At 38.7% G+C, this 72,089-nt stretch overlaps 1 protein-coding gene across 2 annotated transcripts; it reads left to right on the top strand.

Annotated features, from left to right (window-relative positions):
• The first annotated feature begins 25,371 nt into the window (after positions 1-25,371).
• RYK (receptor like tyrosine kinase) lies at positions 25,372-71,405 on the top strand. Of its 2 annotated transcripts, none has more exons than XM_081329851.1 (15): positions 25,372-25,706; positions 32,998-33,119; positions 33,695-33,794; positions 37,675-37,809; positions 41,541-41,597; positions 42,645-42,789; positions 44,913-45,013; positions 48,070-48,195; positions 49,422-49,508; positions 52,549-52,618; positions 53,035-53,167; positions 55,172-55,281; positions 55,778-55,937; positions 69,729-69,865; positions 70,205-71,405. In XM_081329851.1, the coding sequence occupies exons 1-15, from the start codon at positions 25,490-25,492 to the stop codon at positions 70,314-70,316; spliced, it is 1,812 nt and encodes a 603-aa protein (XP_081185977.1). In that variant the 5' UTR covers positions 25,372-25,489; the 3' UTR covers positions 70,317-71,405. The 2 variants fall into 2 exon arrangements, with proteins under 2 accessions (XP_081185977.1, XP_081185976.1); XM_081329850.1 differs by having other exon boundaries at positions 44,913-45,015; positions 48,063-48,195.
• Positions 71,406-72,089: the final 684 nt, after the last annotated feature.

Below are 72,089 nucleotides of genomic sequence, written 5' to 3'. Positions count from 1 at the left end.
TCCCAAATGCCTCAAAGCAGTGCCAAGTCAGGGTATTCATGGAACTTTTAAAAAGAGGGTTTTACAATCCTAACATATCTAGAGGAATTATAAGTCGCACTAAATAAGAGGATAAAGTAGTGATAGCACAGAATCAAGAAGGAATCAAGGCAAATGTTTTTCTTTTTCAAATTGTTTCAAAGAATTTAAAAGATAGTTTTATTTGACAAAAAGGTTTTAGAACAGTCTTTCTCAATCTGAGGACTCTATCATGTATGGTGAATTCAGCTCCTATTGGTCATGCTTCTAGTAAAAGTAAAGGTAAAGTTTCCCCCGCACGTGCGTGCTAGTCATTTCCGACTCTAGGGGCCGGTGCTCATCTCCGTTTCAAAGCCGAAGAGCCAGCGCTTGTCCGAGGACGTCTCCGTGGTCATGTGGCCGGCATGACTAGACGCCAAAGGCGCACGGAACGCTGTTACCTTCCCACCGGAGTGGTCCCTATTTTTCTACTTGCATTTTTACGTGCTTTCGAACTGCTAGGTTGGCAGAAGCTGGGACGAGTAACAGGCGCTCACTCTGTTACGCGGCACTCGGGATTCGACCCGCCAAACTGCCGACCTTCTGATCGACAAGCTCAGCGTCCTAACCCACTGAGCCACCGCGTCCCAAGGCATGCTTCTAGGCATTCTAGCAATTGTACTCTCAGTAGCCTTTGCCTGTATCTGCATAATCAGTTGCTGGTTCCAAAGAGAACGATTTCTGACACTCTTTATCTTGCCTCTATTTAATAATTACAAATTCAAACACAGACTGGATTAATCCTTGTTTATTTAACTCTGGAAAATAGTTGAAATACTTTGGATGCTTAGGTTTCCATTAAACAACATGCAGCGCCTGCTTTTGTTGCCCCACCTTGTTCAGAAGGAAAGTGAACTTGCTCCTGGGAATTTTCACAGAACATGAGATGCATTTAAAGGGGGTATTTCAAAACGTTGCTCAGAAGCAGCTAAGCTTTTTACATGCAGCAACACACACATTATCCATCACCTCTGTTCCTGTAGGTGATGATTTTTTAAAAAGTTAAAATCAGTTCAGATCTTCATTTCACAAACACCCTGTATTAAAAAAAATTCCCTCCCTTTTTATGATCTTATAGTCCCTATTCAGGGTAGAGTCGGGGAAACTGGATGGAACTGTTTGTACAAAGACCACATTTATGAAATAAAGTAAACCTAGAGGTTTACTTTACCTTTACCTAGAGGTTGATTGCTACGTTTGCTTAGGATGCCTGCATTATGAATAAATCTCTTACTAATTTCTTGTTAAACACTTATGGGAAAAGTCATATAGAATATGGATGAAAAGGTTGACATAAACTCCCTCCCTCCCAAATATGGCAAAAATGGGGAGACGGTAGGTAGCCAAAAAAGACAAAGGAACAGGCCAAGCCAAGGCTGATTGACAGATAATAAAACAGCAGCTGGTTACCTTTGGAATTTGAGAGAATGTTGCAGATATTTTGACAAAAATGAATATTCGAAAGGAAGTGGACTTGCCTATTCAAAGATCTGGTTCAGCTTTTCTCAATCAGCATATTCTACATAACCCATAAATCATAGTTGGTAACATCCCCAAAGGCCAATAGAGTTCAAAGACACTAACAAGGAAAACATCACATTTCAGTAATGCGTCTTTGTTCAATATGAGTTTGTATTACCCCATATTTTTCCGTTGATGGAGATCCAGTGGAACTCATATCTCTGCAAATACCTAACAAAGATTTTGCAGGTATCTTGGAAGAATATCATTCTCCAATGTTACTATCTTTTTTTGTTTCTCAATTTCTGACCATATCATTAATTTTTCACACAACCACAATATTGCCTGCACTCCCATCTTAATACGTTGAATGTGAGAGCTGAGCCTTCTTTCAGTATTACAAAGTCAATTATCAATCACTGAGCTTGGTTTTCTAATGCTCAGTAACAAGCCACTGACTTGCCTATAAGATGGCAATAATTTTCCTCATGCAACTAACTCATCATTAGACATAGAGTGCAAGAAGATGATATTCATAGCCTCTATGTAGAACTAAGTATGATAGGTTGCTTCATCACAAAGGCTCAAAATTATGACAAATTTCTTCTTGCTCTATGGATGTTCAGTGCAAAGCTGCAGGTATTTGGCATAGTTGAGGTCTAGTACTGAAGAAATTAGGCATTATAAAATTATTCCTATCATAATTCAAACTATGATAGATTAGACAGTCTGGAGCTCAGTACTCTGCTATGCCTCTGAGCAAATCTTGGGTGGTGAAACTACACAGGAGCCTTGTGTGTGGAAAATACTTCACAAAGAGCTTAAACTGAAGCAATGATCAGCATATTTTAAAATCTCAGGACTCAGCTATACTATTGAGGATATACAAGACCTTAAAACTGAGTAATCATAAAAGCAGTCAAATTTCTCACTCAGCCACATACTAGGTTTGATATCCAGACCCACAGCCCAATACCTCTGATTTAATAAATTAAACATAGGCTGTTAACTGAAAACTAGAGTAATACCAATTACTGACTGTAGGAAGGTTTAGAAGATTTCATACGGAAGACTGACTTTGGAAAGATGCATATCTACTTTCAAGGAATATCTTCATTCTAAGTATACTGTACATTAGCTATTATTGTGAAGTGTGGCAGCAAAAATTTCCTTTTTAATAATCTTTTTATTTACAGTTATTAACCATTCTGAAGTGGAATATATAAGTACAAAAGCAAAATAGACAATTTTAAATAATAAAATAAAATATAATGTAACTGAATCAATAAACAGAAAGAGGAAAATATTAAACAGATAAAATATTATTAAAAATCTATGTTTGTTGTTAGTTGCAAAGTCTTGTCCGACCCATCGTGACCCCATGGACAATGTTCCTCCAGGCCTTCCTGTCCTCTACCATCCTCTGGAGTCCATTTAGGCTCACATCTACTGCTTCAGTGACTCCATCCATCCACCTCATTCTCTGTCGTCCCCTTCTTCTCTTGCCCTCAACCTTTCCCAGCATTAGGCTCTTCTCCAGTGAGTCCTTCCTTCTCATTAGGTGGCCAAAGTATTTGAGTTTCAACTTCGTGATCTGCCCTTCTAAAGAGCAGTCAGAATTGATCTCCTCTAGGACTGACCGGTTTGATCGCCTTGCAGTCCAAGGGACTCGCAGGAGTCTTCTCCAGCACCATAGTTCAAAGGACTTTAATTCTTTGGCGCTGAGACTTTCTTATGGTCCAACTTTCACAGCCATACATTGCAACTGGGAAGACCATAGCCTTGACTATACGCACTTTTGTTGGCAGGGTGATGTCTCTGCTTTTTAGTGTGTTGTCTAGATTTACCATGGCTTTCCTCCCCAGGAGCAAGCGTCTTTTAATTTCTTGGCTGCAGTCCCCATCTGCGGTGATCTTGGAGCCCAGGAAAATAAAATCTTTCACTACCTCCATTTCTTCCCCATCTATTTGCCAGGAATTGAGAGGGCTGGATGCCATGATCATAAAAAATCTATACATAGGGGTATATTTTCTAACCTGAACAAAATATCTAAACTGAAGTCAGGATGAACAAGTTTTAATATTTTATCATAGTAGACAGCTCAGTAGCATTCAGTATATGCTAAAAGATAAGTTCAAATCTAAAAAAGCTAAAAACCAAATATATTGATATATTTAGATGAAGATTTTTTTAAAAAAAGTAAAATAGACCACAGAATCATATTTTGTTATCTTTAAAAGATCTTAAATAGTTCATTATGCAGGCCTATATTGAACTATTATAGGAAATAGTTCATTATAGGAAAGAACACAACACTGCCATTTTTTATACATTAGAAAATAGGCTTTTATTGGAAAGTTGTTTTATAAATTGACATTTGAACCATGATTTTGTAGACCGTACAAATTCTGTTCATTTAATCAATGTACTGGCATAAGGTAACCATACAAATATAAAAATCATGTAGAACATTTTGGACTCTGCTATTTTGCTTTTAAATAAAAAAAACTCAGTAATTTATCCTGGAAATTAATGAAGGAAATGTACACTTGCCAATAAGTCAATAGATGTTCTTTCCAAATACATGCCACTATTTTTATATATAAAATTAAAACATTTATTTTAAAAAGCCAGAGTCAATGGGATTAAAGCAATAAGAACCAGATGTTATAGTTTCTAGCTTTCAAGGACTAATTTCCTACAGGTTCCAGTGGAACAAAATCAGCAGGTTTCCTTAAAGATAGAATTCCACAAATGGAACACCACAGCAAGGAAGTCCTATTTCTAGTCATCTTTATTTGGATGATGACTGTACTCAGTTCTATTCCACATGTAGGTCTCAAATTATAGAGCTAAGATGTCTATCTTTTGCCTTTCTGTCCCAAAATACCTTGGATAAAATAAATTAATATATTCCAGTATAAAAGCAATAGAGCACAAAACAGCAGCATAATCGTAAAAAAGAAGAAAGAAAAAGCTATGAAACAAGAGTTAAAAATATTGTGAGAGCACATTAAAATTCAACAACTGGGGAGACCAGGTACAATCAACAACAACAACAACTACAAAACTGTGTCACATATTTGGAAGGTAGGAGGACAGAAAGTGAAGACACCTGAAGACTGGAATTTTAGGAACCGTACAATTATTCCTCAAGAGAGCTTGATCCTGGATTTTTAGGACTTTCAAAACAGCGTGGTTGTTTAGTTATTAAAAATCTATAGAAGTTATATGCTATTGTTCCAACAATATTAATATATATAGGACCAGTATAATTTCTTTGTGGAGGACTCAAGTGTATGTATTAAGGTATATTTAAATTCTGGAAGACTGGTTAGATGCCAGAAATGTAAATATAAATTGTCTTATGTGAAAAGTCATACTTACTAAAAAATATATCCACCCGTATTATAATTGCTGTGGCATGAAACCTTTTTTCTGTCCTTTTCTTATATCACAAAATATGAAATTATGCCATGTTCTTGAACACTATGTTTTGAAATTGTATGTTGTACTTTGGAAGCCGTATCAGTATGCACTATGCAAAATCTATCTGCAAAGATTACTAGCATGGACACCAGAACTAGTTACCAAGACTTTGAAACTGTAATAACTTCTCAACCGATTACTTGATTGCCCAGATACAGCACTCTTGAAATTCCATAGAAACTATTCAAAGTTTAGGATTGTATTGCCATGGAAATGAAAACATTATTTTTTTCCCCAGTTGTCAGAAATATTGAATCTGAAGGGGAAAAAATGAGGCCAAGAGAGGAAATTCTGAGAAAATGAAATAAATGGGAAAGGCATTTATTTCAGTTCTCTGTTCCCACCCTTAAAGCAGGGAAAGAAAGAAAGAAAGAAAGAAAGAAAGAAAGAAAGAAAGAAAGAAAGAAAGGAAGGAAGGAAGGAAGGAAGGAAGGAAGGAAGGAAGGAAGGAAGGAAGGAAGGAAGGAAGGAAGGAAGGAGGGAAGGAAGCTCTAGCTTTTAAAGCACAGGTCTCAAACTCGATTGCGTCATGTGATGTATCATTATATTTTTTGCTTTTGTGGAGACGGGATGGGCATGGCCTGCACGTGATGCATCCAGCCTGTGGGCCACCAGTTTGACATCCCTGTTTTGAAGTGTGAAAAAGTGAAAAGAATTGGGAAACATATGAGTTGAGAAAAATAATCTAAGATTCAGATGAACTTGTTTATGATTTTCCAAATGGGTGGAGTGGATTAAACTTAATTATGTAAGGCAATATGATAATTAATCATAGTCTAATGAAAAGGGGAATATACTCAGAGACAGTTGATGAGGGGTACCAATTCCTATATTAATTTCTAATTATTTCAATTGTTTATGAAAAACCTCTGAACAAAGATAGGAAAGTTCGAGTGCTTGGTTTAACTAAAAGTTATATAGAGAGTTAAAGGATATAAATATGGGTAAATAAATGAAATATGTTTACAGTTCTAAAGATGGGTGTCTTCAGATTATGGTAAACAAATGACAAGATGGCAGCCCCAATATTGCAGTCAAAGCTGCACTTGTTTTTTATGTGAAATACACACATTACAAAGGGAGATGCAGTGGTGCAGAGGCTAATTGACATTGGAATTGCCGGCCAGAAATGATTTACAGTTTGACAGTTCTGGCCCAGCTCTGTGAGGTAGAGTGAGCTCCCATTGCTTGATCCCTAGCTCCTGCCCACCCAGCAGTTCAAAAGCATGCAATATTGCATGTAGATAAATGGGTATCAGTTTGGTGGAAAAAGCCTAGTTGCGTTTGTGTGCGCAGAAAGCGGAAACCAGTGCTGGACCTGGCCAGACATGAGGCATTGTGACATGAGGCAAGGCAAGATTGGCAGAGGAGCCCAGAAGAACCAACAACCCAAGCACCTCTAGTCAGCTGGTGCTTTGGGACTCATGACTGGAAGGGAGACTTAGCATGGGACAGTTGCCAGTTAAACCTCTGCCTAACTGGCCCTCTAAAGAGATACATTGGGAGATTGTGTTTGTGGCAGTGGTCCCACAATCTATGGTTAGATTCAGGCATTTTTTTTACTCAATCTTTCATCTGTCCCGTGTCAAATTTTCTCCCGCTGTTTTCTAGCTATGCAGAATTGTTCTGCTGGCAAACAGATAGCAAATAAACAGAGTCCAAGCTGCTTTACATAATACCTATCCAACTTTCCATTGGATTGGAAAGAATAACTATGGAGCTTAATCAAGTATTAACCTTTGCCTCATAAATCAAATCAATGAGAATGAGGAACCTGTGAAAATCATGAGGTGTGTATCTGGAACTGAGCCTGGGAAAGATAAAAATATGCCTATTTTCTGGGGGGAAATTGACTGTGCTAAATGTGGAGACTCTTCTTTTCACTGGAATTAAAATTCATTTCAGCCTGACACACGTGTATTAAATATCTTTTCTTTTGCCATTAAAATAGTGATTCATAGTAAAAAGATTGTCTAGCAGCTGGAATTGCAAAGTGGGAAAAATATTCAGGCAAAGGAAACATTCCTGTTAATATTAATCATTCTGTTAAAGACACTATAATCCCAAGCTAATGGTTTTCATCTTATATACTGTGATGAGGGATCAAAAGGCCTCAGCTTTCTACCCCAAACAGTTAAATAAGTATTTTTTCCCCAATTCTGACAGCTTTAAGATGTGTGGACTTCAACTCCAAGAATGCTGACTGGGGAATTCTGAATTGGAATCCACACATCTTAAAGTTTCCAAGGTCGAAAAACACTGAGTTAAACCTTCTGCGTGTTACCCTGGGGAAGTCATGTGCATATGGAAGATGGTTTATGATGCAATGTATCACAAATCAATATAACCTATGGTAGCTTTCTAGAGGGCATACTACAGGCAACAATTTCACCCTTCCCCCTTACTTTTGGTGTATGGGTGCAACAATGACATAGAGAACATGTCTGAGGACATTTTTTTAGGCTTCAGCCTTTTCAGATAGGGGGCCAAGATGTAATCATGCAATTTGAGCCCTAAAATGAAGCAATGTTTCAAATGAAGTTCACAATGAAGTTACATAGAAAATTTCATCTGATAGCCGTGAAGTACAATTAAGTACAGTTAAGATTGTACTCTTAAGCAGAATATTGCAAGAGATGTCAGATGAGAAAATTTAAATATCACAAGATTGAATCAGCTTGTAATATTTCAGCTTTTTAAAAATTACATATCCTTTTTGTGTTGTCTATGCTCCCAAGTATGCTACCTCTGCCACCACCCATTTATCCATGGGTATAATGAAGTTACACAGAAAATTCAAAGCATGTAGTTTATGTCCCCACCTGGACCAGGTGTCTTGTTGCTGTCAAAAATATTTCAGGCAACTCATTGGCATTTGATCACATGTTGGGTGACACTTCACTGAAGGGGAGGGGCTTTGGTGAGCTGCATAGATATATATATAACCTATATCTAGTCTGCAGGCTAGAAGATCACCACTGCTGTTTTCAGTCCTCAAATATGTTTTGGGAGGATGAACACTAAGTGATTGTTTGTTACATTAACTAATGGATAAGCATGGAGAGCATGGTACTTCTGAGTATCAGAAGCTGGCTGTTCCTGGAAGCTGGAACATAGACTCCTAGTCTCCTTCAGCAAAGTAATTCTTATGGATTGATTTCGCAATCAAAATATGTGCAGTATGTAGGATAACACAGGAAGGAATAGGCAACAAGAATACAAGTGTGCATCAAGGAATGTCAGACAAAATTGCACCAAAAGTCAACAGGAATATCCTGTTCGAACCATGTTATGCATGACAATATTTAAAAATAAATAGTAATGTGCCTGATTTTTCAAGGGGTGTGTCTGAAGGGTGGATAATTACTTGACTCTGTAATTATGATTACTCCTTATGAGATACACAAGGATTAGACAGTTGGGATTTGCAATTGACAGGAAAAGATGGATTTAATGCAAGGTTGAAAGTTGGCAATGCCAACTTTTCAATATGTTCATTCCAAATGACCTAGTTTGCATTACTGAATGAAACCCTAGTCAGGATACACAATATCCTGACTAGGATACACAATATCTAAAATTCATATTGAATCAAATCTGCAACTTGCTATCGATTCTTCAGAATATCTAATAGACAATTTGTAGAGACATGCATATAAACTCCAAATGTCCATAATTTAAATCATATTTAAAAAATTCCAGTGCTGTTTTTTTTTTCTTCCAACACATAGCGATTGCTGCTGTCACAATATTTCACACAAGTGTAAATAGGAGGTGACAGTATTTCTCAATTAACATGCAACCTTAACTAGGAAAATATTTCGCATATCGAGTTACAGAAAAGTGATTTGAATAATGGCAGAAAGCAGAATACTGGGCCTTATTCATAAGTGAAGAAAACTAAACATCTCCCCCTGATATTTTCTTGTCCTGTATTCTCTCCAACAACCACCCTCACCTCACTTTACGTCTCCTATCACTCTGCATTGAAGATGAATGTCCTCATGTACCATGATTTGGGAATGAACACTCTGTCCACATTCTTGGACATGGGATTGGAATGTCAGCACTTAGCCTGATGCCAGAAGCCACATTCCTGCATGGTATTGCTCCCAAAAATGCTATGATTCCTTTGGAGAAAATGTAGGAGTACTGTTTAAACTGGGGTGAAGGATCCCAGTAAAATCCTGCTGGAGATCAATTACTGTAGTTGTTTTTGAACTGAAATCTCTGAAGAGTATTGGTTATTTACAACATATAATTAGGAAAAGATCTGTTGGAATTCTTACCTTCAAAAATGCATTGTTCCCGCTCCCTCCACCCCCTGCTCTGCCTATGTTCCAGGCCTTGAGGACATTTTATCTGAATGCTGGAATTTTCCCTGTATCAGACATGTCAAATACTTCAAGAAAAAAATGTTGATCAGCAAATCAAACTACTAAACAGCAAGAGGGAGTTTAGGAAAGGGAAGAATTGAACAGATATGTAAAAAATGAAAGAAGCAATCTGCACCAAACTGATTTCCCATGCAAGATGAAGAGATAATGTGACATATATTGTTTTTAATGTCCTCCAAGCCACCTACCCCTCCATACTGTGATTAATGTTCAAGTTTTAATGTGGAATCTAAGAACATCTCAACAGTTGTGAAGCCTGTTAAGGTGAACGAGTGACAGGGTTGTATGTATTTTCTGAAAACTGTGGAAATTCCCCAAAACCTCTCCTAAAACTAATGCTAAATGCTATTTTGAATGTGACAGAAGAGAAAATTATTAAATAAATATTAAATATGGTAATAGTAACACTTCAAAACCAACAGAAGCCCTTGGGTAAAGCAGTTTCTACACTTAAGAGTCTAGTAGCTCCTTTTCCAACTAACACAATTTATTAACAAGAGTACACTTTCATGATCTTTTTAATGAAATGTTCAAGTCTGAAAAGGTGCTACCAGGTTCCTGATATTTTGCCATCATAGACTAACATCTCCTCCCACTGGACCTTCCCTAATCAAAGGTCATGTATTCATTTACTAGGAGCTGGATGAAACCTTACCTACATTTAGTAATTAATGGAAAGTTTTATCTTCCTTAAATTTGGCTAGTGCATCTTTGACCCTAATTATCTTGCTGAAATGTATGTACCTTGTCCTATACCAATGGTCAGCTATAAATTGTATGAAAAAATAGCTTCCATTTCTTTCTTGATTTAGTTTTTTAACATTACTCAAAAGATGACACTTCACATCACCAAGATTTTCATTCCCCAAATTCTCAAATGCAGTTTGAAGGGAAGCTATGATTGAAAAATCACCATCACTGCCATACCTGATATGCAGTAATAAAACTCTCATTAATCTCTACTCTACAGTAAAGAAAACCCTTGGCTAAGCCACTGGAACTTGTCTTCCCCTTAAGCTCAGAATGAAAGAAGAGAAATTAAGGGGAGAATTGCAATGAAGACATGGAAACATAAAATCTCAAAAACAAAGCAAAACACTAGCTTCATAGCAGTTTCAATTATACTGCATCTGAGCCAGGAATAAATCACCTCAGCTCTCCGTTCTTCTGACATCATGGGAACAGAAAGATCTGGAGCTGTTTTCAAACTGGCATAGTATTCACATGTGGAAGTGGATATTAGCTCATATGCAGCAACAATACAAATAGAACATTAAACACCAAATGAAAAATAGTTCCAACGATAGCAATAACATTCAAGCCAGAAATATCAATTGCTGACTGATATTATTCTTTTAAATTTGGATGCTACAATGACATTGTATGTGATTCATTAATTTTACACACAGCATTATTTCATATTTCCACCACATATTTTTCCTTATAGTTTATTGACCTTTCTACCTGAACAGATTAAGATACTTTTTGCACATTTTATCCATTGTGTGCTTTCTCGATGCATGAGGGTTTGGAGTGTTGTTCAGGTACGTCATTGTGTCACTGAGAAATTTGTACAGTTGTTTATCGTGTTGATTATACAAACACATGCCTGGTTGTGTATTTCCATGCAAAAGCTGTGTACAGGAAAAGCATAAACGTAAAAAAAATAAGTTAAATACATATGATAATCATAATCATAAATGGACTTCAACAAGAGAACTTGTAGAAGTAGAGCAATTTTATCTTAAAAGAAGATATGCCAACCACCTGAGGTAATAGAGAATCCACATGCATTCACTCTACAAAATTATGACCACATGGGAAGACTAGATGAGTATTAGCTTTTCATTCATATGGAAGAAATTGATTCTCCTATGCCCACTTCTACTATATTCTTTTAAAAGGAGTTATCTGGATTTTAATGAATCAGTAGGGATACCCTTTAACTGCATGACATTATTAAATTCTTTTTTTCTTTTTAAATGGCTTCTCTATATTACTTGCAGCAACTTCTTTCAAAGACATGTCAAATTACCTGTCCATTAATTAAAGGAATGAAAGAATAAGTTTTTAAAAATTATTTCTAAGGAAGTATCTGAAGCTTTCTTCTTAAAACAAAAATCTTGCCAGTGTGAGAAATATGTAACAGTAAATGATTGCACAGATGGAGAATTTGCTTGAAAATCTCTGTGCACTGATGAAGCAGGCTGTGATTAAGAAAAATGTATGCAATAATAAATGTGCTTGTCATTAAAATGCCACAAAAATCTTTTTTTTCTTCATTTTTATACAGGATTCCTTCTCAAGTCATTTTTATTAAGTCTGGGCCTTTGAAAACACTGACACCTAGTGGTATATAGAGAAATGCCTTAATCTTGATTGTTATAATATACATCTTTTAAATCTTTATATGTATATTTTTCTGTGCTGGTTTGGTTAATAATTCATATTGTAGAATGTGTTTCAGCACATTGCAAAGATGACCCATTGGTCTGAGACTTTGTTTCTTGATGTCCAGTTGGTTGTTTTACTTTTACCTTCTTTCAGCTGGTATTTTAAACAAGCCATCTTTAGGAAGGCCAAAACTGGACAAGTTACTGCACCCCGATTGAATTACCGCAACATACTTTTGAGTTTCACTTGTCAAATTTCTGAAAACTAATCTAGAAGCCAGTTATGTTTTAGCCTAGGGTTATGTGAATCTTAGCCCTTATTTTTGATCTATGATTTAATGAGATGTACAGTCAAAAACATTTTGTTAAGAAAATTGGGCTTTAGTTAATCTTGGGTGATTTGGTAAGTAACCCCATCCTGGAAAGCATGTAAGGCCTCTTACAGCTAGAATTGCTTTCAGTACAAGGATATGGGTGTGGGGAGGGAGGTCATTAAACAATCAGACAAGAGAGTCAGGAGCCTCCAGTGGCTTAACAGTCAGAGAAAGAACCTTAGGGAGCAGTTAAATCTAATGGCAGGAATTTTGTACTTTGAGACTTGCAAGATTACATTAATGTAGCCTTACAATAAAGTCCAACAAGTTTTTCTCCTTGTGTCTCCTTCTGATTTACCTGAGAGAGCTGACAGCTGTTTACATACATGTATATATGTTGCAATGAAAATAAAAAACGGTAGACCTTCCATACTGCTGTGTACATCTTGGCACAGGACTGGATGTGTCAGTAAGCAAAGTTGAAAGTAGTGATCACTCTTTTAAAAATCCTAAGTTAAGGCTAGCAGTATCCATATATTTTATTTATTATTTATCAAATTTATTTTCTACTCATCTCACAAAAATACCCTAAGTGGCATACAACAATTAAGTAAAACAATAAATATATTAAAAGTCATATTATAAATATCAGCGCTAATTATTAAAACATTAAAATTAAAAAAAAATCCTGTAAGGCGCAAAAGAGAGAGAATATCAACCATAATAATGGCATTATCTTAGAATGTCTACATGGGGCTGCCCTGGAGGACTACTCGGAGGCTTCAGCTGGTGCAGAATGCGGCCGCGCGAGTGGTGGTGGGAGTTTCCCGATACTCCCATGTAACACCTCTACTCCGCGAGCTGCATTGGCTTCCGGTTGCCCTCCGGGTGAGATTCAAGGTGCTGGTAATGACCTATAAAGCCCTAAATGGCATGGGTCCGGATTACCTACAGGAGCACCTGCTGCCGGCATCCCTTCGTCCAGTGCGCTCCCACAGAGAGGGCCTCCTCAGGGTGCCGTCGGTCAAAGAGTGTCGACTGGCGACCCCCAGGGGGAGGGCGTTCTCTGTGGGCGCGCCAGACCTTTGGAACCGTTTACCGGTTGAGCTCCGGATGGCTCCTGACCTTCGCTCCTTCTGCCATGACCTAAAAACTTACTTATTTGAACAAGCCGGCCTGGTCTGATGGGTGTGGGGTATTTTAATATTAATTTTATTAATTTTTATTGTAATTGGGCTACATTATTTAATTCTTTCTTAACTTTTGTACATTGTATTTTTATTGTATTTATTGCCCTGTAAAAGGCCCTGAGTCCTTCGGGAGAAGGGCGGTATAGAAATTAAATTATTATTATTATTATTATTATTATTATTATTATTATTATTATTATTATTATTATTATTATTATTATTATTATTATTATTATTATTATTATTATTATTATTACTCTTTGGGACACCCAGATAGATGACACAGCCAGAAGTTGAAGGACTTCCGGATGATAAATAGGGATAGAACTAGTTTCACTTAAATATTATTAAATATTTTTTTATATTTTATAAAATAGTTTGTATTTTCACAACAATTTATTTAAATATTTTCCTTATCTGGTGTGGTCACTGAATACTAGCAGCTATGTTTAGCAACATTCCCTGGCATGATGGATATATCTAAAAGGATGTTTCTTTCCCTGTCTTTACCTTATGATTTTCAAGGAAGGTTACCGATTGTGTCTTGAGGTAGCTGGTGGGATGTGGATTGTAAAACTTCTCAAATGGTCATTTGCTTTATAAGAGGCATGCAACATACCACGCTGAGAAATGTTAAATAATTAATATATTTTTCCTCGGAGGCATTTAAAATTATAGCATTAAGTTTTATGGATATTTTTAATTGTTTATATTTGTGAAAACTGCTCTAGCATTAAGATCACAACAAAATGGTTGTGTACAAATATTTTAAAGAAGTCGAGACATCCTATATTAAATTCATTATCCAGTTATATATATTATATCTGCCAACATGGCACATCCAAGCATAAAAGGGTTGGTGATGTTAGCAAGCTTGTGGAGAATCCTAAGGTTTTTCACTGAAAACTATATATGCACAGTCATAAAGAGGTAAGCCAGTTGTATGGTTTTAAATACCAATTACTTACTGTAAAGATGATGATGGATCATTGAGAACATAAGAATGCAATGTAATATCTTGGAAGAAATAAGTCTAACTGGCTAAAATGAGTAAAAAATCTGCAAGATCTACTTGAAAACTGTGGAGAATACTGCCTTCTGAAAGCTAATTTTCACTATTAAAAGGATAATCTCATTAAACCAAAAGTGTACCTTTTGATTTTCCAGGGAGATATAAAGAAGTATGATTTATAACAATAAAAAGTAGATTATATTTAATAACATATTGTAGTCTTCCCATGATGAATATTGCCATGAAGATAAATCTTATGAATGCATTAGATATGTGCTGAATTGTCTCACACAAGATATCTGGAATTATACATATGCTTATTTGGCCATGACATTTTACCAAGTGATGCCTAGATGCAGATATGAGGTTCTTTCAAGGAAAAAAGCAAAAATGCTACCACATTTTCGCCATGTGATAATTTCAACCAAGTGAAACTAAACAAGTGGGATTTTGATGTCTAAACAGAAGCCATTTTTTAAATTTATGAACTAAATCAGTGGTGGAATTCAAATAATTTAACATCGGGTTCTCTACCCGAAGAGCAACTTAAAAACAAGTAAAGGCATGGGCTTCCCTGAATGCTAAAAGTAAAGGGAGAGGGGGCAGAGTAAGCCACCTGAGGAAGAGGCAGAGGTGGAAAACTGCTGCAGGGTGGTCGGTTTCACCCACCCAGGAACAAAACTTTTTAAGCGGCCCTAAGGAGCCTCGGTCACCAGGGTCGCACCTGAATTGTCTTTACAAAGACAGACGCGAGACCGTAGGCAAACTTCAAAAGGTTTATTCGGTTCAGCTCCCGGCAGCTGACTGTCAAACACTCCGGGTTTATATAGGGAACTGTCAAACGATTCAACCAATCAGGTAACTGTATTTTCCCCGCCGTTCGGAGGACGGCCAATCAACACTCGGTACTTTGACAGCTCGGCGGCTGTCAGGGAATTCCTCTCAGCTGAGCGCTTAGCTCAGTTCGGAGGACCGGGTTGAAGACTTCCAGATTTGACAGTTCCGGGAACTGTCAAATCTGGCGCGTGCGCGTTGGCCCCCGGCAGCCCTTTTGACAGCTGTCAACGGGAATGGCGGCCGGCTGGGCGGTGCGCGTGCGTCGTTGCTTCGGGCGGCCATTTGACAGCTGTCAACTGTCAAATGTCGGCCGGCTCGGCTTTTTACTTGCGGCTTGGGAACTACTGGTTCCCAGATATGATTCACCCCCTTTCCCCCCCCCTGAACAGGTATGTTATGCATAACAATAGTTGAACGTTTTAAAACAGTATGGTTAACAGGTTCTTTAACAGATGGTGGGTTTCCCTTCCATTCAAAGTCCGCGAGGTATGCGGGGGGTTTTCTGGCTCGGCTGGACCGTCGGGGACAGGGGGTGCTCCCTTCGGGTTGCGTGGCTGGAGGAGTTGTTTCTAGGTGGGGCTCAGCAGATGGTTGTGGGTCCTGGGGGAGGAATTCATCTGGTCCGGGGGTGTCGGCTGGCGTAGGCTTACCCGGAGTCGGTTGTAGAGAGGGGTTGGGTAGTGACCTGGGTCGGAGCTGATCCGTGTGTCTGCGTTGCGTGAGTCCTGCCCCAGTATCCACTGTGTATGATAATGGTCCAGTTTGGTCCAGGATAACCCCCTGAACCCACTTATCCCTTCCCCCATAATCTCGGGACCAAACACTTTGTCCTTTGGCGAATGTTTTTGGCTGGGTGTTTGGTGTCATTTCGGCTGCCGGTCTGTCGGGGTGGAGTCTGTCGAGCCTTGTTACCAGGCTCCATCGTAGTTCGGCTGGGCTTTTGCCGGTGGAGGTGCAGGGGGTAGAATGGTGGGCCAAGAGAAAGTGTGTCAAGCGACGGTGCCAGTTCCCCGTGATGATTCTTTTGAGGGCGTCCTTGGTGGTCCTCACCATAACCTCTGCAAGGCCGTTGGACGATGGGTGGAAGGGAGCCGATGTCGAGTGCCTAATACAATTGCTCCTCGTGAAGATCTGAAAGTCATGAGAAGCGAATTGAGGGCCGTTGTCTGATATAATTACATCGGGGAGACCGTGTGTGGCGAAGATTCCCCTGAGGGCTTGGATGGTTGCGGCGGAGGTTGTGCTGTGAACCGGGAGAACCTCCAGCCACTTGGAATAACTGTCTACAACTATGAGGAAGACCTGCCCTTGGAAAGGTCCGGCATAATCAATGTGGATGCGGGACCAGGGGTTTTTTGTGAGTTCCCATTTGTGAATTGGGGCTCTGGGTTGGAGTGGGCGAGATTCTTGGCACAAATAGCAACCTGCGATGTATTTTTCTATGTCTTGATCTATTCCCGGCCACCAGACGTAGCTGCGGGCCAGGGCTTTTGTTTTTACGATGCCTGGGTGGCCCTCATGTAAAGTGTGCAATACTTTTGGTCTGTGTTTAAGTGGTACGATTACCCTGCACCCCCATAGCAAACATCCCAAGTGTGACGTTAACTCATTTTGCCTAGAGAAATACGGCTGAAATTCTGTGCCTGGACAGGAGGTTTGCCAGCCTGTGTGTACCCAAGCTAACACTCTGCTAAGTGTTTTGTCTTGGGAAGTCGCGGCAGTGATATCATTCGCTGTCAGTGGGCATTCTTGGAGTTCTTGAATAGCTAGGATGTTACTTGCTGGGGCTGGGTCTGGTTCTGTGTGAGGTAGGGGCAACCTGCTGAGGCCGTCAGCGTGACACATTTGGTGTCCTGGCTTGTATATTAGCTGGTAGGAATATGCTGCGAGGAATGTTGTCCAGCGCAACATCCTGGGCGACAAGATTTGGGGGGTTTGACGGTCCCAGGTGAATAGTCCTAACAGAGGCTTGTGATCTGTGTAAATCACAAAAGGGCGGCCATGAAGGTAATCGTGAAATTTTTTTATTCCTGCCTCAATTGCCAGGGCTTCCTTATCTATCTGGGCATAATTTCTTTCCGTTTTGGAAAGAGTTCTGGAATAATATGCCACCGGGGCTTGGGTGCCGTTGCTGTCTAAATGGCTTAAAACTGCTCCAATCCCGTATGGGGATGCGTCGCAGGCTAGGCAAAGGGGTTTGTTTTCTTTGTAGTGGGAAATAGTGGTGTTGCTGGAAAGCATTTGTTTGAGTGTGCTAAAACTGTTTTCATGGGCTGTTGTCCATTGCCAGGCTGCCCCTTTGTCGAGCAGCCTGTGGAGGGGTTCTGCGATCGATGCTTTCCCTGGCAGGAAGGCATGGTAAAAATTTAAAAGTCCAAGGAAAGCTTGGAGCTCGGTTTTATTCTTTGGGGTAGGGGCGGCTTTGATAGCAAGGACTTTTGAATTCGTGGGGTGGATTCCCTGCGAGTCAATTTTGTAACCTAAGAAATCTGCAGATGGGACGCCTATAGAACATTTTTCCCATTTAAGTTTTAGCCCCGCCTTCCTGAATCTTAATAATACTTCTTGTAACCTGTCTGCTAAGTTGTTTTCTGATTCCCCTGCGATGAGTATGTCATCGAAATAGGGGCATACACCTGGGATTCCTTTTAATGTTTTCTCCATGACTTCCTGGAAGATGCCCGGAGCCACTGAGATGCCGAATTGGAGGCGGTTTACCTTGAAAGCGCCTCGGTGTGTGACAATGGTTTGTGCCTCAGCTGTCTCCCGGGTGACAGGTAGTTGGAGGAAGGCATGCGCTAGGTCGAGTTTGGCGAATATTGAGCCGGACCCAATTTCTGACAGCACGTCCCTGACAGCTGGCACTGGGTATGCGTGGGGATTTAATGCGCGGTTTAGAGTCGCCTTATAGTCCGCGCATATTCTCACGTCACCATTTGGTTTAAGTGGTGTGACTATGGGAGTTTCCCAGGTTCCCCCGTCTGTTGGTTCCAGGACCCCAAGGCTGACTAAACGGTCTAATTCGGCTTCGATTTTTTGTTTCAGCGCAAAGGGGACCCTTCTTGCCTTGATGCGGATGGGACCTACCTCAGGTTTTAATTTGAGGTCTATAGGGGTGCCTGTGTATTTGCCAAGCGTTCCGTCGAAAACGTCCGCGAACGCCTGGCAAACCTGTTCTAAAGTTTGAGATTGTATACGGTTGGTGCCCTCTAGGTGGATGCCCAGAGCCTCAAACCAGTCTAACCCAAGGAGGGTGGACCTGGGTGCCTCAGTGATCTGGATCGTTAAATGTCCCAGGAATTTTTTGTATTCTACTTTTACTTGTGCCTGCCCCTTTAATTGAATAGCGGCTCCCTGGAAATCAGCGAGGAGTATTTTGGAGGGCTGCAGGGGAATACGGTGTCTATTTTTAACCCCAATTTTTCTGAGAGTGTCCCAAGACATTATTGAAACTGAGGAACCGGAGTCGACCTCCATTTCGCAGGGCACCCCTTGAATTTTAACCCAAATTTTAATTTTGGGTTGTAACTGATGGATGGGCGAGATTTTTGTTTTGGCTCGTATGGACAAGACTGAGGGCTGGGGAATTCCCTTGGCTGGGGAAGGGACCTGGGTCCTACCTGCCGGAATTTCCTCAAGCTCGTGGAGGGTTTCCCGGTTCAAACTGCGGCATGCTGAGCGAATGTGCCCGGTCTTTCCGCATCCGTGACATTTGGCGTTTCTGAAACGGCATGTGGCTCTGGCGTGAGCCCCGCCGCAGCTGGCACACTTTGGTTTCGGCCCTGTGGCGGTGGGTCTTGAACCCGGACCGGCTGGTCTGGATGGCCTGCGGTTCTTTCCGTGGTCGGCGCTCATTTTGCTGTAGCGGGACATGATGTCGTCGATGCCGGTGTAGGTTTCTGGTTGCTCGTCGTCCGGTTCCCTGGCGTGGTGGACTGAACCGGCCGGGCTGCTTCTGTGCACCGGAGAGCCCTCACGGTGGCTGTCTTCGTAGGCCATGATCTCTAACGTGAGTTGAGCGAGGTCCATCGTGGGCCTGGCTACCAGCTTCCGCTGGAGCCGCTCGTTAGAGAGACCGACGATAACCTGGTCTCTGATACGGTCTTCCAGGTCGGGAAATTGGCACCTGCGGGCGGCGTGACGTACCCCCGCGATGAAGGCTGTGGTGGTTTCGCCCGGTTGCTGGTGGCGGCGGGCGAAATGGAGGCGCCAGTATAGCTCGGACCGACGGGGCATGAAGTGTTTGCTGAGGCGGTCAGTCAGCACGGCGTACGGGACGGTCGCGATGGGGTCAGGGCTGCAAAGCCCTACGGCGATGTCATAGACGGCGGGCCCGCTGAGACATAGGAGGGCGGCGGCTTTGTGGCGGTCCTCTGTTATATTATTGGCAACGAGGTAGCCTTCAATTTGTCCCCAGTGCGACTCCCATCCTTCAGGATGGCGGACGTTGAATTCTCTGACGTGACCTAAGTTTGCCATGGTCTGGGTCCACAGTACTGTTCAAGCTGCTGGGAAGGGTTCCTTTGCCCTCCAAGTGGCTTCAGCAGTGACTTGTCAGCGGGAGGGATCGGAACTCCTTCGCGGTGTGACTCAGCTCAGTTGGCAGCTCTATAGTACCGGGATCCCACCTTCGTCGCCAGGTGAATTGTCTTTACAAAGACAGACGCGAGACCGTAGGCAAACTTCAAAAGGTTTATTCGGTTCAGCTCCCGGCAGCTGACTGTCAAACACTCCGGGTTTATATAGGGAACTGTCAAACGATTCAACCAATCAGGTAACTGTATTTTCCCCGCCGTTCGGAGGACGGCCAATCAACACTCGGTACTTTGACAGCTCGGCGGCTGTCAGGGAATTCCTCTCAGCTGAGCGCTTAGCTCAGTTCGGAGGACCGGGTTGAAGACTTCCAGATTTGACAGTTCCGGGAACTGTCAAATCTGGCGCGTGCGCGTTGGCCCCCGGCAGCCCTTTTGACAGCTGTCAACGGGAATGGCGGCCGGCTGGGCGGTGCGCGTGCGTCGTTGCTTCGGGCGGCCATTTGACAGCTGTCAACTGTCAAATGTCGGCCGGCTCGGCTTTTTACTTGCGGCTTGGGAACTACTGGTTCCCAGATATGATTCAGCACCCGCTTGCACAAAGCAGCAGTCTGTGTTGGCTGCCTCCGTTCCAGCCAGGAAAGGGAGAAAGGCGGCTTATGGTAACTTCGTTCGCGGCTGTCATGCAGTGCTAGCACAGCCTTTCGCCATCACTCACCCCTGGCTCCAAAACAGTTGACGGGGACCAGGTAAGGCCCATCCTCCATAGCATGGCAGTCCGGCTCAGGAGGGGATTGAAAGGGAAGAGGCAGGTGGGCAGTTGACGTGATGGAAGGTGCTGCATCTCTGTTTGGTTTCCGTCGCTCCTCTCTTGGACTTTTGGGGGGGTTTTTTCCCCACCTGGAAGGAAGTTGAACAAAAACCAGACGTGTTCCAGAAAACACAGATTTATCATAACAGGTTGGTCGAACTCAACAAACAATTAGGTATCGGTTCCGCCGAACCGGTGCAAACCGGCTGAATCCCACCACTGGGTTAAAACACTGTTTTATTTACTATTTTTTTCATTATTTTATCCTGTTGATAAACAGGAAGGGAGGAAAGGAAAGAGAGAGAGAGAGAGAGAGAGAGAGAGAGAGAGAGAGAGAGAGAGAGAGAGAGAGAGAGAGAGAGAGAGAGAGAGAGAGAGAGAGAGAGAGAGAGAGAGAAAGAAAGAAAGAAAGAAAGAAAGAAAGAAAGAAAGAAAGAAAGAAAGAAAGAAAGATCTAATCTCTAGTTTCTAAAGTGTGAAAAACTGATAAGAATTGGGAAGGATATGGGTTGAAAAAAATAATCCAAAAAAGATCCTATCATCTCTATAATATGGTGATATAAGGAAAAGAAATGAAATATGTTTAGATATACTTTTAGCATTTCAGAGATTGAAAAGTGAACAGTAGATTGACCTATCTTAAGTTTATTTTGGGAAAAAGAACAAGAAAGGGAAATATCCTCATTTTCTCTGTCACATTACATTCTAATCTGCTAAACAGAAAACAGAAGCATATATGATTGAAAAGTGATGAGTTCTTCAACAGCATTGTCATCTGATCACTATGACAGTGTTTCATAAATGTAGGATAAATATTACACTGAAGTCTGGCCAGCATTCACACTGAAATAGGCATAAGAGCAATGGCCTAAATATAGAATCCTGGAGAAAAGGCACTTTCATGCTGAGTCCCATTATACCACACATCACACACACGCCCTTCAATCTTATAAGGCAAACAAAGGAATGGTACATAAACTCCTAGCCACAGAGCATAATAATGTGCAGATGCTGTGCTTTTTTTGCAGCCTCAATCCACATGTGTGTGCTTATTTCATGTAATTGTAGAAACAATTCACTTATTAATGTTTTAAGGCTGTGTTTCTCCCAAATTGCCCAAACATTTAAGACTGTGTTTTTCCAAAATTGCCCATATGTTCACTGCTAAATTTCCTAAATGTTTCAGCATATAAAAAAACATGCCACGAACCACTCTGCATTCTCTTATAAAACTGCACCAACTGCCCAGCTTCTGAAAGCAGTTCCCTCTGTAAAAGAGATTGAAGGAATCTCCATCACCATGAGCATTGAGATATGAACCATTTCTACAGCAACTTAAACATTAAGCCCATTTTTAGGCTGCCGGTATGTATTGAACACATCATTCCCATTCACCAAATTATAGCTTTACTGGTGCAGAAAATGGAGGGATTACCCACTCTTCTACTTGGATTTCTATTCAGCTGCTGTTCTGAATTTTTAAAAAAATGAATTCCAATTGAAATGACCAAAGTCACTCATTTAAGCATTGTCCATGTTAATTTTCCACAGTATTGTATTTCCAGTGTCCCTGAAAAGTTCTGTTTCAGACAGATGGATAGAGTATTGCATATTGCTCTTGTTTCTCCCTCATGCTGCCTTTGCCTGGCTTTTTACCTGGTTTGCCAGATAACTGCTTGGGGTGGATTGCTGATGCTTAATAAATAAACATAAAGCTATATTTTTACTAACTGAACTGAGTACATATCTACTTGCATTAACCTGGCTATAGGGATTAACTGGCATTGTGTAGGATGTAAACTAAACTGGATATTACCAGGAGAATTTGTCCAAATACCCAGGAAGCATGCCTCTTTTGTGGTGCACCTGCATTCTGAAACAGCAACACCTCTACCAAATTGAGATGGATTTGCTAGCATTTAGAAAGATCCTGAAGACGTGGCACATCAATCTGACCCTGGATCAGGATGTTGTGTGAGCAATCAATATGTGTCAATTCATGTGCACAATACAACATTGTACCCAATATTGTGTTACATATATCTCATCTTAAATTTTGGTTCATTACACTCTCAATCAGATGTTCAGACTGGATTTGGCATTTTTGGCCACCTATCAAGTCCTTTCCAAGGACCTGGGATAGGCAGATGTGGAAGTTTGATAGTGACACAGATATCATTGTAGGGTACAAGCTGTTTATTATTTTAGGGAAACATCTGTTAGAACTGCCTGAAAATTGACCAGATCTGCAAACAAAATCCACAGTTCACTGAAAAGTTATTAGCTGACAGTGAAGTAGATATCCACAATAAAGTATACCTTATAGAACAGTGGCCTGCATGTCTAAAGAAACTTTTTCTTGAAACTCATATGAAAGTCATTATCTAAAGTATGCAAAGAAAACCTTGATAAGCTTGAAACTTTTGCAACAAAGAGCTAGGGACAAATGGATCTAAAACTGAACTGTTCAGCCACAACACAATATACATTCAGAGGGGAAAAAGGTGAAACATTTGAAAAAAATGAACACCTTGCAATCCATTAAGTGGATGTGGTGTGAGCAGGCACCTCCATTATGCTTCGGAGGGATATGGCAGCTTGTTGCATAGCAAGTATTATGCAAATGGAAGATGGATTCAATTAAGTACAGTATTAACATACTCTAGAACCTAATCTCGCATAGTTAGTGAAGAAACTTAAGCTGAAAAAAAGATTGAACATTTCAGCAAGATAACTAAGCTCACCTTCAAATAAACTGTAAAATATTTATCAAAAAGAAAGGCAGGCTTTGGACAGTTCACAGTTCTAAAACTTGAGTATTATTGAAAATCTGTATGGGAAATCACATACCTACAGTCAATAGGATGAAATCTGAGAATCTTTCTAAACTAGAAGAAACATTTGCAAAATAACAATAGAAGATTCATAAATGGCCACAGGAAACAATTGGAACTCTTTATTTCTGACAAAGGAGACTTTTGCAAAGTTTTGACTGAAGAGATACACAGACTTTTGCACCTGCCATATTTACTCAATCTCTTGTCCTTCATAGCACTAGAACTATTCTCTGACATCCTTACTGCTGCTTTTTTAAATAAAAATAATTCCTTGTTTGTTGCTCAGCCAGATATTTAGACTGGACTTGGCATTTTTATCCACCAATCGAGTCCTTTAGGACCTGGGATAGGCAGATGTTGATGTTTTATGTTGTTAGAGATATTATTGCAGGATGTAAGCTGTTCCAAGTAAAGCTGCCTTTTGCAATTGATTGATGGTGAATAATTCCTTTATTCATATTACTCTATTGTTGGATTTATAATCCAGAATAACCGAGCTGGAAGAGACCCTGGAGGTCCTCTAGTCCAACCCCCTGCACGAATTGGAGACCCTACACCAGGGGTCAGCAACCTGAAACAGTGAAAGAGCCACTCGGAACCGGAAAAACTGGGAGCCGCAAAAAATGTGTGCACATGCGCGTACATGTGTGCATGTGCAGAACAGGGTTTGACTGAAGAGTGGAGCCAAGGCGAGATATGCACCTACCCTGCATATTTGAATTGATTGGTTGAACTTTTTTAGTCCCACTTTTTTTTTTTTGGACTGCACATGGCAGAGCCGCATGCGGCTCCGGAGCCGCGGGTTGCAGACCTGTGCCCTACACCATTCCAGACAGTCTCTATTATGTCCTCCAAAACTGCTTGACCTTCATAAAAGAAGGAAAAGTGGGGCCATTATTCAAAGACTCTTTCTTGGGAAAGGATGATGTTCTGCTTTGCTCCATCCAGATTCCAGTTAACAGAGTAGGAACTGTTTCACATAAGGAAAAATAGCCACAAACCAGTACCCCAGATTTTAGATGGAATATTGTGAGATTAGAGCTAGAATTAAAATTTCTGTTTGAGGGCAAATAATTTTTCTGCCAGGGACTTCAATAGAAAGAAAATAAGAGAGCCATCACATGAATATTCTGCCAATTTCACCACAATAAACGATAGGAAATTGTAGGAAATGGAGGAGACAAACGCTCGTCTCATGTAACTATGACCCAGGATGGGGCATAAGCACTATTTGGTCTTTCCTCTTCTCTTCTTCCCTTTCCTTTAAACCTGCTGTCTATCAAAATTCTAAGACTGGGTACTTCTATGCTCTGGCTAATGTCAGCTTTGATGGCCTGCTTTCCTTTTACTGCTAACTTTTCCAAACATAATTACTTTCTCCAGTGAATTCCCCCATGTGACACTGCCAAAGTGAGAGTGTTTCATGATTTTGCCTTCTAGTGACAGGTCTGGTGTTATATGCTCCAATATTAACTATGCAATGCCACCATTATAAAGCAGTATTTCTCAATCTTGGCAGCGTTAAGATGTATGGGCTTTCAATTCCCAGAATTCTCCAACCATGCTCTTACATACAAAAACATATAGTATATACTTAATCGTATACACTGTTGCAATATAAAAACACTGCTTTCATTTCTTTTTACTTCCAGCAGGCATCAGAGGCTCTTTTCATTCAAATAGAGCTTCCATTAATGGTTCCACTTAGGTATAGGGTGGAATAAACGGATACTTTATTGCGCTAAGTAAATTGTGCCAAGTGAGGTCCAAGTGCGAGATTTTGGGACGGCACTACTGCGCTTCAGAAATCTGACAAAAGGAAAAGCAAGGTGATACCTCCCAGTACGACCGAAAAGCACTTTCCATGATTAGGTTGTTTCGCGCAGGCGCAAAGAAGCAGCGGCGGGGAAAGAGGAATGCGCATGCGGAGAAAGCCGGGCCTTGCCTGTCCTCGTCGGATGTGCTGGCTCCGCGGCCGGGAGGGGCGGGTCGAGGGAGTGCGAGTGCGAGCGCGAGCGCGCGCGGGGGGGGGGGAAAGGAGCTCATGAACCCGGCCCGGAGGGCGCGAGCGCGCGTGGCCGGAGTATGAACGGTTGTCGAGTGTGAGGCCTCGGGCCGGGACCCGGTTCCCCTCCTCAGTGGGGAACCGGGGGCAAGCGATGGTGCGGGGCAGCCGGCGGGATGGAAGCTACGACGCTGCCGCTGGGTCGCGGCTCGTCCGCCGCCTCTGTTCCCTCCTGTTGCCGCTCCTGTTGCCGATGCTGTTCCTTCCCGCGAGTTCCGAAAGCCAGAAGGCATCGCTCCAAGCAGCCGTTCCCGCCACTGGACCGGGCCTCAGTGTTTATATGAGTCAAGAAGAGGTGCTGCGCCTGATCGGTGAGTAAGAGGCGGATGTTCGCTCACACTTGGGTTTTGTGCGCGCTCCCGTGTGTTTGTATGTGAGCGAGTGAGTGAGAAGGATTCTGACGTGTAATCAAGAGTCTTTTTTTGGTGGGGATGGTTTTGCGAGGACAAGGGAGACGGCCCGCCGTCAAAGGGTTCAGATCGTGTGGGAGGCTAGTGGGTTAAATGGCGGGTGTTCCTCCTGGATAGGCGTCGGGATTATTCCTCTTCCTCCGGCCGGGCTCTCTCTCCCATCGCCTGGCCCCTCGTTCCTTGTTGGGCCTTGCTGCATTAGTGCAACTTAACCATCTTTGTGCCGTGAGCACGCCGCCTGGGATGGGATTTCGGGGTGGAAACAAATGCAGCATGGACGTGACTTTGCAAGAGGAGGAAGAGTGCCCGTTGTAGGTTTAAAGCTTGGCATTTTGATGGTCACATAAAGGTGCTTCTCCGAGCACTTGCCAAATTCTGTTGTCGTCAACAGCCGGCTGGGATTGTTCTCCCCTGATTTTGCTATCCAGGCAAATCCCGGTGAAGTTGAGAGCAGTCGTACCCCAAAATCCAAGACTAATGTTACTTTGCAAATTATGATTTCGTTTTGCAGAAACTCATGCCTTTGACAAGAAATGATTTCTGTTTCCTATTGACAGGAATCTGATGTTTTTACAGTTCCTTCGGAAGAAATAATTTAGAGCAGAAGTTAAATTCCCATCTTGAATAGTTTGATAGCTTCAGAAACAAAACTCTTATCTTTACAGCACACATACCTAATTGTTTCCTTAGTGGCCTCCTCCACTGGTCTGGATTTGTTTATTCCATAAGTGGAAGATAATGCCTCAATATTTAAAGCACTTAGTTTGCATAATTTTAATTAATTTGCCATTTAAGTTGGCAGAGCATTTTTTGTAAATAGGACAATCTTTATTTTGAATAAACACTAGGTTTTGGTTTATTTTGTTTATTGTTTGTTTATTTGGTTTATTGATGGCAAAAGGTAGCTAAGCTCCCTCCCAACCTACATAAAACATGAAAGGAATAGTAAAACTATTGGCATGTAGTGGGAGGGAATTGAGTTTTTGTTAATGCTGGGGACTGAAACTTGTTACTTGGAAAAGCCTAAGTGCAGTTAAAATAGATATTGGATAAACAAGAATAGATCCCCATTTGACATCCATTATGATGGAGATAGAGTAAGTGAGGAAATGGTAAGTATCATGCTTTATTCCATATAAGTATTCTCACAAAATAGTGTCACAGCAAACAGCAATCAATAGAGGTTGCTGCTAGTTACTCCCACACTCTTTTTTCTCAGGATTTATCAAATTCTGTATTATAAATTATGAAAGCAGCATAAAGAGATTCTCACTGCAAATGTGATATCTTAGTGAGATAGCAGAGAATGATGCAGTAATCAAAAGTTGGATGGCCAGATTTAAAAACAGTTTATTGTCCTTAAGCAAGGGATTTGTTCTATAGGTGACTTGTGTGTGTGTGTGTGTGTGTGTGTGTGTGTATAATTAACTGTGCTTATTAGAATATACATTGGATGGTAGTTGAATAGATTAGGTTTTTCACCTTTTGAAAATACAGGGGATATTTCAGAATGGGAATCTTTTCAGCAGTTGTATTATTGGTCTGCATTTGTAAATAAGAGTGATAAAAGAAAAGCATTTTTTCCTGAGCAGCACTGTTGGTAAATTAACCAAAAGTTGAATTTTAAAATTTGTGCTCTTATTCAATAGTCTATATTACAATCAGTATAAGTTTTAATCTGAATTTTTCCATATATGACGGAGGGAGAGAGAATGTGCTGTATATCATTTGAGTTGATTGGATAGTTGAAACAAATTGAACAAATAAATAAGCTGCCTCTATCTGACTTTTTGCAATTTCCCCATCTTACTGCAATGTTTTGTGCCACATTTTAGAGCTTCTCTTTGGTGTCCTGACCCAATAACATTGATTATGCCTCATGACAAACTATAGTAAGTCTTTATCTTAGCCACCAGATAGCTATAAATAAAGTAATAAATAATAAATCTGCCTTATAGAGCAAACATAATTCAATGTTTCTCAATTCAGACATAAATACAACATTGGTTAATTTTTGTAACTACTTTCAGCGATTAGTTGAATAAACTGATAAACTATGGTTTGTAGTCTGTGTTCAAACAACACACTACACCAATCAAATCCATAAGATGCCTAATGCAGAACTTTCTCCCTGGAGCACAAAATTGGTCATGCTACTATAGAAATCTAGTAAGTTCTGAATTAACATCTGAAAGACACACAACTGTCTATCCTTTACTTGGTATTAAATATCTGAATAAAATAGTGGATGTTAACTTCCTATTGGTGTTATAATTCCTTTACTCAACTAAGCTTACATGAAATCAGAAACCATGAACATTTGACAAAAAGAACTACAAAGTCCAATTGTATCATAAACAGACATACTGAAATTCATTTAAACATCAGTTTAGCTCACAGATTTGGTAGAAACCAGAGCTTATCACACTACATGTGCAACTACGTGCATGCATACATATATGCTAATGATGCTTATCTCTTTTATGGCAAGGCGTGATGTGTGTAGCACAGAAAAAGAATAATGAGCAAATTAAAGGAAAGAAAGAAAAATGAAATACAGTTAAGGCTAATTTACACCAACTCCATTCATAATACCTGACTACTTTTGTTTCCTTGCAAATCTTTTTTGCTTTCGTCATATCCAAATACTGATTCATGTTTTGCATGCTATTCTTTAAATTTAGCTCCTCTCTTTTTGGGTCCCTCATTAATTCAGCATAAGCATTACTTTCTCAGACTTTCACATCTCCCAACAAATCCACTCTTCCTTCATATATTTATTTTGCAGTTCATTCCTATTTCATTGTTTGTATTGGTCATTTTTTAAATACTCAGTCTGAGCATTCATTCACTTTAAGTATACAGGTAGTCAGTTAACAACCACTTGGGGGGGGAGGGAGAAGGGAGGGGGAGGGGGGGTTTTTTAAAGAAAAATTGTATGTTAAAACTTTTCAATAAAAAAAAAACAACCACTTGTGTATCTACTGTTCAAAATTACAATGGTGATTAGAGTAGTGGTTACAACCAGTCCATCATGGGTCACATGATCACAATTTGGGTATTCTGTTGTCTTGTGATTGCCAACATTCTGTTTTGGCTACCCATAAGTAAAGAGTGGGTTAGGACGCTGAGCTTGTCGATCAGATGGTCGGCAGTTTGGCAGGTCGAATCCCGAGTGCCACGTAACAGAGTGAGCACCTGTTACTCATCCCAGCTTCTGCCAACCTAGCAGTTAGAAAGCACGTAAAAATGCAAGTAGAAAAATAGGGACCACTACGGTGGGAAGGTAACAGCGTTCCGTGCGCCTTTGGCGTCTAGTCATGCCGGCCACATGACCATGGAGTCGTCCTCGGACAAGCGCTGTCTCTTCGGCTTTGAAACGGAGATGAGCACCGGCCCCTAGAGTTGGAAATGACTAGCACGCATGTGCAGGGGAACCTTTACCTTTACCCTTTAAGTAAAGAGAATCTGATAGGGAAGGTTGCAAATTGCCACAGTAAGTCTCATCCACAAATTATTGCCTGTGCCGTCTGCTTTGTGCACCTCCCCTAGACTCACACTACTTGTGCCATACTCTGACCACTTGCACACACTACCTGGCCACCCACACATCCTCTCCTAGCTGGCAGCAGCTATCCTAAACTGCACTGCCTGCTTTTAAATCACCTGGAGCTTGCAACTTCCTGATGGCTCCTCCACTGATTTGGTTGTTGGAAGCCAGCAGGAAGTTGTGAGGAGGTACCCTTAATGACCTACATTCTCACTTAAAAGCGACAGTCAGGATCACAGGGATTGCCATCACTAAATGATGCAGTCATGTGACATCACTTTACAATAGACAAATCCAATTCCTGGTTCAATAGATGTACATCTCCTTTAGAAAATAAATCATCAATTCCATTTGTATGTCCATATTCTTTTCCATATAGGTAGTCCTTGATTTACTGTTCAAAGTTACAATGGCCTTGGAAAAGGTGCTTTACAGCACATAAAACGTTTTTGGCCATTGTAAAATATAGCACCATGCCACCCCCTGCAGTCATTTGATTGCATTTTGGATGCTTGGCAACTGGCTTGCATTTACAACCAATTGCCAAGTGATTTGCAGTCATGTGATTGCAATTTACAACCTACTTTGCTAGCTTTTGCAGAAATAAATGGAGATTTCAGGTCCGTTTATGCAACTGCACAAATAAATTCTCCTCCATGCACTAAAGTGGGAAGTAATCCTTCAGCAAGCTGCAGGAACAAAGCTAAATATTTCAGCTCTGTTTTTGCATCTCCATGAAGGATTTCCCCTCCATGCATGGAAAACCTTGGCAGGCTGCAGGAACCAAGCTGAAATTGTGAAGATTTCTGCATCATTTCTTTTTTTTAAATCTTTATTAAATTTATTATTTAAAACATTGGACACGGTACAAACGGACTGACATACCTTCTTGTCTACAATATTCATATATATATATATATATATGTACACATAAAATACACAAGATACAAATCAATTAAATATAATACAATACTTAGAACAATCAACCAATCTATAACTTCTAATAGAGACCTTCCTTTTGTTCCCGCCAAAGATAAAATTTATTCCAAATTTTGTAGTAACCTGATTGGTCTTTATTTTTAATTTCCAAAGTTAATTTATCCATTTCTGCGCATTCCCAAATTTTCCTTATTACCTCGTTTTCTACTGGGATTTCACTCCTTTTCCAATTCTGGGCAAATGACATTCTTGCTGCTGTAATAATGTAAATCATCAGATACAACTCATCTTTAGGGTATTTCTCTTTTGTTATGCCCAATAGGAAAAATTCTGGACTGAACTCAACTTCATGTCTTAATATTTCTTTTAGCCATGCCCAAATCATTTGCCAAAATCTTTGTGAGTTGCTACAGGACCACCACGTATGAAAGTATGTACCTAGTTCTTCGGAGCACTTCCAACATTTGGGAGCACTTCCAACATTTGGCATTTCTAGAGCTGAAATCCATTGGCAGACTGCACAAATGTTTCAGAGTGAAAGAGCTGCCTGCTGGGAAAATTTTAGTTCCACAGAGTTGAAATCCTTTGGCAAGCATTCCATCTAAAGTCCTAGGAGGTTGTTTAACAACCAGAACCAGAAATGCCAGGATTGCAGTTGCTAAGCAAAATAGTCACGTGAACATTTTGTTTAATGACTGCTTTAATGAATATTTTGTTTCCAATTTTGATTGGAAGTCGAGTAATATCTGCATCATTGCTTACCATGGTTAAATCCCTCAAAGTAATTTTCTAAATTTTCCATTGCGCTTGTTCTTGATCTGTAACTTTATTGTAACATACTCTGTCCATTTTATGAAGAAGGTTAATTTATTTTTTCTTAAAGTTTGGCAAAAAAATATATGCAATAGCTGTTGTTATAGAATTCTGCTCTATGTTTTTTCTTTATTCTCTAACTCCCTTTAGTGCTTCAGCATTCAAGGTCCCCTTATCATAAAATACCCAAAACTGCTTCAAAGTCCAAGTTTTGTTTTTCCATAAGAAAAACTACTGCCTGCATCATTTTCATCTTTGTAGTATAAATGTGGAGTGATACTTTTTATTTTTTCAAGGTCTGAATTTCTACTCAACAAGTACTACAAGTGACAAATTTCTTTTGCTGCTGGTTCTTTAACATTAATAATTAACTCTAAAACCGTCTACTACCATAGTAACTTCATTGTTAGTTCTGTCACTAGGTGCTGTAATTGTCATTAGTTTGGGCTTTATATTTACTCTTGGTCCCATTTTTTTCACTGTGCTTATTGACTTAAATAATATGAGCTTCCAAATCATTTGAATTTTCAGCTCCCAGAGTAGTGTCATCAGCAAGGTGCAGGTTATTCGTTTTTTCCCCTCCAGTTTTACATCTGTGTTCATCTTCTTCCAATCCAGGTTTCCTCCCAATATTTACAGTGTTGTACGTTGAATAAATAAATAATCTTTTGTGCACCCTTTTTCTGACCTGGATCAAGCCTGTTTTGCCATGTGCCATATGACTTCTTTTTATAGACTGGGCATAAGGTTAGTGAATTGTTAAAGAATTCTCATTTTCCTAAGAACATGGTCAATACAACTGAAGCCTTCCTGTGATCAATAAAAAATGAATTGATATACATCAGGGGTGTCAAACTGCCAGCCCCCGGGCCAGACACATCATCCGGAAGCCGCACCCACCCCATTGCCGGCAATCGCAAAACAGTCCCGATACGTCTCGTCGCGAGTTTGACATGTCTGATATACATGAATACATCAGCAATAGTTCTTATCTTTTTAGTTTTTTTTTCTAAAAACCAGCTTGAATTCTTAGCACCTGACTTTTCATGTAGGACTTTTAAACTCCTATACATAATTTTGATAGCATATGAAGTTAAATATATTTTAAAATAGTTTTCACACATTAAGTCTCCTCATTTGATATTCTTCGGTCATTATTCTTTTTCAGTTATATGTCTCATTTCTACAGATAACCATCAAGTCCTATTACTTTCCAATATGATAATGACAATAGTGCAGATTTAACTTTTAGTAGCTTTTGTAAGTAGGAAATGTCTTCTAAGGTATCTTGGATGTTGACACTTCTGCAGACAGTGCTCAATTTATGATTGGTCGCTCAGGGGCCATGAAAGTTAAGAAGGATCTTCCCAGGGCTATTTACAACAGATTCAAAGTTCCAGTAGCCACTACCACAACCACAGTCACATGATCACATTTTGGGCTCTGTTTACTTCTGTTTTCTGGCAAAAAAAATGCAGTCACCCTCACCATCTTGTATTCTGAGATCACGTCTGCCCTATGCACTGTTGACCTTCACCATTTTCTTGTTCCCATTGCTGATGAGGTGTGCCCAGCCTGGGTGCTACAGGGGGAAGAAAGCAAAATGCAGTCCTTGGATTTCAGTTTGCCAAAAAACATCTTTGTACGGCACCACTGAGCTGGACGGGAGTGGTCCTTGTGCTGCAAAAAAAATTAAAATGTAGTCCTGTTGTGCATTGTGAAAACAGCTATTGTAGATTTTGTAATCTGGTCTCCATAGACACAAGGTCTCATTTGCTGTTTCATTATCTGTGGCATTACATTGTAAAAAGCAAGTTTTTTCTTGAAATGATTTTGCCACTTGTTATAATTTTGCTTTCAGCTTTCTTTTATCATTTTAAAAATATTTAGGTATCGATGCAGAACTTTATTATGTCAGAAATGACCTTATCAATCACTTCGCTTTATCATTTAATCTACAAGTACCAGTAGAGACAAACAGCCTTCATTTTACTTGGAATGCGAAGTCTAAGGTAAGCAATAGCTATTTTAAGGTTGCAAAAGAATTGATTGTGTAGCTACCATGTTTTCCCAAAAATAAGACCTTTATTCCACATGGAAATCTGTGCAGCTACATGCCTAGTACATATAAATGTATTTAATTCAATTTTGGTAAATTATGTAGATGACAACTCAAATAACATCCATTATAAGTGAAATAATGAGTGAGGTATGTCATATTTCTTGATTTTTGCTTTAGTTATTTCAGTGTAGTTTAAAGATTAAATATTTCATTACTATTCCAACGTTTATCTTTTCGTGCCTAGTTTAATAAAGCAAAAAGCATTAAATATTTAAACATTGAGCACATTTATGAAGAAATGGATATGTATTTTTTCTATATAAAATGATTTTCCATTCATTCTCTGATTATTCCTGCTTCTTGGTATAAAAGTGACTTAGCATTATCTTATTTTTTATCTAAATCTTTCCATCAGATATGATGTTGGCACCTAGCAAACAGTTTTTTTGGTAACAGTGTAACTTGAAACAGATAATCTTTGTTGAACATATTTTTAGTTTGATGTTTTACTGCATATTATTACAGATTGAATATAAACTGGGATTTCAAGTAGATAATCTGTTGGCTATGGATATGCCACAGGTAAATATTTCTGAACAAGGAGAAGTTCCTCGAACTTTGTCAGGTGAGTGCATTTCCATTAGAGCTGGCACACAACAGAATGCGGGTAATCCCCCATATATGAGTGTTTATTTAGCGAGATTTCACAAAAATGAGGTTATTCAGAAAAGGTACATTAGAAATTCAAAATTGTGGTCAAAAACAGGCCTGTGACTTGTGACTTGGATTCAGTCTCAGTTGCTGCAGTGGCCATTTTAACTCTGTAACTTGCCTGGGCCTGTTCGGACCTATGAGAAGCCGGAAGTGTGGGGGGGAGGTAGTTTTTTTTTTGTGCCTGGTCACATGGCCAAACGATCCGGTGATTTTTGCAGTAAGCACCGACCATTTGTTTTTTATTTCCTGGAGCTGCATGGAAGATCTACTGCTTGCTAGGCTTGAGGACTACAGCACTGTACTGTAGAGAGCTATAATTACTTCTATAAGTATTTTAAAATAGTCTTTTTTTGTTACACTACAGCAGGCATGTCATGCGATGCCACGTGACATCGCACAATGTATCGTGACTTTTTCCCCATTGCCGGCAATAGGGTGGGTGCGGTTTCGGCGTGAAGCATCCAGCCCGTGGGCCGGCAGTTTGACGTGCCTGTTCTATAGTGCTGTACTGTATTGTTTGTAATCACTTTGGGAACTGCTCTGCTTTTTATTGTCTTTGTAAGTACATTACTTTGCAAGATTGTTTGTTTGCATTTGCAAAGAAAATTAAAGCACGTGGCTGCTGCCGCCTCCTCTCCCTAGCACAAACCCACCAGAGATTCTGCTGACCCCTTACTGAAAGAAATCCCCACCCCCACCCCATTTTGGATTTTGCCTGGAGAGGCTTGTGCTGATCAGGGGCAGTGTTGTTGTTGTTGTGGTTTTTTTTAAGGTTTTAAATTTAAATTGCCTCCAGAAGTTGTGGGTGTTCCTTCACTGGAGGCTTTTAAGAATATGGTGGAGAATAGATAATTGTTAGAAATAGAAGTATTGTCATAACTAGAAAGATAAGATTTGTAATTAGAATATTAGATTTTGGTATGAGAAGGGAAACAGGAAAACGCTAAGAAGTTTGAATAAGGGAAGCTTTTGGTTACCCAAATATAACTTACTTTGAAATTATGAACAATGGAGACATTTTGAACACTGAGGGGAAATTAAAATTAAAAAAAATGAAAACAGGATACGGATTGAATATATGGATATTAAGTTCAAAAGCAATTAAGGTATGTTTTGGTTAGAAAATTTATCTAAAACTGACATTATTGATATTATGAGAAAAATGTAACAAAGATGTTAATATTCAATTGTATATTTATTAATAACAATAATAATTGTATTTGCCTAGTGTGGCAAAACAGGTACTACCGGAAGAAGAAATGAAACATTTGATGGTATAATATTGGATCTAGATTGAAGAAGTTAATATATACCACTGAATTACTCATAGAGCCAAACAACACATTGTCTGTTAAGTATTTGACTGTAAACTAGAAAATTAATAAAATATTTAAAAAGAAAAAAGAGAAAGACTGGATAGGCATTTATCAGAAATGCAGTACAGTACTGTACTCTCTTGTGAGAGCAGTAGGTTAGACTAGAAGGCCTCAAGGTCCCTTCCATCTCAGTTACTGTTGCAAGCCTACAGTTCTGTAAACTCCACCCCTATCTCTCTTTGCATGCCTGCCTGGAGACGCTTAAAGCTAAGGCTACTTACTTTAGTGGCAACTGCAATTTGGAGAACTTTCCACCCCCACTCTGAAGAAGCTTGAGCTGCCTAGCAACATTTTTTTTTAAAAAAAATGCCTGCTGCCTGCTTGGGAGGCAATTTACAATACTGTAGTTCCTGAAACCTGAAACAGCTGATTTGCAGCCGGAAACAGTCTGCAGCAGCGGTGGGAAAAGTCTCTCAGTTCAGGCAGCCATTGGAGGAAATAATAAGTCAAATCTTTGTTCATTTAATGACCCATTTGATTCAATTAATGAGTTTGATTTTAAATTGTAATATTGAGTCTGATTCATTTGACGATTACGAACCTAATGGGCAGGCTCTATTAGGCTCGTACTTCAGGGACTACCTGTATTCAAATACTGTTAACTGTTTACTTTGATGGGTGGACTTCTAACTTCTTGGAGAGCAGAAATAAGAGCATGACCTACTCTGGTTAATCAGAATGTTTATAAACATAATAGCAAAGGAAAGAGATAGACTTTGTGACTTACACAACAAATTGTAATTAAACTTTATACAGGTAGTCCTCGACTTACAACAGTTCATTTAGTGGCCACTCAAAGTTACAACAGCAGTGAAAAAAGTGACTTATGACCGTTTTCACAGTTACGATCTTTGCATCATCCCCATGGTCATGTGATCAAAATTCAGATGCTTGGCAACTGGTTCATATTTATGACAGTTGCTGTGTCCTGGGGTCATGTAATCCCCTTTTGCGACCTTCTGACAATGGGGAATCCAGATTCACTTAACAACTGGGTTACTAACTTATCAACTGCAGTGATTCTGAGGCAAGAAAGGTCGTAAAATGGGGCAAAATTCATTTAACAAGTATTTCACTTAACCATAGAAAAGTTGGGCTTAATTGTGGTTGTAAGTTAAGGACTACCTGTATATTCTGGCCATTATACAATTTATACAATTGTACAATATCACCATCAGGTGAATTCTATAGGGCTTTGGGTAGAGTTGAAATTAGAGCACCTGTTGTCTCTTATCTTGTTTTAGGAAATTGATTTTGCTTCCAGTTTTGCACCCGTTACGCATCTTCATATGCAAAATATAATTTAAAGCATGTTCTGTTTATAAATGAACTGATATTTCATGCCAATTTATCCACATTTTTTTTTAGTTCATTTCTATTTTTTTATTACATCTTGCATTTAATTTGTTGTATCCTCAACTATTTAATTTTGATTCTTTCTGAATAATAATTAAAATGTTCCAGCTTGATTTGCTTGGGGGGGTGTGTGAAAGCCCTAACAAGCAGGCATATACATAGAATGAAGGCTACTGCTAAGCTTGTAAGCCGCCCTGAGTCTTCGGAGAAGGGCGGGATATAAATGGAATTAAAATAAATAAATAAAATAAATAAATAAATAAAATAAAGAGAAGAGGCAAATAAATGTAATAATAATGAATAAAAATTGGTAATTTTTTTAGGACTCTTATTCGAAGTTGATTTTTAGTTACAAAACCAAACTTTATTACTCCTGCATCTTGGATGAATAATAATCAAGGAAATCTGTTACCTCCTTTTTCCATTGTACTTTGATTTTATTGATCAATCGATGAAAAAATTTATGTTGCCATCCAGCTTACACAGGGTGACTGAATGGCTTAAAAATTAAATATCTATTATAAAACTCCTAAACACACATCCATCCACTACCCCTGCAGTGGCAACAAAGACAATCAAACTAGCCATTTGATCAGCTCCATATCAACCTGAGTGCCCGGGCCTACTGACAGAATCATGTTTTCAAGATGTTCCAGAAAAAGTATCAAAATGGGGACAGATCCTATCTCCACAGTAATTATAATCCCTAGGGAAGGAGCCACCACAAATAAGACCTTTTTTCTTGATCCTAGTAGATATTCTTCCATAGGAAGTAAATGTACTTCCTATTAGTATCAAATAGGATGTGACCAGGAATTCCTCAGTTTCTTTCCAGTAGCAAAGAGGATCAGATAGGTTATCTGTTTGAGTAAAACCAAAATCTGGGTGTTTCTGATTGACATTGAACAAGAAAGGGCCATCTTTTTTTGTAGCTCTAGACATAACAGGTTAAAGAAAAACTCTAAATTATAGTTAAATTAAATTTTTGAATAATAGCAAAGTGTTGAAAGTATTTAAAACAATAAGATATACTATTTTGTTTTATCTTTATATTTACAGTATTTCGGATTGAACTGTCTTGTACTGGCAAGTTAGACTTTGATGTTACAGTACTAATGCAACTCAACATGACAGTTAATACTTCTAAAAATATCACAGTATTAAATTTCAAACGGAGGAAAATGTGTCATAAAAGTAAGTCATGGCTTTTTTTGTTTTTTTTTTATTTTAAAGAAGTCAATTGCAAACTTCACAGAATCTTTTCTGCTGGAAAGCTCTTTATCACTGCTCTTCTTTTAAATTCATCACTTTAAAGTGGAGAAAAAGTTAGTTTGTTGATTTTATCACTAAAGTAGATAGCTACTAGGGTAGAAATAAAGTATTAAGGACAACAGAATTATGTGCATGTGAGAAAGAAATACTTTAGATTTTCAATAACAATATGTCAATATTTATAAACTAAAGGAAATGAAGGTGAAATGAAATACTATAGTAACTGATAACTACAGTGGAATTGTAAATTGTCTTTCTATCATTCTTTACAATTTCCTGCTAGATAGTATCTACTAATCTATTTTAATATAGTGTTTCGGTATTATGTGAAGAATATGTTTTATGTGTGTTTGTATGTATGTATGTTTGTGTATATGTGTATACACACACACACACACATACATATACACATACACACGCGCACACACACTGCTTTTTTTCTTTAAAAAAGGTGCCGGAACTCTCATCTTGTTAATCTTTTATTTATATATTTATTTATATAATTAAAAATTATATATTCAATTCTTAAGGCATCTTTCAGGAATTCACCAAATAAACTAGAATTTGTTGTGAGCATATCCTTAAATACAAACAGCTCATAAGCCGGACCTACCTATATTAGCAACCACATTATTGATAGCTTGTACATACCATTTTAAAGATATGATCACATTGGTTCAAGTGAATGAGATGCTCCTATAACCCAAAATGCATGCTATTAATTCATTCCTGCCAAAATAGTTATTTTCATCAGACTTTGTTCATGATGAACTTAGAACACTAAGTTCTGTTTTATCAAATTAATAGGGGTGAAAAATTGTGGGATAGCTCCCCCGTGTTTATATACTGCAGGTGGGTATAGAAAAGATGGAATATTATTTTTTTTGTCTACTTGGAAAAAGATGTGTTGCACTTTAATAGAGGAGGAGACACCTGTTGCAAATATAGTATGACATATATTGAGTTCCTTTTGGAAGGACTAGCAGTGGGAGATAATAGATGTCTAATACAAGTGCTTATGCTGCTTTCAACATATATGTGCTTAATTGATGGAGTCATGTTACTGAAAGATAATGAATTGCAAAGAAATTGTTATTAATACATAAGTTAAACATTTTGTTTCTATTTCTTTACAACTGCTGATAAAAAAATGGCCTGGCTATGTTCAAATTATACACACAAGAGAACAGGCTTAGGTGAGAGGGAAAGTGTTACAATTCAATCTATTTATGAATATGAATGAATATGTCCATAATTGCCCAGTGTACTTTAACAATGATATAGAACTGTGCTATGAGGAGCTTACAATTTACATTTCTTATTCTTGGGGAATTAATGACAGAAAGAAAATGGATTGAAAAAAGTAGATGCAAAAGTAACATTAGATAAATATGAGAAAATATAGTTGCATATCCTTAAGTAATTTATGAAAAAAATGCTTAAGATTACCACTTCAGATAGACGTACAAAATCTGCAAGAATCCAGATAACCACTAAAATAGTAGCCATGAGACACAGTTCCTGGCTGAGAGAATAAAGGAGACTATCTTTTAGAAAGCTAACTTTCACTCTCAGAGGCCATTGAGGACCACCTCCTGAGCTTAAAGCTAAGTAGGGTCAAATCTAGTTAGTGCTTGGATGGCTGACTGTCAGGAAATCTCAGAGATGTAGGTTAGATTGGGGGTGGGGGGGACGTAAGGACACCATAAAGGAGACAATGCAAACCAGTTATACACTGTTGCAAAACTAAAGGCTACGCAGATGTCTCCATGAAATGAACAAGACAGGACTTTAACTGAAAAAAGGTTTACCTTGCTAATCCTGCATGGTTCTAAAATTAGATCAGGCCAATGTAATCATGCCCTGGCGCAAACTAACAGCCAGCACCAGCCTGCAACCTGCCTAAACGCAGGGATCCAGCGACGGACAGGCACAGCCAGTGTCGTAATTCACAGGACCTTTAATGGGCCTCCGCCTCCCCCCAGGCCCTCTTCCTTCACACCTGCTGCTAAGCCATGGCTGGGGCAGCCTCGCCTGCCTCCTCTGAACTTTGCTCGCAGCCGACACCGCAGCAGCAGCTCCCTCTCCGGAAGGAGAACAAAGAAAGGCCCTATTGGCTTTTGAAAGCCAATAGAGGGAATAGCACAGCTTGTGCAAAAGTTGAAAAAATCCATCAAAAAAAGGTGCCGGAATGCCGTTCTGAGCGTTCTATGAGAAAAAAAGCCCTGTATGTGTGTGTTTTTTCAAATAACATTCTCAATATTTAGCAAACAGCATCATGTGTTTAAAAAAACAAGTAATAGTTGATTATCATAAAACAATATGTTAATTGCTCGATGGTCTTCTTGCTAACACATATTCCTTTCTCTCTAACTTGTTTTTCTAGCCATTGATAAAAATTATTCCATGTTCTAAAATACATTGAGTCTTCTTTCTCTTTTATATTTAAAGTCAATCTATCCATTTCTGCACACTCTAAAATTTTATTAATTAATTCTTTTTCAGTTGGTAAATTTTCATTTTTCCAATGTTGGGCAAATACAATTCTTGCTACAGTTAGTATGTGTAGAAGTAAATATATGTAGTCTTTCTCATAATTTGTTCCTATTATTCCTAACAAAAATAATTCTGGCTTAAAATCTATTTGTTTTTTAGTCATTTTCTCCAACCATAAGTGCATTTTTAACCAAAATCTTTTTGCTTTAGGGCATGTCCACCAGATATGGTAATATGTACCTGGTCTTTGTTTGCATTTCCAACACTTGTTTGAAGTATTTCTAAACCTTTTTGCTAATTTCACTGGTGTCATATGCCATCTGTAAAACATTTTATATGTTTTCTTTATATGCCACTGCTTTAGTTAATTTAACATTTCTTTCTCATAACTTTTGCCAGTTTTCTAATTCTATATTATATCCAAAGTTCTTTGCCCATATTATCTTTGTTTCTTTTACTTGTTCTTCCTCCATCTTTAAGCTTAACAGATATTTATAGAGTTTCTTAATCACCTTTTCATCTGTTTTAACAGTATCTGTTCAAATTCTGTCTGTTCTTTATAAAATCCCATTGTTTTAACATCTTTTTCATATCTTGTTTGGATTTGCAAATATGGCCACCATGAAAGGATATGTTTTATTGATTACAGCAGTTTCGCAAGACTTTTTCCAATAATTTACTTCTTTAGGTATATGAAAAAGATCAGGATTTAAATGCATAATATGAATTGAATTTAGAAAGTTAAATATTATGTTCCCTTGAAATATGTTGGACAAATTAATTCAACTATTAATCTCTTTTTTTCCTAGGATTATAATACATTCTCAATTTAATTTTAGTTTTATGTTTCTCCCTGTTTCCTGTGAAATAGTTATGTTTATCTGAGGGTATTTTGTTTTTAATATATGTCAAATCAACTGCATAAGTTGTAATCACTTTGTTACTAGAGTCTTGGAGGTAATGATACTGCATGCTATGGTATTTCCTCTGCAGACCGTGGATTGTGTACAATTTTTTTAAATAACCGAACTTTCAAAGCTTTGTGTTTCTGTTGGTGCTTGGATAACTTCTTTTTTTATTCTCATCTAATAAAAGCAATTTATAAGAAAACTTAAAATCTAAATCTAAAATGCCCCTTTTCTCCTCTTTATCTTTAGAACTTGATTTAGAAGTAAAGCTGCCAATATCAGACAAAAATAACACTAAAGCCATTTGTAAGTAAATGTTTATATACAACGGTAGGGGTTTCCCCCCCTTATTTTTAATTCATGTTACGATTTGCATGAAGAAGATCATATACATTCTTTACCTGCTCATATAGGAAACAGAAACTAAATTCTTCCCACACTGCTGTTGAATTAAGAAAATTTAGTCAGACCGTCAAACCTTTTTTTCATCCGTCTTATTCATTTAAAAATCATAAGTTACTTTGTATTTGGACACTATTGGGCACTAACTGTCAGGTGGAAGAAATCAGGTACCAGGATAGAGTTCAAAAACACTACATGTTTATTTCATGCTACTTATACACAAGAATCTGAACTACTAACGGTCAAGGCAAATTGGTACCAGATAAGAGATTTTAAGTTATAGGGGCCTAGGGACTCCAAATTGATTATGTATTTGATCCCCTTAGCCTGGTCATTCTCTTTCACTAAGAATATTAAACAAATTAGCAGTTTATGCTTGAGCATTATCAATATAATAGAAGTAAAATACTAAAGACATCTTTTCCGGGCCTAGTTGAGTGTGACTATTGGTTGTTCCACCTAATTCAGTAACGGAATGTTTTGAAATAAATAAATAAAATACATCTTCTCAATTTTCTTTATGTTATGTATGCTTTATTATTTTATAGATATTTGGAAAGGGGGTCTTTTTATTTCATGCTGTTCCTGATTGTTAGCCACCGAGTCTTCATGAATGGGTGGTATAGATCCATACAGGAATAAACAAATAAGCTGTTCCAATGTCTTATTATTAAGTTCCTGCCATGTTGTTTTTATAGTAACCAATTCAATAGTCTGTATATTAATTTTTTCTATCAGTTACATTTATACATAAATAATTTTATATTTCTTATGTACTAGATATAAACCGAATTTGAATCTGACATAAATGCACTTTTAAAATTTAAAGTTCTGCAAATAAAATTTTGAGCCTTATATATGCATAACTAAATTATTATTTTCTTGAGCTATCAAATATTATGTTCATTTAATTTTCACTAATTCTTTGTTGAATTCTATGTTCAATTTCAGTTGATCCTGTAAATGCAGCTCCCACCACTTCTACGCGTGTGTTTTATATCAGTGTAGGAGTTTGCTGTGCGGTCATATTCCTGGTAGCAATAATACTAGCTGTTTTGCATCTTCACAGTATGAAGAGAATAGAATTAGAAGACAGGTAAAAAGGTCTTACATGTTCTTTCAGTTTTCATATGAGAAAATTATTGTAATGAAAAATAGATAATATGTTTGGATGGAGCTAACATGACAATATTGAATTGTTTAATTTTCCTAATATTCTTACATGAAGCATGAAAACTTTAGTTACATTAAGTAATGGTTGCACATTAAGAAAAACATTTTATGATGCAACCAAATAGCACCTGAACCATGACTTAAAATATATTGTGCTTCTGAAACCATTGCTTTCATATACAGTAGTTAACCAATAAGGCATGTTATATAATTAATTATTTTAATGTACTATTAATTTCATGCTAAAATATAAACTATGTAGTAGTTGTAACATTTTATGCCTTATGCAGCCAATTTCCTTTTTTTGCTGTATTTAGATCATTTATAAAACATATTTGGATGTGAATTGTGGACATCTGCAAACAAATGAGGCAATGCAAGATTATTTTTAGCAGTTATAACTGACTATTAAATTGGTTTACTAAACTACATCATACATTCATTTCCATTTGAAATGCTTGACATTGAAATGGAGATTATTTTTCTTTCCCAATTTTAAAAGGTTTATTCACAGATGCTGAATTTGAATAAAGAAACCAAAATTCTTAAAAATGATTATCAATTTATCAGGCCACCTGTGAATGTAACTAAAGATTAACCGGAGATGATGTTGGAAAAGAAAGAAATATATCACAAATGTTTTACAATTCAATAATAATATTTTATCACAGCGGGATTTTCAAATTAGACTTTGCACAAAGTAAGGAGAGAAGCCTAGAGCATGTTTTGTCTGTGCAAGTCTGATCTAATTAAAAAAAAAGATTCTTAAGTTACCTGTGGCAGCCACTCTCTAATTATACAGCTTTGTGCCTCTGATTTTCCCTCAAAGGGATGAGAAATGTGCTAAAGATGAGAGAGATGTCAAAGTTGTTATTATAGTTTTTAAATGTTTTTAATTGTATTTTAGTGGTTGTGTTTGAGTTATGTTGACTGTTTAGCGTTGTATTTTAATTATGTGTGTTGCCAAGAATCACATGCATAAGATAGATATAAAAATTAAATAAAGTAATAGGGTAGGCTTAATTTATTTTTTATATGCTTATACTCCCAAAATCGTATGCTTGCTGTTAGTTCACAAAATGGATAAAGCATCTATAATGTAAGACATGAAAACAGTAATAAAAATATATACAGGTAAGTTTTCATATAGTGTTCATAATGGATATATTACTTCTAATTATCCTGGCTCATACTCTGTGATGATGTCTGTTATTTTGACCTTGCTGTAATTAGTGCATAATAGATAAATTATTACCACAACAATAATTGAACAAAGTACTTTGTAAGGTACCCCAGCGGCAAACAAATATAATATGTCAATGACACCTGCAAGTTAGCAAATGGACCATATATTTTGTTCCAACCAAGCAGTCTTAGTAGGTAGCTCCTCATAGAGCATATCTTAGTGGTCTCCTTTCAGCTTTTATTTGTTTCAGTACTGACTGCATAGAAGAAAGCAGACCAATATGGATATGTGGACAATAGTAAAATAGATACGAAATATGCTATTATCTTCACATTTCAGAGCCTTTGTAGTTTTGTAGAAAACTGGAAAAGTACTTCTCATGCTGAATATTTGAAAAACCTTATGTTTCATAAGCCCAGTCAAACTTGGTTTCCGTATTTCGGGCCTTAGCAATTCCTTTGTAGTCTTTTGTTATGGACATAATAGGCAAAGCTCTTAAGTTTTGTTTTTCTTTCTTTCAAATATGAACACTGTTATGGTCATTACGTTACAAGTTGTATCTGTTCTTTTAGAGAAGGGTATACAGGGCTTAAAGTTTTATTTGTTTTAAATTATATTTCTCAGAAATGCTGTTTATTGGCTTTTTTCTATTTCCTAGCTTGATTGAGGTTGCTTAAGTCTTTTAATATGTTTGATGGAATGCAAGCTACATTTTGTGATGTTTAGACTACAAGTGCAAAAGTAATTTAGAAAAGTTGAAATTGTGCTATATCCTCAGAAAACTGAAGGAGATAATTTTTGAAACTTGATGTGCAAGTTTTAGAAACAATGATATATTTTGTGTTTGTTTTCCAAAACAGCATTAGTAACAGCAGTAGTTCTCAAGGTTTATCTCAGCCTTCAACTCAAACAACCCAGTATCTGAGAGCTGACACACCTAATAATGCTACACCAATTACCAGTAAGTGTTTAACTAATTAAAGGTTTTGCATTGTGCATTGGTCTTTTGCAATCTGGGCATATACCAGTTATGTAGTATTTTACTCCCAGAGTTCCCCAACTATCATGTCCATTGTTGAGAATTTAGGAACTGAAATTCATATAACTTGTAATCAGCCAAAGTTGAGAAAAACTGTGTAGTTGCTGATGGTTTAAAAAAATCAAATTGATATTGACTAAGAGGTGAGATAAAAACAGTTAATTTTGCCCTTAAATTTTCAGAGCTACAAGAAAACAAAGAGGCACATATAATAAAAAAACCCCTTCTAACTTTAATTAAGGGTTCAATCCATCATTTTGAGAAATCAATTTTATTGAACTTTCAATGATAAAACTTTAGAAAGTATATCTGTTTTATTGCATAATAATGTTAATCCTATTTAACTGATTAATATTTATATGTATTTATATGTAAGGGTGTAGGTATATACAGTACATATGTATGTATATAGCATGTCTATATGTGTGTTATGTATGCATACATTTTTGAAAGCATGCAACAGAATTTCATTTTTAATGTGTGCAAGTGTGCCCACAGTAAAAAATGACATTCTCATCGAGAAGCTGACTGACTTGAAATTCTCCCCCGCCATCTGCGATTGGATTCAAGACTTTCTTAGGGATCGGTTACAAACAGTGAGGGTCGGCTCTGCTTTCTCCACCCCCCTGAAGCTTTGCACCGGCACGCCACAGGGCTGTGTGCTTAGCCCCTACCTGTACTCTTTATACACTTATGATTGTGTATCATCTGACCCATCCACTGCGATAATCAAGTTCGCAGATGATACAACTGTGGTGGGTCTTATTACAGGTGGGGATGAGACAGCATATAGGGCGGAGGTACAAAAACTATCCATATGGTGTAGTAACAACAACTTGCACCTAAACATCGGCAAGACGAAAGAGATGGTGTTAGACTTCCGGAGAAAAAAGGAGGAACCTGCCCTGCCCTGACCTGGAAAGTTAACACAACTCAGGTGGCTAGAAAGGCCCAACAGAGGCTTCACTTTCTCAGGGTCTTGCAGAAGAACAGGGTAGAACAACAGCTAATGACCCTCTTTTACCGGTCTACTATAGAGAGCGTCCTCTCGTATGGTATTGTGGTTTGGTATGCTGGTCTGACAGCTGCGGATAGGAAAGTATTACAGAGGGTAGTGAGCACAGCACAAGACATTGTGGGCTGTTCCCTGACACCACTGGATGACATCGCCAGGGCTCATTGCCTTGGAAGAGTGAGGAAGATTCTCAGGGATGACTCACACCCTGGACGGTATCTCTTTACTCTCCTACCATCCGGTAGGAGATATAGGAATATAGCCAGCCGTACCAACAGGCTGAAAAATAGCTTTTATCCGTGGGCTGTTAGGCTTTTGAACGGGAAATAATCTTATGCAGAATTGACTTGGGAGGCCGGTGTGTGGTGTAGTTGGTTCACATGGTGTGGTGGGATGGAGGGTTTGTTGTCACTGTGTGTTGGCGGGAGAGAGCACGGGGGGGGGGAGGCTCAGCTAATTTCAATGTACACATGTTGTACTTTGACAATAAAGGTTTATTTATTTTATTTATTTATTTAAAGTTTATCTTATCTTACCCTATCTTCCCTTCCCATTCCATTTCATTTCATCTCATCTCATCTTATCTTTTTAACCTGGAGTGAAAGCAGGCAAAGCAATGCAGTGAAGGTCTGCCACAAACCCAGATTTATCACACCATTATAGACAAATATCAAAAGAGCTAAATGTTTGGATTATTCATTGTCCCTGTGCCAGAGTTCAGGCAGTACTTTTATTGGCATAATTAATCATAATTAGTCAATATTTGCTTATATTAACAGGAAAATAAGCACGACTATTCTCAAGAAAACTATTTTAAGTGGACCAGCATTCCAATAAATATTTTAAAGTTTGTTTAAGTGGTATATAAACCATGATTGGCATATTGTTAGGCATCTTGTTTTATATATCCATCAAGGACAAAAAAACCAATTAAAGTTAAATCCTGATATTTTTTTATTATAGTCTCTGACTATTGAGGTCAGATTGTTTTGCCCCTAAGTTAAAGACTAATATAAAGGGATTTTCAGAAAAAGAATACATCACATACTAGTTTTATAATTCCTATGGTACAAAAGTTAAATACCATAATGATAGACGTCAGCTTGTGGTAATATCTGAATTCTAGTACTAAATCTGTGTGATACATTGGTTGTTTTAGGGGTTTTTTTGACATTGCTGTCTCAGTGTGTAAACTAAGTTATTTTTGACATAGGCTAGCTCTTTGAAATTACTGTAATTATTTTGTCTATGACTGAATCAATTAATCCTGTTAGGCTATAATGCAGAATACTGTTCATTTTTCCTTGAATAATCACATAGAGAATGGTTATTTAATGAGAGGAATTGAGGGCTTCCATCAACATATAGAATAGAATATCTTTATTGTCATTGTGTAACTCACAACGAAAGTAAGTATCCTGTCTAGCAAAGAAAATGTTTCAACTAATTTACTGCTAAAAATATTTTTGAACATACTTTACAATATACTTTACCACTCTCCCTAAGTAAGCAATATCTTTATGAAAACAATTGCTATAAATTCTAAGAGATTTTGATTTTTCAAAGTATATAAAGAAATAAACAGCTTTCATATAATAGTACCATTTAAAGCCCAGAAGATGGCAGCGTACCTGCTTTCTTAACTAATAAAATATTATAAGCTTGTGTAGTATTTAGTAATTAGCCAAGAGGAAATTGTTTTATCATCATGTAGAAAACATTGAATTGGGTTTGGTTTGGTTTGGTTTTGGTATTTTGATCTTCCAGAGTTTTATATGTTGGGTTTTAGTTTTACCCTGTGTATTGTCACGGAGCATGTATTTTTCTTACAGCATTAAAAATGACATTTTTCTTTAAATTGCAGCATATTTTTGTCTTGAATAAATTGTTTAATTAAACCTGCACTTCAAATATTTACATTTGATATTTATATTGGTATTGTTTGGGTTTGCTGGTTCCTCAGGTTATCCTACTCTACGGATAGAGAAGAATGACCTTAAAAGTGTAACTTTGGTAGAGGCAAAAGCTAAAGTGAAGGATATAGCAATCTCCAGAGAGAGGATAACACTAAAAGATGTTCTTCAGGAAGGTATTATTTAAGAGTTGCTCATTTGTTTTACATTTTTTTGTTTCTTTTCACAGTTTCTGCAAATTATTCAGAAGTTGGTAATTTTAAGCAAAGGGTTAACTAAAATAATCAAGAAAATGTTCAATTTAAGAAACTGATTTTTATCAGAGTTTTTTGTTACAGCTTAGACTTAGGTGCCTGGCACAAGATGGGGAAAAATGGTCTTTTTTATAGAGAAAATAATCAAATTATGATTAAGCTGCCCTAGAGGAGTATAAAAATGCATTTCATTGTAGCATCTTCTTTAGAAATTTTTCTAAACTTCCCAATCTAGCTGGCAACCCTGGAATTACATATGGTTTCCATATGCAATTTACTAACCAGAGCTGATGCTGCTTAGGTTCCAAAGTAAGTCAAAGATTTATAAAATAAGTCAAAGATTTAGCAAGATGCTGTACCCCCTGAATCTGAGTTCTTATTGCTTGATGCTTAGGGAAGAGAATTTCTTTGAGTCAGGATCTGTACAGTGTAAATTACGTAATAATAAAATAATATCTATATTTTACCATTTTATAAGATAATTTTTGTTCTCAAAAATAGGTTTTCAATGTTACATAATAAACAGCCATTGCTATAGTTTTTGCTCAGATGTCATGTCGAAGCTCTTGACATCGATGGTGCTTCTTAAGGTTTTAACTTCTGGTTAACTTGCTCATTTCCCAGCTTTTCTAATCAAATTAATTCTAATGCTTGAGGCAACCAAGGTGCACAATTGGATGAACAAATTAACCAAGGAAATATTATGATTTTCAGTTTATCTGATGATCTGACTGGTCTTAAAATGGACTTTAAAAGGTTTCAGCACAGTCTATATTAACCTGTATTTCAATAATAATATTTTATTAAATGTGTATGTCTCAGTGACACTGGGCAGTGTTTTGAATTGTGGTTGAGTGGATGGGTTTGATGAGTTCTGCATGTTTTGAAAATGAGGGTTTCGCTATAACTGAGTTAGCTTCTAAAGTTTATATTAAAGTTTATATTGACAGTCATTTGTTTATTCCTCCAAATTATACAATGACAAATCAAAATTCAGGTATCAAATACTATGTGATTGAAAGCAAAGAAGCTGCAGCTGTGAATGTTCTGAGGAGGAGGAGGCTTAATTACTCTTCGTAGTTTAGTTGTTCGAAGTATGTACAAATATCTTTATATTAGTTTTTTTCTTTAATTTTTCTTATTATCAGGCACATTTGGTAGAATTTTCCATGGTATTCTAATAGAAGATAAAGATCCTAGTAAAGAAAAACAAATGTTTGTCAAAACAGTAAAAGGTAAGTTTTTAACATTGAATTTCATTCATTTCTAGGTGTATCAAAAGAAATGTCCTTTAGCACACATTTTCCGTTCAGAGAAGAGTAGATTGTCCCATTTTACTATACACGTGTACATTTCAAGCATACAAGCTAACAAAACAGTAAAGAGATTGGATTAGTGACTCTGGAAGTTGATGCCTGCCAATGAACCTTAGAAATATGTGTTTTTAGATGGAACTTATTCCTAATTCTATTGGGAAGTCAATTTGCAATATAAGTGATAACAGGAAAAAAATGGAAACACATAAAACATATTAGCTTGGAATAATAAATTTAAAGGGATGGTAGCTTGTACTTCTCTAGTTAAAGGAACCAAGTACATGGTCTTGTGAAGATGTCTAGAATTAAGAAAACTTGAAGGAATCTTGACCACCTATTTTGCTTTTATCACAATTTTGTAAAATATATTGCAGATGTTTCTATGCTATTTCAATTATATAGTTCCTAAGAGGCTTATGGCATAACATTAAATGCATAATACATAAATCAAAATTATAAGACATAGCAATAATGCACATAAGTACTATCAACATCTATCACAATAAATGATAACTGATTGCTACAGTATAAGTATTATCAAGAATCAATATAGATTCAAAATGATAATAATATATGAAAACAGTACTAAACAGTCAAATTAATTTCAGCTTTCTCTTATCCTCACCTTAATCCCCATATTTGCATTTAAAAACCATTTTTAAAAAGCTTCCTGGAAAGTAAGAGAAGATGCAGTTTGATGGGAGACCTTTCGGTGGGAGGGAAACTCTTCCACAGCATATTCACTTCAACGTCCCCTTTGATTGCATCTTAGGTAGAGTGGGTATCCATTTTAAATTACTGACTATGGGTTAGGTTTGTTTTCTTGGAAAAATGGGTGATTTATAAGAAGCAACAAGGAAATTATCTTGATAAGAAAATACAATAGGTTTGATCTAGAGTTTATGTTGCATGAATAGAAGAGTTCTCCTTTGGAAATGATCCTATCAGGCATGGTTCAAGTACCTGGGATCAAATCCAAATTTCTGTAACTGTTTAAAAAGATAAAACAGTTTGAGTAGAACAGTATTTTAATATCCTAGTTTACTCTGAATGTAAGTCAGCTTTTTGACTCGGCTATTCATAGTTGAAAAGTATCTAATTAATAAAACAGATTCTTTAAACAAATTTAGGCAATAAGTAATTTACATGCAAATAACTTCTGCTAACATTTTATTGACATTTTGTATAGAAAAAGCTTCCAAAATATTGTTGATGTGCTTATAGTATCCATCTTTTGCTTTTGTTTGTCTGTTTTTATTTCCCAATCAGAATAGTTTGTCCAATAATGTATGTGCAAGAGAAATGGATAGTATTGTGTGACGCCCAGCAAATTAGATACCTTGAGAACATTTCATAATTGATCCATGTCTGCTAGAGAGAGTTGTTATAGTTACTTACTATAAAAGTTACTAAGTTTTAAAAACTTACATAGTTATTAACTTAAACTTTTTAGTTTAAGATAAAATTATAAGTACGGTTTTAAATCCTTTAACTTGTTAACTTCTATGTTCTCTGAGTGAAAAGTTTGATAATTTAATCCAATGAATATGCTTTGATGTGTACTGCTTCTTCCAATTGTAGAGTTATATGCGATATCTAAATGCTTACTATTTCATAAGAACATTATTTATGCACATTTTATTTTTTGATATCTATGCACACACACACATTTATAATCTGTATTCTATTACTTTATCCTCTTTTACTACTGTTATTTTTACTATAATATTTATAATGTCATTACAATTAGGTGTCCCTCCATGCAATCTATATGTTTCCAAAACTTTCATATCTGTTTATTTGCAACCTTCAATTAGATGAAACAATGCATTATAGGGTGACAAATTTTGAACCAAGATACCTGAAATGAGCTAACTTACAGAATGCATCCAAAATCTGGGACCCAACAATTTATGAGACTGAAATTAACTAAAATTGTTGCTGCTTCAGTGCCACTGCTACTTCTCATTATACTTCCCAGAAATGTGTACATTCCATAGCACAAAAGAAGATAAGAGGGGTGTATCTCCACTTTCTTTCTCACTTTTTCTTGACCTACAACTGACAGCAAGGCCTGACCAAGGCTGCAGTTTTGAAATTTCTGAACGGGCAGCAAAGATAGGAAAAGAGAGTGACTTGGATGCTTACTGGCAAAGTAGGGCTGGCTGGGGGACGTGGTGGTCGAGGAGTGATCCCTCTTTCTCCCTGAAAGGGGCTCTTGGGATGGGAAACGAAGGTGCAGTTTTTCTCATGGTCTATGACTCCCTTTGTTCCCCAATCTTTCAACAAAATGGTAGACAGTTCTGTGGGTCAACTAAGCAGTAGGAAGAGTGATTTCCATCACTCCCTGCCACTTGCCACAAACTGTCAGTTCGGAAGCAGGCAGGCAGGTTAGAAGTCATTCCTGCTCTCACTGTTGTTGTTTTTTTTGCCTGCCTGTGGCTATTCTGTTTCTCTGCTTAGGTAAAGAAACATCTTGAGAAAACAACCCAATGGGTCACAGTTATCTAGTATCTAAAAAATTGTATTAGAGCTTTAATTCAGCAGCATACCCTTGTCGCTTTATTTTTTTCAAAGGTATTTTCATGTAAAGTGGAATGGAAAAGATGTAGGTATGATTAGATATATAACAATGAAGTATAGGATTGTTTCAGATAAATGTTGTTAAATTATTTCATGTATAAATACCCACTTTTGAGCATGCATATTTCATTTATTACTTGGAGATCCCAACTTATTACCAAAAAAAACAGGAAGTGACCAGACCAATCAAAATTTTTAAAAATGCTACCAAATTATTCTGCATCAAACTTAAGAAGTTAGGAAATACAATTCTTCATCCAGTTTCTATATTCTTCAGGCATTTTGATTTTTTTTTATATTTAAGTCTCCTTACTCAATTCAAGAAAGCTTTTTCCTGTCTATGCAAATAGATTTTAACAAAAATTTGGCTTTTTAGATCAAGCTTCAGAAATTCAAATAACAATGATGCTGACAGAAAGCAGTAAACTCAGAGGTCTTCATCACAGGTTAGTGTTCTTGTTTTAAAATTGCAATAAAATTGTTTTGTGGAATTGAATGGTTTATTTAAGATTTATGTCAGGAAATAGCTTTAAAAAAATTATGGAAGATTCTGCCTTCAGGAATATCTTGTTCATTATTAGCTAAAGAGCAAACATAAAGTAAAAGATAACAGAAGCATTTGAGGGTGATGAAAGCATGTTTCACCAAGAATAATTTAAGTCTCCTAGATATATTTTTGTGTACTGTTTCTATAGAAAAAAATTTGGGGGAAATATAACAGAAACAAAAAGGATAATTAAGGGATAATAATTCTATAATTTATGCAACAGTACTGATTGGTCATAGAATAGTAATTAGTAAAGAAATTAGTAATTAACAAAGAAATAGCGTAACATTATAACAAACACTATATTTCTTTCAGAAATCTACTCCCAATCACTCATGTTTGTATTGAGGAAGGAGAAAAACCAATGGTGCTGTTGCCTTACATGAATTGGGGGAATCTCAAGCTTTTCTTGCGACAATGCAAACTTGTAGAAGCTAATAACCCTCAGGTAAAATGTGCTTAATCCTAGGATTCAAAATTGTCTCTGCTCTGGATATTATAAACACTCAAACCATACCACATGATTTCCTGACATGATCTGAAAAAGGTTCACAATGTCTTGTTTTTATCAAAATGTTGTATCAAAGTTGGGGACATAGGCCACACAATGTAGAATACCCTCTGATGATATTGCCAAGTTTTGTTACAAATCTTGAACAATAGGCAGTATGTTTTTAACTCTTTTTTTTAAGCAGTAAACTGAACAATCTTACACTTAAGCACGGAATAAGTTTGTAGCAACTAAAAGTCTCCTCTTCCATCCACCATCAAATTGAAAATTGTGCGTGTGCATATCATTTTGCATTTATTCTGTAGGCTGCTAGGGATAAAATCATTGCTTGTTTGTAAATATTGAATTATGACTCCTTTTATTGAAGCTATTCAATAAAAATGCATAAACATGCTGGTGATTGATTACATGCTATCAAGTGAGTGTTGACTCTTAGTGACTACATAGAGTTCTCCAGGATTATCTGTTCCCAGCCCGGTCTTGAGTCCACCTTACTGCTTCTTCTTCTATTCCCTTCACAATTTTCAAACTTTATAGACTTCTTCAGAGAGCCAGGTCTTTACATTATGTGACTAAAACTGCTTCAGTCCAACTTCCACTTTCATAGAATGTCACAGAGAAAACATTTGTGTGCATTCTAATCTTTGTATATGTTGTTGCATCACAGCATATGAATATTTTTTTCCAAGGCCTTCATTGTAAATCTACCAATTGCTAGTCTACAGTGTATTTCTTGATTGCTAGTTTCTTTACTATTGATAGTTGATGCTAAAAGAAGCTACCCACCATTTTAGTATCTGTATAATCATTGCTAAGGCTGCTTACTTCACCTGTTATCATTAGTTTGATCTTTTATGTTTATACTTAGTACCATTTTTTTTACTATGCTTCTTGCCTTTCACAACTAGAACTTGCAGATTATTTGCATTTTCAGTTATCAGTGCAATGTCCCCAACATAGTACAGGTTATTGATGTTTCTTCAGTTTTAAAAACATGCTCATTTTCTTCCAGTCCAACTTCTCTCAACATATATTCAGCATACAAATTGAACAAATATGGAGCAGGTCTGTTTCACCATGTTCTATTCAGACTAGCTTGTTGACCTGTGTGTAGGTTTTATAGTGTATGAAGACACTGAAATGTTCTGGGATTCTCATTTTTCTAAGGACATTCCACAGTTTGACACGAACAACACGACTGAAAGCTGTTCTATAACCAATTAAGCAAGTGCAGACTTCTTTTTGGTATTCTTTGTTTCAATTATCTAACACATCAGCAGTACTATTTTGTGATCCTTGATCTTCTCTAAAGAATATCTAATATCTCCCATTTCATGTATGATTTGAATATGCATTGGATGATCCTAAGCATTATTTTGCTAACTTGTGAAATAAAGAATTTTATATAATATATGTAAAATCAATATGTTGACTGATCTCTTCCAATCTGTTGGCCACTGTATAATTCTCCAGGTTTGATGGTATAGTTTGGCTAGAGACTTCACTAGTCTTCTGATGTTTGCCATATTTTTTAGATATTCCATCAATTCTTGTGACTTTTCCACTTGCTAATGACCAGCGTATAAATCTAACTTCATAGATCTAGCTTGATAGCCCTTTGGTCTCGCATAACCCTTCAGGATAATTTTACATCATTAGAATCTAAATTTGAATCTAAAATCAGGTGGCATATGTCTAATATCTTGAGTTTAGTTGCATTGGAGAAAGCTTTGCTGGCACTGAAACAGCAGGTTTTTGCTCTAGACTTACAAAAAGATCTAAGCTAAAGATCAAAACTATGTAGCTCAGATTTTTATTTTGATGACCTTTCTCAGTGACCATTTACTTTTTAGGGTGAACTACATTTTGGTCATGAACCATAAATAAATAATAACTAAATTTTGTTTGAACAAATTAATTAAATTTCACTTTTTATTTCAGGCAATTTCTCAACAAGACCTTGTACATATGGCAATTCAAATTGCCTGTGGAATGAGCTATTTGGCCCGAAGAGAAGTTATTCACAAAGACTTGGCTGCTAGAAACTGTGTGTAAGTCTTGAGGTCTAAAGAGATAAATACATAAAGCGGTGATGTTTGAAGAACATTATTTCAAATGCTGTACTGTTCAGCCAGTATTCACGTCACCCTTTCTCATCAGAGGTAGTGCAGAAATATGAGTGTTCTAAAATCCCAAAAGGTTGTATTTGCTGGGCCATGAAAAATGCAGGTTATTCCTTGCCCATACTCCATGTGTTATTTTCAGCACCAATATTTAAAATTAATGAAAAGTTTTCAACATATATAATTTTTACATATTTGGATGAACCATGGTGGCAGCAAAATGGGATGGAACACACATTTTAAGAAGTGTCAAACCCTAAACAATTATAAAACAAATTATGTTTGTACTACTAATATTAGACTATATTATACAGTGTCATTTTCTGAGCTCTGCATAGGAAGGATGACTTAAGATGATTAAGACTTGCCTATAAAAGTTTATTGCCTTGCCTAAATGATTGTCCATGTATATTTCAATATGCAGCATTGATGATGCACTTCAGGTAAAGATTACAGATAATGCTCTATCCAGAGACTTATTTCCAATGGATTATCATTGCCTTGGAGATAATGAAAACAGACCAGTGCGTTGGATGGCTCTTGAAAGCTTGGTTAACAATGAATTTTCTGGTGCTAGTGATGTGGTAAGTTAACATAAATCATTCAACGCCATATTAGAATCTTTTAAACCATGTAAATATTTTTAAAATCACAATTTCTATTTGCAGATAGCTTTCTTAAGATGATCAGTATGATCTTAAGAAAGCAAAATTAGTTTGGAAATACCATTGTATACATCATTTATAACTGGAAGGGGTTCGAAGGAGCTACCCTTATTCATTATATTAGAATGTGTGTAAAAGCTATATAAACTCATTACAATATAACAGTGAAGACAGAATGTGTCAGCTTAAATTTTATTATCTACAGAGTTCAAAGCATATGACAATATCCTTTCTTAAACTTTAAAATGAGATGATGTATTATAAATTAGCCATATATTGCATTTTATCTAATAAGATCCAGAACAATTCACTTTTGTTTGGGCTCATCATTTTTGTTAAAGTAACATTTGTGTTACTTTTAATGTTTCTCACTCCTTTACCAGTCTTATTAGCTAGCCTTTAAAATTACATGAAAAAGTCAGTAAACCAGGAAATACATTCCAAATGAACCGAAGTGCAGTATTTGGATTTTTAATTATTATATGAGATATAGATTTTGCATCTTCCATGGCTGAAATAATTTAATGGCTGAAATCTTCCTTAATTCTTTCTTCTAGGTCTACATGCACGTTATTTGATTATGATATATGAGCTATTTATATGTGATTTTTTATTTTAGGTCAGGAATCTCCAAACATGGCAACTTTAAGACTTGTGGAATTCAACTTCCACTCAGCCATTCTGGTTGGAGAATTCTAGAAGTTGAAATCCAAAAGTCTGAAAGTTGCTAATGTTGGAGATTCATGTTTTTTATCCTAGGTTTTGTATTTAGAAATCTTTGTAGCAAAACATTTTAGTGAATTGCTATGCCCTCATGAATGTTACTTTATAGCAAAAAGCATTGAACTACCAGACATCTTAATAGCATTAAAATACCCTAGAATAATAGACTATAGTTTTAAAATGTTATCTAACTTTTGTCAGATTTAAATCTTATTTCCCTTTTTCTAACCAGAAGATTATACCCTATTATTGCATTTAGAAATCCTAGCAATCTTGAGCTTTTAAAGCATTTTAGCTGCATTATTTATTGATATCATTAAGGCTAATAGAAATGATCATAAAGCTGCATGCCACTTACTTGGGAGTCTAACATATTGAATTTTGTGACATGCATTCTGTGAAAGTATTTACAGTATTATACTTCTGTTCCCTCTTCCCAATCCAGAAAAATGCATCTGCAAGTTCATACTACTTATAAGTGCTGTCACAGAGTCCTTTAGTTTATTTGCTAGCTTGCATATTCTTAATAGCTGGATTGTTGAATAATTTCCATTGAAAACCAAGCTATTGTATAGGATTTGTAATATCTGGAGAGTATTTTTCACTTTGTTAAAACAGTTCACTGAATTTTGTTAGTTTTGAGATAAGTTTGTTTTGTTTGCAAGAAGTACATGTTAACTACATTTGTCAGGCCAGTTCCAAAGAAATGAAATCCCTGCTTCTTAAAGCAGGGCCAGCTCAAGGCCTTCAAAATGAGTTTATCACTTCTTTCAATTTTTCCTCCTACATACATTGTCTTCCATTGATACAATTGGGAAAATAAGACACTTGAAGAGAATAGCATAATTTATCAGTCCAGTCTATTAGCATCTCAGTGGAATGAGAAGGCTTTGATTACTACCATCTTCAAAGATTTTCTATTATAGAAAGATTCATTACTGGCACTCTGCAGCGACAATTGTTTTTCCTGGTCTTTGGGAGAGTTTTAGAACTGCTCTATAATTAGCAAACGCATCTCAATTCTGTAATTGTTTCTCATATTTTTATATATATATTTTTTTTATTAAAGAGTTTTACAAAAACAAAATTTTACAATACATCCCCAAATCCCTCCCACCCCAAACCCGCCCACTTCCCCCCCCCACTTCCCAGAGCTAAATACAGGATTATAGTTACAATAATCATATTCTAAATAAAAATTATGCATAATATACAATTAACCAAATTCATAATGTGCTTTAACTCCCCTTTAATATAACTACAAACAACGTGCCAATAACAATATCCCACTAAAATCTACTCATAAGCTAAATGGAACTTTTTAGTGCCATATTTGTTCTGAATATAATTTATCCATCTCCTCCAAACTGAAATATATCTTTCCTGTGAATGATCTTTCAAATAAGCAGAAATCTTAGACATTTCTGCAAGATTCGAAACTTTAAACACCCATTCTTCTATAGTGGGCAAACTATCCTTCTTCCAATATTGTCCCACCAGTAACCGTGCTGCTGTTATCATGTTCAACATCAAGTTAGTTTCTTTAACATCACAATCTACAACAATACCCAATAGAAACAATTGCGGAGAAAACTTTATCTTTCTCTTAAAAATCTTTTGAATGTTCCACCAAATTTTAATCCAAAAAGCTTTTATATTTCTACAAGTCCACCACATGTGAAAATAGGTAGCTTCTAAACTACCACACCTCCAACATTTAGACTGTAAATTAGGAGCCTGAGTAAATTTAACATTTCTGACCCAAATTATCTCCCAGGTGTCCAACGAAATTGGTTCCTGAATATTTTGTGCCCACTTTATCATGCAGTCTTTAACCAGTTCCGTTTCCGAATCCAATTCAATTAAAGCATTATATATCCTCTTTATATGTGCACAATTTAAATCTCTAATTTGCTTTACTAAATTTTGATCTATAATTGTGATGCCAACCTTTTGATCTGACTTCCACCTAGCTTTCAATTGGGTATATTGAAACCAAGAGTAACTTATGTTTTCTTGCCTTAACTCCTCTAATGGTTTAAGTTGCCAATCATTCCCTTGCAATATAAGTAATTCCTTATAAGAAACCATATCCATACTCACTCCCATAGATACGCCCTCTATCGCGTGTCCAGGAATTCCCCAAATCGGTATTTTATAATTTAACTTATAATAATACTTTTTCCAGACACGCAATAAAGCACTTCTAAGAATATGGGATTTAAAAGCCCTGTCCACCTTCTTATCGTAAAGCAAATATGCATGCCATCCATATACCAAATCCCATCCCTCAAGATGAAGTATTCTCTTGTTAGTTAAATTAAGTCAATCACTAATCCAGGTCAAGGCAACCGCATCATAGTACAATTTCAAATTCGGCGCCTTGAGTCCCCCTCTTTCCCTGGCATCTTGTAGAATCTTTTTTTTTTTATTGAAAAGTTTTAACATACAATTTTTCCCTTAGAAAATCCCCCCTCCCCCACCCTTCTCCCTCCCCCCCTTCCTCCCCCCCTCCCCCCCCGACTTCCCAGAGCTAAATACAAGGTATGTATAAAAAAAAACAATCATAAACAACCATATACTAACAACCATAAACTCTAAAATCTATCACTCTCTAGCTTATATAGGATAAAACAAACCTTAGTAATATTAAATATATATAAAAAAAACTAATATAGAAAAAGAAACAAAGAAAGAAGCCTTATTCAAATATAAAACTTCTTAACCCTATACTTATTCTGGATAAACTCAAACCATTCTCTCCCTTCCATAATATAGCGTTCCTGCAAGTAATCTTGCAAATAGGCCGAAATCTTCGCCATTTCAACCAAGTCGGAAACCTCTAAAGCCCACTCTTCTATGGTCGGCAGTTCCTCTTTCCAGTACTAACCTATCAAAAGTCTTGCTGCCGTAATTAAATTCAACATCAACTTAGTATGTTCCACCAGACTTTTATCCAAAAAGCCTTAACCTTTTTACAAGTCCACCATATATGAAAATATATTACGTCTTCATCACCGCACCTCCAACATTTAGGCTAATGATTCAGATACATACTTAGCTTTTTAAAATCTAAATACCATCTATAAAACATTTTGTAAAAATTCTCTCTTAGATTTCAAACTTGTTTAAATTTTACATTCCTCACCCAAATCTTTTCCCACCTCCCACTACTTGGCTGTAAGTACGTTGTGAAAGTTCCATAGACTTCTGCTGTTCTTGTTCTTTTATCTTTTTTGATCGTTTTAAAGCAGCACGCGTCACCCTCTGTTCTCTGGGATCATCCAAAGGTGTTATAACTTGATCTCCTCCAGCACCATTCTCCTCTGTCTGTCCATCTTCAGCCTCTTGATGTTCTCCTTCTCCAGATCCCTTTGCAGCTTCCAGAAGTGTTAATGGGGTTGCTTTTAAAACATTATTGTAAAAATCACGCGCTTGCATCACAGTAACCAGACGGTACCTTTTACCTTCATGCATCACCATCAACCCAGCTGGGATCTCCCATCTGAACCTTATATCTCGTTGCTTGAGCTCTTGCACAAGAAATGTAAAATCCTTCCTTCTCCTTAAAATCTTTGGAGGAATTTCTTTTAGAACCAGAACTTCTTGATCAGCAATCACGACTTTAGTATCATAGGCAGCTTGTATAACTTCATCTCTAATTTCCCTTTTTGCAAAATAAACCACCACATCTCTAGGCAACTTTCTCTGTCTAGCAATCCATGAATTCACACGAAACACTTTATCCATGCCTCCTTTTATTTCGGATGCTGGCTGATTCAATACCACTTCAAGAGCCTCAGAAACCAGCTGCTTTAGATCTTCCTTAATATTCTCCTTTAAACCTCTGATTCTAATGGCAAACTGCATCTGGAAATATTGAGCAAGACTCAATTCTCTATCCATTTTATCTCTTAAATCTTCATTCTCCAGTACTTTTGCTTCTAATATGGCATTCTTTTGAGTCAAATCTTCCACTTTTTCATCCAAATCTTCCACACATTCAGCCACTTTATACACTGAAGACAAAATGTCTACCTTCATCACCCTGAACTTCTGTTCCATCCTCTCCTCCATTCTCTCCTCCAACTTCTTCAATTTCTCCTCCATCTGTGCAAATTTATCACCAATTGATTGATTAATTGATTCCAAAAGTACATGGGCATGTTTATCCAAAGCATCTCGTAAATCCTTCGGTGTCAATACATCAGGAGGGTGCAACGCCTGTAATGATGATTGTTGCACCGGAGAAGATCCACCACTCCGAAGAGTTTTAGGGGGAGGTTTAGCCGCCATCTTTAACTTTCAATTGTGACGCACTTTCACTTAAAGTTTAAAAAAGTCCATCAAGCTCGAGAGTAAAATAAAATAATCCTCTTCACCTTTTCCTCTTGTACCGCTCTGCCTGCTCCTTTTAATCCATAGTCCTTCCTTCAGGCAGGGGTGGTCGCAGACGCCTGGCTCTGCTCCATGAAATCAGGAGCAGAGGCGCTGGCCAGCTGGGAGCGACCCAGGCTACGGGGGAGTTCGATCCTTCAGCCGCCCAAGCTGCAAGCTCAGGCGGCCCCGGAGAACTCGACCCCTACCTGGGGCCTCACCCCCTCCTCTTCTCCCGAGGAGGGGGCTTCAAATTCGCCCGAACAGCTGATCGGCGCTGTTTCGGGCGAAAATCACTCAGCTGAGCCGCGGGCAGCCCGGGAAGGCTGTCTCCGGCGCCGTGCAGCCACCGGAAGTCCCCGCATCTTGTAGAATCTTAAATTTAACTCTTGGTTTTTTCCCCGCCCAGATAAATTTGTTAATACCCTTCTGCCATTGATCAAGGTTGGCATCCTTTTTCAATATAGGTATCATTTGAAACAAAAAGAGAAACTTTGGTAGAACATTCATTTTAACAACTGAAATTCTTCCCAGTAATGATAATTGTAATTTTTTCCAATTATTTAAGTCCCTTTGTACCTTCAACCATAGTGTTTCATAATTATTCTTATACAATTTTACATTCGAGGCTGCAATATATACTCCTAGATATTTAACCTTCTTCACTATTTCAAAACCTGTTAATTTAGATAACATATCCTTTTCACTCATAGATAAGTTCTTGGATAATATCTTAGTCTTATTACTATTCACCTTGAACCCAGAAACCTTATCATAAATGGTAAAGGTAAAGGTTCCCCCGCACGTGTGTGCTAGTCGTTTCCGACTCTAGGGGCCGGTGCTCATCTCCGTTTCAAAGCCGAAGAGCCAGCACTTGTCCGAGGACGTCTCCGTGGTCATGTGGCCGGCATGACTAGACACCAAAGGCGCACGGAACGCTGTTACCTTCCCACCGTAGTAGTCCCTATTTTTCTACTTGCATTTTTACGTGCTTTCGAACTGCTAGGTTGGCAGAAGCTGGGACGAGTAACAGGCGCTCACTCTGCTACGCGGCACTCGGGATTCGACCCGCCAAACTGCCGACCTTCTGATCGACAAGCTCAGCGTCCTAACCCACTGAGCCACCGCGTCCCTTAACCTTATCATACTGAGTTATAATTTCCATCAAGTCTATAACCGACTGTAACGGTTGGGATACTGTCACAACCAAGTCATCAGCAAAAGCTCTCAGTCTATAATCATTCTGTTTTATTTTAATTCCCTTTATCATAGAGGACTCTCGAATTTTAATTAATAAAATCTCTAGTGTTAAAACAAACAATAATGGTGATAGGGGGCAACCCTGTCTTGTACCTTTTTCAATTTTGAAAATCTCTGTTAATCCCCCATTAACTATAATTTGTGCCGTTTTTGTTGATATATAGCTTTAATAGCATGTAGAAAACCTTCTCCAAAATTCATCTCCTCAACAACTCTTAATAAAAATTGCCAATTCAATTGGTCAAAAGCTTTCTCTGCATCCAAGAATATCAATGCTGCAGGGACTTGGTTGTTCTTATCCAAATATTCAAGCAAGTTAACAATTTGTCTTACATTATATTTCATATACCTCCCAGATATAAATCCCGATTGATCACTATGAATCATTTGTTTCAAAACTTGCATTAATCTATTAGCCAATACTTTAGCAAAAATCTTATAATCTGTATTTAAAAGCGATATAGGTCTATAATTTTTAGGTTGAGTAAGGTCTTGATCCTCCTTTGGAATCAACGATACAAAAGCTGTCCTCCATGATGGAGGAACTACACCTCCAGTCTGAATTTCATTAAACAAAATCTTTAAGGGTTCAATCATTTCAGGCAACAACTTTTTATAGTAAATTGCTGTTAATCCATCTGTTCCCGGAGCCTTGCCCAATTTCAACTGTTTAATAACTAAAGAAATTTCTTCTGATGTAATTGGGCAGTTCATCTCAAGTTGTTGTTCTTGTGAAAGTCTTGGAAACTGAGCTCCCTGTAAATACTTGTCTATATCTAAAGCTTGTATATTTTCTTTAGAATATAATTTCGAGTAAAAATCTAAAGAACTCCTCTTAATCAAATTTTGTTGGTAGACTTCTTTTCCTTTATATTCTATTTTGTCTATAGTACGTGATTTCTGTTTTTTCCTTAATTGATAAGCCAACCATCTACCAGGCTTATTGGCGTTACAAAAAGTATTGTGTTTAGCATAATGCAAATTAGTTGCTACTTGATCAGCCAATAGCATATTAAATTGTTCTTTCAATAAATGTATTGAGATCTTTAAATTATTACCGTATATACTTGAGTATAAGCCGAATTTTTCAGCCCACTTTTTGGGCTGAAAAACTCCACTTCGGCTTATACTCCAGTCAACAAAAAAAAAAAGAACTGTCCCTTCGTTCGGAACAGGCTGCTGAGAGAAGCTGCCTCGCATGCTGCGCCCCCAACAACCGCCGCTGCCGCTTTTCCCCCCCCCCATCGCTCACCCGCTGCCCCCGAAAATGCCGCTGCCGCTTTTCCCCCCCCATCGCTCACCCGCTGCCCCGAAAATGCCGCTGCCGCTTTCCCCCCCATCGCTCACCCGCCGCCCCCGAAAATGCCGCTGCCGCTTTTCCCCCCCCCATCGCTCACCTGCTGCTCCCGAAAATGCCGCTGCCGCTTTCCCCCCCCATCGCTCACCCGCTGCCCCCGAAAATGCCACTGCCGCTTTCCCCCCCATCGCTCACCTGCTGCCCCCGAAAATGCCGCTGCCGCTTTCCCCCCCCATCGCTCACCCGTGCCGCCCCGAACATACCGCCGCCGCTCGCCCGCTCGCTCGCTGCCTCGCCCGGGGACCAGCACCAGCCAGCCAGCCCGCCGGCGAGAAGCCCGGCCCGGAGGTGAGGGGAGGGAGCGGAGTCGCTCACCCGCTGCCCCCGAAAATGCCGCCGCTGCCGCTTCCCCCCCATCGCTCACCCGTGCTTTCCCCCCCATCGCTCACCCGTGCTTTCCCCCCCATCGCTCACCCGTGCCGCCCCGAAAATGCCGCTGCCGCCGCCCGCTCACTCGCTGCCTCGCCCGGGGACCAGCACCAGCCAGCCAGCCCGCCGACGAGAAGCCCGGCCCGGAGGTGAGGGGAGGGAGCGGAGTCGCTCACCCGCTGCCCCCGAAAATGCCGCCGCTGCCGCTTTCCCCCCCATCGCTCACCCGTGCTTTCCCCCCCATCGCTCACCCGTGCTTTCCCCCCCATCGCTCACCCGTGCCGCCCCGAAAATGCCGCTGCCGCCGCCCGCTCACTCGCTGCCTCGCCCGGGGACCAGCACCAGCCAGCCAGCCCGCCGGCGAGAAGCCCGGCCCGGAGGTGAGGGGAGGGAGCGGAGTCGCTCACCCGCTGCCCCCGAAAATGCCGCTGCCGCTTTTCCCCCCCCATCGCTCACCCGTGCTTTCCCCCCCATCGCTCACCCGTGCTTTCCCCCCCATCGCTCACCCGTGCTTTCCCCCCCCATCGCTCACCCGTGCTTTCCCCCCATCGCTCACCCGTGCTTTCCCCCCCATCGCTCACCCGTGCTTTCCCCCGCCCATGGCTCACCCGTGCTTTCCCCCCCCATCGCTCACCCGTGCCGCCCCGAAAATGCCGCCGCTGCCTCGCCCGGGGACCAGCACCAGCCAGCCAGCCCGCCGGCGAGAAGCCCGGCCCGGAGGTGAGGGGAGGAAGCGGAGTCGCTCACCCGCTGCCCCCGAAAATGCCGCCGCTGCCGCTTTCCCCCCCCATCGCTCACCCGTGCTTTCCCCCCCCATCGCTCACCCGTGCCGCCCCGAAAATGCCGCTGCCGCCGCCCGCTCGCTCGCTGCCTCGCCCGGGGACCAGCACCAGCCAGCCAGCCCGCCGGCGAGAAGCCCGGCCCGGAGGTGAGGGGAGGGAGCGGAGTCGCTCACCCGCTGCCCCCGAAAATGCCGCCGCTGCCGCTTCCCCCCCCATCGCTCACCCGTGCTTTCCCCCCCATCGCTCACCCGTGCTTTCCCCCCCATCGCTCACCCGTGCCGCCCCGAAAATGCCGCTGCCGCCGCCCGCTCACTCGCTGCCTCGCCCGGGGACCAGCACCAGCCAGCCAGCCCGCCGACGAGAAGCCCGGCCCGGAGGTGAGGGGAGGGAGCGGAGTCGCTCACCCGCTGCCCCCGAAAATGCCGCCGCTGCTGCTTTCCCCCCCCATCGCTCACCCGTGCTTTCCCCCCCATCGCTCACCCGTGCTTTCCCCCCCATCGCTCACCCGTGCCGCCCCGAAAATGCCGCTGCCGCCGCCCGCTCACTCGCTGCCTCGCCCGGGGACCAGCACCAGCCAGCCAGCCCGCCGGCGAGAAGCCCGGCCCGGAGGTGAGGGGAGGGAGCGGAGTCGCTCACCCGCTGCCCCCGAAAATGCCGCTGCCGCTTTTCCCCCCCCATCGCTCACCCGTGCTTTCCCCCCCATCGCTCACCCGTGCTTTCCCCCCCCATCGCTCACCCGTGCTTTCCCCCCCCATCGCTCACCCGTGCTTTCCCCCCATCGCTCACCCGTGCTTTCCCCCCCATCGCTCACCCGTGCTTTCCCCCCCATCGCTCACCCGTGCTTTCCCCCCCATCGCTCACCCGTGCTTTCCCCCCCCCCATCGCTCACCCGTGCCGCCCCGAAAATGCCGCCGCTGCCTCGCCCAGGGACCAGCACCAGCCAGCCAGCCCGCCGGCAAGAAGCCCGGTCCGGAGGTGAGGGGAGGGAGCGGAGTCGCTCACCCGCTGCCCCCGAAAATGCCGCCGCTGCCGCTTTCCCCCCCCATCGCTCACCCGTGCTTTCCCCCCCCATCGCTCACCCGTGCCGCCCCGAAAATGCCGCTGCCGCCGCCCGCTCGCTCACTGCCTCGCCCAGGGACCAGCACCAGCCAGCCAGCCCGCCGGCGAGAAGCCCGGCCCGGAGGTGAGGGGAGGGAGCGGAGTCGCTCACCCGCTGCCCCCGAAAATGCCGCTGCCGCTTTCCCCCCCCCATCGCTCACCCGTGCTTTCCCCCCCCCATCGCTCACCCGTGCCGCCCCGAAAATGCCGCTGCCGCCGCCCGCTCACTCACTGCCTCGCCCGGGGACCAGCACCAGCCAGCCAGCCCGCCGGCGAGAAGCCCGGCCCGGAGGTGAGGGGAGGGAGCAGAGTCGCTCACCCGCTGCCCCCGAAAATGCCGCTGCCGCTTTTTCCCCCCCCATCGCTCACCCGTGCTTTCCCCCCCCCATCGCTCACCCGTGCCGCCCCGAAAATGCCGCTGCCGCTCGCCCGCTGCCTCGCCCGGGGACCAGCACCAGCCAGCCAGCCCGCCGGCGAGAAGCCCGGCCCGGAGGTGAGGGGAGGGAGCGGAGTCGCCGGGGCCCATGTGGAAACAACACAACGCTTGACACACACACACACACACACACACACGCACGCACGCACGAGGGAAACAAGCTTGACTGAGGAGGGAAACAAGCCCCCCCCACACACACACACACGCAAGCACGAGGAGGGAAACAAGCTTGACTGAGGAGGGAAACAAGCCCCTCTCCCACACACACACACGCACGCACGAGGAGGGAAACAAGCTTGACTGAGGAGGGAAACAACGCTTGACTGCCCCCTCCCCCCCACACACACACACCCACGAGGAGGGAAACAACGCTTGACTGCCGCCTCCCTAGCAGACCTCCCCATTCCTGTTAGAAATGCAGCCCAGTACTTCTAGTACTCCTGCACCAAAACAAAGACGCAGGTCATACGAAGCTGCTTTCAAACTAAAGGTTGTGTTAAGAGCAGAAAAAAGCAATAACAGTATTGCAAGTAGGGAATTTGGTGTTGATGAAAAACAAGTGAGGGAGTGGCGGAAAATGAAAGCTGAGTTGGAAAAGATTCCAAAGGCAAAAAAAGCTCGACGTGGTTTAACAACTCCATATGTGGCTCTAGAGACTGAATTGCATGAATGGGTTATGGAGTGTCGTCAAAATGGTTACTGCGTAACACGCATGGGAATTCGCTTACGTGCCCTTCAAATGGCTAAAGATGACAAATTAAAAGTACCAGGCATTGAAAATTTTGTTGCGTCAGCAGGATGGTGTACTGGCTTCATGAATAGGTATGGCCTATGTTTGCGGCAAAGAACAAAGATTTCACAGAAGTTGCCAAAAGACCTTGATGAAAAAGTGATGTCATTCCATTCATTCATCATAAAACAAAGAAAGATCCATAACTATGACCTGGGAGATATTGGGAATATGGATGAAACACCTATGACCTTTGATCTTCCAAGCAACAGAACCGTGGCAAGTTTGGGAGACAAAACTGTTTTACTCAGAACCACAGGTAATGAGAAAAACCATTTTACAGTTGTTCTGTCATGTTTGGCTAATGGAACTAAGCTGCGGCCTGTCATTATTTTTAAAAGAAAGACCTTGCCTAAAAAGGTCAAATTCCCACCACGAATTACAGTGCGCCCACATGTTAAAGGCTGGATGGATGAAGATGGAACAAAAAAGTGGCTGGAAGAAGTTTGGAATGGACGACCAGGAGCAGCCTTAAAGAAAAAACCATCATTGCTAGTTTGGGATATGTTCAGAGCCCACACATCTGATGACATAAAAACATTGGCAAAGTCTTCTCAAGTTACTTTAGCCGTTATTCCAGGTGGGCTTACATCTGTATTACAGCCCTTAGATGTGTGTTTAAATAAACCTTTCAAAGACCGTGTGCGAAAGATGTGGTGCGAATGGATGTCATCTGGTCAAGCCCGACTAACAAAAGGTGGAAATATGATGAAGCCTGACATAGAACTGATAGCAAAGTGGGTTTGTGATGCATGGGAAGAGATTCCAGAGGACATGGTGAAGCACGCCTTCAGGAAATGTGGCATAAGTAATGCTATGGATGGCAGTGAAGACACTGCTTTGCATGAGGAGGACAACTGTGATAGTGATGACAGCGAACTCTGTGACAATGTATATGATGATAACCTCACACCAGCTACAGCTGAAGCTCTGTTTGCAGATACAGATGAGGAGGAGGAATCCAGTTTTGAAGGATTTTGATGCTTGTGTTTTAGCTTGGTTGCTTATTGAGTTAAGGTTTTTGTACATTTAAAGTTATTGTTAATACTTTAATATTATATATTGTTTTTGTTGAATATACTGATAATATATTGTTTTTGTTGAATATACTGATAATATATTGTTTTTGTTGAATATACTGATAATATATTGTTTTTGTTGAATATACTGATAATATATTGTTTTTGTTGACCCTCTTTTCCACATGCCTCAATTAAAGCAATTTTATTGTTATCTACCTGTATTTTTATTTTTGAAATTTACCGTGAGCTGCTGCATTTCCCAGCCTCGGCTTATACTCGAGTCACCAACTTTTTCCAGTTTTTTGGGGTAAAATTAGGGGTCTCGGCTTATAATCGAGTCGGCTTATACTCAAGTATATACGGTATCCAATGGATTCAAAATGAGCTTTTTCTCCTTAGTCTTAATCTCTTCCTCAATATCTAAACGTTTTTAGGCTTTACTAGCATCCCAAACCATTTCCATCGAGGTACCTTTATGCATATTTGTAACAAAAAATTCTTTCATATGTTCTCTACATTTCTGCAAAAACAAGTCATTTATAAATAAATTCTCATTCAGCCTCCAGGATCTCCTACTAGCGTCTTCAGCAAAGAACTCCAACCAAACAGGACTATGATCAGACATTGTCCTAGGAAAAATCTTAACGTTCTTAACCGAAGAGGAAAGATCAGTAGTAATCAAAATGAAGTCAATCCTGGAGAAAGATTTATGTCTATCTGAAAAAAAAGTAAAATCTCTGTCTCTCATATTCCTTTCCCGCCATACATCTCTTAATTCCAGATCTTCCTTCAAATCAAAAAAAGCTTTAGGCAATTTTGAATTAAAAAAGTTTTTAGAAGATCCCTTCTTATCTTCAGATGGCACCAAAACCCCATTCCAGTCCCCCATCATAATAACAGATTTGTAATCCAGTTCAATTAGTCTCTGATGTAAAAATTTAAAAAAAATTTGCTGTTGTTGATTTGGAGCATATAATCCAATAAGAAGAACTTTCTTTCCTTGTAGTGTTAATTCAATACTAACATATCTCCCTTGTTTATCCGATTCAATCAATCTTGCTGAAAAGTCTTTTCTTAAGTAAATAACCACTCCAGCCTTCTTGTCTGAAGCAAAAGATGCAAAATGGGAATTAATCAAATAATCAGCTGCTCATATTTTTATATTAAGATTGCAGGAAATGTTTAGATTATTTTGAAACTGTAAATTCTTGTACAGCATAATGATGATATGATCCTAAATATAAAATAACTCTTTTTTTAAATATATGTTTGTGTATTCAGGTTGTGTTATCCTGCTTGTGTGTTTCTATTATGCTTGAATACAAAGTGAAACACTTAAAAGAGTAACTAAACAATTTTGTTACCATGTCTGTTAGGTTACACTGCAACTCACCCATATTTAAATGTTATATTAAATATTTAGAAACATTTGCTCTGAATTCCTAAATGTGAAACAATATATTTAAATTCTAATCATCTGTTCTAATGTTTTCTAGTGGTCTTTCGGGGTGACCTTATGGGAATTAATGACATTAGGACAAACTCCATATGTAGATATTGATCCCTTTGAGATGGCTGCCTATCTAAAGGATGGATACAGAATAGCTCAACCAATCAACTGCCCCGATGAATTGTAAGTACATGGTTGCAGTTGGTGGTGACTTACACTTGGTAAATCAGTGAGAACTAACTTAAAACTGTTTAGATAGAGCCAGCATTTCTTTTTCTATAGGAGTGGGCAAACAAAGGAACTTGAGAGCTTATTTTTACAATTTTTCATAGTCAAGGCCATAATAACTAAGACCATAATCTACTGAGTTGGAAGAAAAAAATAAAATCTCAAAAGTGCTTTATATTAAAATGTATACAAAAGTAACTTTTAAATTGTGTATATTGTACAAATGTATAAATTGTGCTACAGTAAGTATTACAAGATTGAACGACTTCTGCTTGCTTCCTTTTTTTTTTTTAGATTTGCTGTGATGGCTTGTTGTTGGGCACTAGATCCTGAGGAGAGACCTAAATTCCAGCAGCTGGTGCAGTGTCTCACTGAATTTCATGCAGCATTGGGAGCTTATGTCTGACAATATTCAACAAGAGAAAACATTGCCATCTATTTATGCAACTATAACCTCTGTCTTGAAAAACCTGGAAGAAAATTATATTAATTTTTGTGGAGTCTTCACGTAATATTAACATCAGGGAATCAACATACTAAGCAGTAGCTTCAGTAGAGGATCTTTTTCCAAAATCATAGTGCCTTAAAAGAGATAACCCATTCTGGGGAAGATTTGGGAATTATTCAAAATGACAATTATTTGAAAAATAAAACTTTTCTGATTTCAAAAAAGAATTCATGTAAACTAATTGACCAAAATGCAAGGTTAATTTTGGCACTGCTAAACTAGATGCGAACTTCAAGGAAATAACTGAGAAATGGGAGATGTCTGTTAAAAAAGATTCAAGGGGCAAAATTCACCCATCTTTTTTTCCCCTCTTTTCCTTATCCCCAAAAGTCTTATGTTGTATTGCAGCATCAAAATATTTAAAATTACTTGACTGGTTTTGGTGTTTGGGTTTGTAGTTGGAATTCTTTGTATCAATTGCTTTTATTTTAAGATGATAGCACAGTATTGTTGAAACCACAAGTGGCCTTTTCTTATTTTTAATCCCATTTTTCAGTAGCAGTTTTTATTGGGAAGAATACTTTTAAGTATTTTCATTGTGCCCCTTCTAAGACAGCAAGAAATTATTTAAAAATTATGTATTATTCACTGAAAGTGTCTGTGAAGATTCTCAGTCATTCAGGTTATGGTTGTCCCAAAGGTGCTTTTTCAAAAGGCAACAGTACTTCGTTTTCCCTTGAAGATGTTTCGCTTTTCATTAAAGAACAGAAGAAGCAAAACATCTTCAGAACAAAGTACAGTTGCCTTTTGAAAAAATACTTTTGGGACATACATTGAAAGTAAAATTAAGACTCATGCTAAATGGTAAAAATCTGGTATCACATTATTACGAATGTTAAAAATGTTGAAGCTGTCTTTTTATTAGAAGTCTTTCACCCTGGTTTATAGAATGCAATTTTTCTTGTTAAAATGGTACTGGTTTATATGTGTAGGATTTTTTATGACCTGAAAAGGAATAAAATATATATATATTTTAAGGACACAGTTGATGAGTAGAAGAAATTGTTGTTACGATTTAATGTGAAATTCTAAATCTGATACTGTAGTATAGCATTAAATACATTACTCAACATTTAATTCAAAATTTGGGAAAATGAAGCCATTTTATTATTTCTCACATACTGAAGTCCACTACCAATAAGATTATTGCTCAAATCTCATTGGTATTCTAAGAGGATGATAAAATTGGCTTTAAAATGCTGAAATTATTTTTATACTTAAGTAATAGTTCTGCCATTTTGTTTGAATTCCTGTTCTCAGACAATTCAGATGTAATTGACAGATTATAGAAAAATCCCAATAGTAACAATATAGTTTAAATCAAACTTTTTAAAACATACAGTATGTCCAAAGATTTTTCTCATACACATTGAGGAAACATGTTTCTGTCCAGTGTGGCTTGCCGTTCTCCTGCCATTCCACTGTTTTATTTTTGTCAACTTTTTCTGCATTTCTTATTAGTGTCACATGAGATCTGACACAAAACTACAGTTGAGTATGTCTGGAGAATACAGCAACAAAATGGTGGAACAAGTGAAAATAAAAGTCTTAATTTTGACACATTATCTTTCGATCCAGGAGAAATCTTTCTTAGTTCCTGTTTGTGCAGTTACAGATAAGATATGTTAGGAATTCTATCTTTGACACAACGGATTTAGTGTTCAAATCCAT

The sequence above is a fragment of the Vipera berus genome, assembly GCF_964194415.1.
Source record: "Vipera berus genome assembly, chromosome: 5".
Classification (NCBI taxonomy): Eukaryota; Metazoa; Chordata; class Lepidosauria; order Squamata; family Viperidae; genus Vipera; species Vipera berus.
This window is presented reverse-complemented; position numbering and strand designations above follow the sequence as displayed.

What these genes read in the sequence shown, in the direction of transcription:
- RYK (XM_081329850.1), top strand. Translation starts at nt 25,490, where the DNA reads ATGGTGCGGGGCAGCCGGCGGGATGGAAGCTACGACGCTGCCGCTGGG. An exon ending in AGTTCCTCGAACTTTGTCAG is followed by an intron (nt 33,795 to 37,674) that starts GTGAGTGCATTT and finishes TTATATTTACAG; the next exon opens with TATTTCGGATTGAACTGTCT. An exon ending in AGAATAGAATTAGAAGACAG is followed by an intron (nt 42,790 to 44,912) that starts GTAAAAAGGTCT and finishes TTTCCAAAACAG; the next exon opens with CATTAGTAACAGCAGTAGTT.